The 57,488-nt window shown below is 41.6% G+C and overlaps 2 protein-coding genes across 3 annotated transcripts; both read right to left on the bottom strand.

The window, feature by feature from the left end:
* Nucleotides 1-5,074: 5,074 nt before the first annotated feature.
* Nucleotides 5,075-6,443, bottom strand: SMIM26 (small integral membrane protein 26). Its single transcript, XM_043602970.1, has 2 exons — nt 6,257-6,443; nt 5,075-5,408 (listed from the first exon to the last, which is right to left on the bottom strand). Exons 1-2 carry the CDS (start codon nt 6,372-6,374, stop codon nt 5,242-5,244), a joined length of 285 nt encoding a protein of 94 aa, XP_043458905.1. The 5' UTR covers nt 6,375-6,443; the 3' UTR covers nt 5,075-5,241.
* Nucleotides 6,444-11,859: 5,416 nt separating this feature from the next.
* SEC23B (SEC23 homolog B, COPII coat complex component) lies at nt 11,860-56,555 on the bottom strand. 2 transcript variants are annotated; one of them, XM_043602969.1, is made up of 20 exons: nt 56,093-56,555; nt 53,265-53,488; nt 51,815-51,872; nt 47,378-47,464; nt 45,780-46,016; nt 45,590-45,675; nt 44,228-44,372; nt 43,672-43,830; nt 43,196-43,311; nt 40,004-40,127; nt 38,625-38,705; nt 33,922-34,011; nt 32,892-32,998; nt 31,297-31,450; nt 28,251-28,328; nt 24,871-25,032; nt 23,443-23,529; nt 20,620-20,775; nt 20,182-20,247; nt 11,860-12,325 (listed from the first exon to the last, which is right to left on the bottom strand). In XM_043602969.1, the coding sequence occupies exons 2-20, from the start codon at nt 53,483-53,485 to the stop codon at nt 12,236-12,238; spliced, it is 2,304 nt and encodes a 767-aa protein (XP_043458904.1). In that variant the 5' UTR covers nt 53,486-53,488; nt 56,093-56,555; the 3' UTR covers nt 11,860-12,235. The 2 variants fall into 2 exon arrangements, with proteins under 2 accessions (XP_043458904.1, XP_043458903.1); XM_043602968.1 differs by having other exon boundaries at nt 53,265-53,499; nt 56,093-56,524.
* Between the last annotated feature and the right edge of the window lie 933 nt (nt 56,556-57,488).

Below are 57,488 nucleotides of genomic sequence, written 5' to 3'. Positions count from 1 at the left end.
GTTCCACTCAAAGATTTTTTACAGGCCCACTCAAAAGTTCCTTAATTATCTAGGGGAATGTACCTTTGTTTGACCCATCATTTACCTATGATTAAAAGGTTACACATCAACTTGTAGATTTTTGACCAATGAGGATAAAAGTGATTCCTGTCTAGGAAACAAACAAACAAAACCCCTAAATATAGGTATTTACCACCCTGTAGAATATTAACCAGAAACCTTATTCTAACATTTTTCTCCAATGCCTAAATTATCCCTGTTCCCCTATGCTCCTTGAACTAGCTTTATCATCCTACTGTTTTTTTCATTGAGTAGTTGAACTAGTCTTTGATATTTGCTCATCTGGTTTTATATTAGATTCATGTTTTTAACTTTTTGAAAAGTATATGTATATATATATATGTATACACACACACACACATATATATATATGATTTTATTTTTAAGTAATCTCTAAGCCCAATGTAGGGCTTGAACTCACAACCCCAAAATCAAGAGTTGTGGGGTCTACTGTATAAGCCAGCCAGGTGCCCCTTGAAAAGTGTATTTTGACAATCCTCAACTTTAGAATAGCCATCCTTCCGTATCTAGATGGACTTTGCATGGGTAGTGTGCGCAGGGTCCCCAGGACCACCCTCAGGTTTGGTGATTCCCTAACAGGACTCCCAGGACTCAGCAGATAGTCATACTCATGGCTATGATGACTTACAGTGAAAAGATACAAAGCAAAATCTGCAAAGGAAAAAGGCACGTGGGGCAAAGTCCAGAGGGAACCAGGCCCAGGGTTCCAGACTCTTCTTCCGGTACAGTTTTCCGGTGCTGGATTCCTCTGGCATCATGTGACATTTCCAAAGTGTTTACCAGGAAGCTCGTTAGAGACTCCGTGCCCACAGTTTTGACCGGGGACTGTTGATGTAGGTACCTTCTTGTAGAGGCTGCTTTTAGGAAAACAGGCTTGAGCAATGGAATTTGGAAAGGGCCCACAGCGACCACCTGGCTGAATACAGACAGGCCCTTCAGGTGACCCACCTCAAAATATCCACAGACCCTAAATGACCAGTGGACTACTTACAAGTAGGCAGTTACCAGAAAAGGGAGAATTCCATACATTGCCGTATCTCCTCTTCTCCCTTTAAAAACAGCTCTAACCCACTGCCTCATTGCAGACAGCCTCTCCTCTGCTATCCAGCCCGCCACTCCCTGGCGGTGTATTCAGTTAACTTCTATCCCCTTTGTTCTGCCTCAGGTGAACTCTTTCACCCCGAGCATCACCGACTTCCACCTGATCGTCGTCCCACATTTGGGGGCACCCATCCGATCAAGAGACACCCCATTTAGACACCACACTTCTGTCTAGCATGCACCAAATTCCCAGATTCTCAAATGGGAAGGAAGGTATTCCGCAAAGAACCACATTGTTTGCACAGTTTAGCAACAGGGAGCCAGTCTTATCAGTTAGAGAATGGTAGAAACTCGGAGGAAATCCAAGTTCCTGGATGCCAGCCGAGGACCTACCTGGCTGGCCGTTCTCTTTAAGGATAGCCGTGTAGGACTGCTCTCTCGACTCTTCTGCACAACTAGGTTACACGCTTATAAAGGACACAGATGAAAGGCCTCCTCGGGGACTCCAAGGCAGATTGCCAAGTTGCCACCCCAAATCTGTTCTCCCTGTCTACCTTAGCAACAGAAGAGCAATATGCCCAGTTACACAAGTGCACCAACTCCCATCAGCTCAGGGTGGCCAATGAGATGTAAGCGGAAGTTGTCAGGTGGGACTCAAGGAATGCTCAGGTAAGAGACGGCAGGCAGCTACCATGTCCCTTTGCAGTGCTCCATTCCCTCCTGTCCGGGAGTGTGGAGTCTTCAGCAGCCATCCTGTGAATGAGAGGATGGAAACCACTTTCTATGAATGGAGAATCAGAAGGACAGAAGGATCCTGGGCCCCAGATGACTCCATGAATCCCTTCTACCAGCCCTGGACAGCCTACTGCTGGATGCTCCTATGAGAACAAACCCTTATGAATGTAAGCTGCTGTGGTCAGGCCACGGTTACTAGCAGCAAAAAGCAACCCCCACTTTCTATAAAGCCTATCTTTTAAAAAAAGAAAAGTTACTCAGTCAATACTGCCAGACCTCTGAATTTAAGGAAGCTGGTTTCCAAACCTGCAAACTTTTCTCCAACAGGCAGTTCCCAACTTCTGACCGTACATTTAAGTTGCATTTGCAACATGGATGTTTGGAATTCTTAAAACTTCTTCCCAGAGAAACATTATAAATTATATTTAGTTGTTAGATTAGTCCACAAAGGTCTATTTAGGTCACAATTTGGCTAAACTGTAGGAATCACTGTGGCTCCAAGCTGTTTGGAGCCACAATTTGTTCTGTTTTACTAGTTGGTTAGAAGTGTTGTGGGGTGCCTGGGTGGCTCAGTCTGTTAAGCGCCCGACTTCGGCTCAGGTCATGATCTCACAGTCTGAGTTCAAGCCCTGCGTCGGGCTCTATGCTGACAGCGCAGAGCCTGGCGCCTGCTTTGGATACTGTCTCCCTCTCTTTCTGCCCCTCCCCCCCACTCACACTCTGTCTCTCTCTCAAAATAAAATAAAGACATAAAAAATGTAAAAAAGAGAAGTGTTGTGGAGGAAGAACATGGTCTTAGCACAAGCAGTTGGGGTGGAAGTGTTTTAAACAAGAAGAAAATGTAAGCAGATATATCTATCATCTATCTATGAAAGCTTTCAAATTTTTTGAGTAGAGCTGACACTAAAAATCTTCTCATGGGTAAGCACAAACTTCCACTTTGATGAAACTAGGAGCCACATAATGGAGGGGAAGAACCAGAATCCTTAGCGCTGTTAAAGAAAAAAATATTCAATTACCCTTGTTAAAATACAGTAAGGCAGACTTTATTCAGGGCAGGGAGAGAGAGGGGGCTCAACTCTGAATACAGCATGGGCAATTGGGAATTTCCAGTCAAGGAGCAGAGTGGGAGTCAGTGGATGGGAAATTACCAGAAGGAAACATCAGCAACAAGGAGGTTCTGGTTGGTTAAGCTGAACTAACGGGATCCTTGCTGAAGACAGGCTAGGCTGTTCAGGCATCACCAGACGGATGGTGGAGGATGAGGAACCTGATCAGATATCAAGGTGATCAGGTATTAAGTGTGGAGAGTTCTAGTTAAAATGACTTAGCAGGGTTCTTGCTAGAGCAGGATTTAACAAGGAAATGCAGAGGGGCCTTGGAGAAGTTTCAGGAGCCCAACTTAAGTTTTATCAAGCAAAGAATCTTTGCCAGGACCTGCAAAGACAACACTGATAAGAAGCCAGATATTTAGCCTCACAGAAACTGGAAAGATCTCAGTAACTGGGGGCAGCAGAACACTGGAGGTAGAGGTGGAGAGGGAGGGCTGAAAACAGAAGGGTCTGTATAAGCAGCTGGACCCCGAGGTGCCCACCACCACTTCAGAGCCAGTAATATCCCTGCCCTTTATTCAGGAGAGTTGGGGTTTCTGCTTGGGGATACTCATGGTAGCAGCCAGAGGACAGAGCACTGGACTACATGGAAATATATATTCTAACCAAATACCCTAAGCCCCTCCCCCATCCAGCTCCCAGAATTCCTACAGCCAGGTGTCTACCTGCAGGTAGGAAACTAGAGGAAATTCTCTGGGGAAAATGATCTATATACAAATGCTGGCATTTTGGTACTTCCCAATAAAAGTCTGGGGCACCTGGCTGGCTCAGTTGGTTAAGCATCCGACTTCAGTTCAGGTCATGATCTTGCAGTTCCTGGGTTTGGGCCCCATGTCAGGCTCTGTGCTAACAGCTCAGAGCCTGGAGCTTGCTTCGGGTTCTGTGTCTCCCTCTCTTTCTGCCCCTCCCCTGCTCACACTCTGTCTCTCTCAAAAATAAATAAACATTTATTTTTTTTTTTAATTTTTTTTTCAACGTTTATTTATTTTTGGGACAGAGAGAGACAGAGCATGAACGGGGGAGGGTCAGAGAGAGAGGGAGACACAGAATCGGAAACAGGCTCCAGGCTCCGAGCCATCAGCCCAGAGCCTGACGCGGGGCTCGAACTCACGGACCGCGAGATCCTGACCTGGTTGAAGTCGGACACTTAACCGACTGCGCCACCCAGGCGCCCCAATAAATAAACATTTAAAAAAAAAAGTCTGGCTTACTGCCTGGAGTGGACATTTGTCATGGTATCTGCTTGCCCAGAATTTTTTGAACATCCTTTGCATATCTGGAGAACTTCCCCCTGTAAAAAATATTTCTTTAAATGTTTATTTATTATGAGAGAGGGAGCAAGCGAGAGAGAGAGCGATAGCACATAAGTGGGGAAGGGGCAGAGAGACAGAGAATCCGAAGCAAGCTCTAGGCTGAGAGCTCAGGGTAGAGCCCAACGTGAGGCTCAATCTCACGACCGCAAGATCATGATCTGAGTCCATACCAAGAGTTGCATGCTTAAGTAACTGAGCCACCCAAGTGCCCTGAACTTCCTCCCTTAAAAGTCCATGAATCCCTAGTACAGAAGCCAGAAATTCACTTTCCCAGCCTCCTTTGCAGCTAGGGCCCAGGCATGTGATGCTATCAGTTAAGTATCACTGCACAAAACAGATTTATTTTTAATTTTCTTAAGTTTATTTATTCATTTATTTTGAGAGGCAGGGGAGGGGCATAGAGAGAAGGAGAGAGAATCCCAAGCAGGCTTCGCACTGTCAGCAGAGCCTGATGCGGGGAACAATCTCAAGAACCGCGAGATCATGACCTGAGCCGAAATCAAGAGTCAGATGTTTAACTGACTGAACGACCCAGGTGCCCCTAAAATCTAATTTATAACACACTTACCAAGTACTCAATAGTACCCAAAGTGTTTCTATAAATCCCTAAACGTAGGTGGGGACTTGCTGAATATAACCTTAAAGGGACCCCTAAAGCCATGTCTTCCAGCAACATGAAAGAAATACAAAGTTACATGAACTAGTTTCAGAAAACTGAGCTTATGGAAGCTCAATGTGAAATTTCACTTCAACCTTTCATTCATGTATTGAGGGACACCTCATATATGCGAGTTTACTTTTCTTCAAGGAAATATTTATTGCATATTACTAGTGATTATATTTCACAGCAAAATTTAAATTAAATGGATACACTTTTCACAAACATAAAACTGGAAATTAAGGCATCCATCAAATGTATATGCTGAACCCAGTCCCGGTTTTCAGCTTTCAGCAGTTAATCAGGATTCTGGTCCAGGGCCACCAGTCCATGATTTCCAAAAGTTGAGGATCCTGTCAGTGACTGGAACAAAATCTTCTTTATATGTGACAATTGTTTCCACGTAAAACCCTTTCGGCGGCTCGAGCATTTCATTTCTTGCGACATCCTTTTGCTCTACTTCATTGCCTTTCAAAAAAAATGGAACACCTGAATGATGAACTTTTAAGACAGCAATCCGTCCTTAAAATTATTAGTCAAGCCTCAGAAATCAAATAAACTGAGGTGAGAACTACCCCCACCCCCATCAGATTTCTGACACTGTATTTCCTTTCTGTAAAAGGAAAAAATAAATATGACATGAGCACTACAGACACTGCAATGTTTTCAAATGCTCAGTACTGGACACTAGTATTCTCAGGCCACTGATAATCGTCATCACCAATGTAATCTTCAGCAGTTATCACCCAACAGCTTTATCCAGATATACTTAACATATCGTACAATTAACTCCTTTGAAATGTACCACTAAATGGCTTTCATTCACAAAAAGAAACCCCATTCCGTTTGGCAAGCCCCGCCCCCCCCTTCCCTTCAGCCCCAGGCAACCAGAAAGTCTTACAGATATCTATAGATTTCCAGCATATTTCTGAAGGCTCAGGGATTTCCTTTTCCGCCCAGTAACTGGGAAGGTTTTAGTACTCGGCTGGCGGGGGTGCTGAAGTGTTTGCTCGCCAACTACAACGGGGGCTAATGTAACCGAGGCATCACCTCTTTAAGTCACCGTCCAGGGTCTTTGACATTCCCTCTGGGGCCTTAAATAGATTCTTCAAATTCTAAGTGTAAAAACGGCCTCCATCAACAAGACGTAGGCAGGAGGACTTAAAAAGTAGTTCCGGGTAGATTCCATTATAACGAATGGCTCTAAGCAATCGTTCCCACTGGTTTTGCAGAATAAACCCGGTGCTTGCGGCACAGCTAAACCGCTTATATAACCCCCTGGGGACGCCTCACCGAAGGCTGCCGGAGAACCATACCTGGTACTTTGCTCTTTTTCCGGCCTAAAAAAATCAAGGAGCCTAGCAGGGTCCAGGCGCCCAGCGCGTAGACCGCGGACATCCGCCGGTACCAGGACGTGGCCTGGTCCGGACGCATGGCGGTACTCGGAGAAGACTTTGATCCTGGGAAGCTCGGAGCGGAGGCGGGCCTTCCAGTCGGCGCGTCACAGCCCCCGCCACCGCCTCCAATCCAGAGTCGACTCTGGGAGGCCGCTTCTTGCGTTGGCCCCGATGCATCCTGGAGCGTGTAGTCCCGAGAGTCACGCCGAGGACTGGACTCTGAGTTGTGGGGTCTAAGCGGCTTCTGTGCTGTGTTATGCACCCACTGCCTCGCATACCACGTGATGGGGACCAAATGACAATTTCTCGGAGCAAACTTCTCGCGTGGAAAATTGTAACACCTGCGTTACGCAGGATTCAGATGGTAATTGTTTAGATTAATTTCACTCCTCCAGCTCTCAGATATGCGGGAATACCTGTCTTCCAACCCAACTCTTCTCCATTTTCCTTTCTGGAACCCAATCTGGGTGAGCCTTGGGTCCCTCCTTGTCAAAGCTAATCCCTCCACTGGGCTCTGGGTCCAATTCTTTTTTTTTTTTTTTTTTAAGTAGGCTCCACGCCCAACGTGGGGCTTGAACTCAAGACCTGGGTCCTATTCTCTACAGCCTTTTCAGGGTCTTTCCCATCAATTACACTACCCACATCTCAAAAACAAAACATCTTCCACTATGTCCACCTTCAACTTTTCTCTTACCCATACATTTCTTCAAAGCATAATCTACCCCCACTCCAACAGACCAAACAACTTGAGAGCAAAAGCGATGTGCTTGGCACAGAGTGGGCGTTCAGTAAATTGCCATAACCAGTAACTACTTTTCAGCCATAATCAAATTTGCCTTCTAAAGCATTTGACACCACTGACCCCACCTGCTTCTTTCACGGCTTCAAAAACATAATCTTCTTTAGTATCTTGGTATCCTTCGAAGATCTTCTTCCACCCTTCAGAAATTGCTTTGCCATACACAAAAAATTAACTCTAAATGGACCATAGGCTTAAATGTAAAAGCTAAAACTACAAACCCAGAAGAAAAGACAGGAGAACATTTGCCACCTTGGGATAGGTAAAGATTTTGTATAATACAGAACACATGATCCATAAAACCAAATATTGGTAGAGGCACCTGGGTGGCTCAGTCTGTTAAGTGTGGGATTCTTGGTTTCCTGTCAGGTCACCATCTCGATTTGTGAGTTCGAGCCCGGCTCTGGGCTCTGCATTGACAGTGCAGAGCCTGCTTGGGATGCTGTCTCTCTGTCTCTCTCTGTCTCTCTCTGTCTCTCTCTGCCCGTCCTGCTCTCTCTCAAAAGAGGTAAATAAACTTAAAACAAAAAAAACCCTCAAATATTGGTAAATTGGATGTTTTCAAAATTAAAGCTTTTGCTTTTCAAAAGTCACAGTTAAGAAAGTGAAACAAACCACAAAATTAATTATTCAGATACCTATATTTGACCAAGGACTTGTATCCAGAATACATAAGGACAACTTACAACTCGATTACAAAAAGACAACCCTACTAAAAATCCTTACACGTAAGATGTAAATTCTAGTCATTCTAATAGGTGTGTGATGGTGTCTTGTGGTTTTAATTTGCATTTCTGTGATGATTAATGATGTCCCTGAGCGTCTTGGCCATTTGTGTATCTTTTGTTAAGAGTTTGTTAAAATTTGCTGCCTTTTAGTAGGTATGTGAAGGATTTGGAGCTATCAGACCTCTTACTGGTGGGAACATAAAATGTCACAACCTCTTTACAATACTGGCAGTTTCTTAAAAAGTTGAACATACACCTACCATATGACTCAGATCTTCCATTCCTATTTATCCAAAAGAAATGAAAACATATCCACATAGACATGTACATGGATGTTCACAGAGCTTTATTCATAAGAGCCAAAACAAGGAAACAACCCAAATCGATATCAACTAGTGAATGGCTAAATGAAATGTGGTATACCACTCGGCAATAAAAAGGAACTACTGACACATGCAGCTATGTGGTGAGTGTCAAATGGGTTATGCTAAGTGAAAGAAGCTAGACACAAAACCAGACAAAATTCTAGAAGCAAACTAATCTACAGTGGGACAAAGCTGACCAGTAGTTGCCTACTAAGGAAAACTTTAGGGGTGATGGAGATGTTCCATCTGGTGGTGGAGGTTTCACGAGTGTACCCCTGTCAAAACTCATTGAACTGTATACTTTAAATGGGTGCAGTTCATTGTATGTAAGTTATACCTCAATCAAGTTAAAAACAAAACAAAAACACTGATATTCTGTTCCAAACTCGTTTCTCTTCTCATCCTGAGCAACTTTACTCATGTTATTTGTTAACGATAGAAATCTGCTCCAAATTCTCCTGAAGGCAAATTTCTATTAATTACTTCCAACCTGCTGGACATTATTATATCTCAAAAGCTCCTTTAAATGTCCAGGACTGAATTTATCAATGCTAGGAAAGAAAGAGGAAAAGAACTCTTTCCTTCCTTTTGTGTAATTCAGAGAATGATTGACATGATCACCCAAGCCAGAAACCTGAATTCAGACTCTTGCCTAATATCCTATCTGTCACGTCTGTCTGAGCACCTGCCTCTGTTCAGGCCTCACCTAGATTCCAGCTTCCTCCCATCCATCCTGCCACTCTCTAGTGTTTAAAAAAAAAACAAAAAAACCCTAACTGATCCTTTCCCCTGCTTAAAATGTCAGAGGCTTTCCTTGCCTTGGAGAGGAATTTCAGAGTCCTCATTAGCCACACTAGGCTCCATGCTTCCCCACTCAGGATGGCTGCTTTCCACACAATACTACCCCCCACCTCCATGTTCTCTCTGGAAACAGCCACCAGTACCCAGAGGTGGCACCTGCAGGGCCACGTCTTTGATGTTGTCACCCAATGGTGCCACCTCACCTCAGCACCTGAACTCATTGTCACTGAAGAGAACACCAGAGCAAGGTGGGTCTACCACATTCTACCTTCTGTTAATTTGAAATGGAAAGGACCAGGTGGAACAGTTTCAACTTAAATCTGTATATGCAGTTTTCTGTACTCTTCTATTTGATGTGTCTCAATTAAAAATTATTTCCAAAAAGTAAGAAAAATATTCTATGGAAAAGATACATAAAATAAAAGCCCTTGGCATTTATTTATTTAAAAAAAATTTTTTTAACGTTTATTTTTGAGACAGAGAGAGACAGAGCATGAACGGGGGAGGGTCAGAGAGAGAGGGAGACACAGCATCCAAAACAGGCTCCAGGCTCTGAGCGGTCAGCACAGAGCCCGACACGGGGCTCAAACTCACGGACCACGAGATCATGACCTGAGCCGAAGTCAGACGTTCAACCGACTGAGCCACCCAGGCGCCCCAAGCCCTTGGCATTTAAAATGTAAGTGCTAGGGAGCCTGGCTGGGTCAGCTGGAAGAGCATTCGATTCTTGATCTTGGGGTCGTGGCTTCAAGCCCCACATTGGATGTAGAGATTACTTAAATAAACTTTAAAATGAAATGAAATAAAATAAAATGTGTTAAACAGCTTAGGATAGGAAACACTCTGAGAACACACACCAAAGGCAAAAGGTAGTAATACAAATTCGAAATACAGAGAAGAATCAATCCAGATGGTCCAACAGTCAATTAAAAGGAGTTTCCAGCTTTGCTTTTCTACATAGCACTCAGTACCTTCTAATAAGTTATATAATTTACTTCCATTTTTTTTATTATTGGTCTTCCCTAACTAGAACATAAGCTTCACAAAAGCAGAAAATTTTGTTTTATTGGCTACATTCCCAGTGCCTGTAAGACACTCCATACATATCAAATACTGAACAATTAATTATTTGTTGAATGAATGAAAAAATAGGTCCAAAGTTCTGAGAGGAAAATGATTTGGGGCCTAGAATTTTATACTCAGCAAAGCTATCAAGTATGAAGACAGAATAGATTCAGCCGATTATCTCCCATGTAACTTTTTATAGAAGCCATTTAAGATAGCAAATGACTTATGGGATAAAGAGTAGAACTAATCCAGGAGTCCAGACAAAAGAAATTCCTGGATTACTATTGTCGTAGCAATTGGCAGGTGATTAAAGGGGAGATCAATGACCTTTAAAGAACAATGGACTCCATTCAGTAGAAGAAGAGATTTGAATTTCTGAATAAATAGAAAACAAAATCTTCAATCAAAACAAGAAATTAGGAACTCTAGGGAAAATAACAAGAAGTCATGATGTGAAAAGGAAGCACACCAACCCGGGGCGTGCTAGAATGTGAGCACAGTGACTAATTCTGTCACTGGACATATTTTCCTTCAAGTGGTAGAAGGACTGGGGCAGCAAACCCCTGGAGACAAATGTAATATTGCCTGACCGAACACGGACAATGTTTACATGATCACAACTGTGTAAATGATATTTATTAGTTTCCAACTTTCAGAATGAACTTTCAGACAAAAGACAGAACTAGGTTATAAGTCAGAATGTAAATTTTACCAACCTTGATAGATAGAAAAATAAAGGTGTAGCTGATCAAAACTGGATGGTCAAGAGAAAGGTCTTACTTTCCTCATTCTGGAAAATGGGAATTGAGTGACACTGGTTGGCTAAAACTGATACAGCAACAAAAGTCTTGAAGGAAAGGTTAAAACCAGTCATCTCGGCACAGTACGTTTAGGCTCAGGGAGTGGAGGGAACTATTATTTGTTATAAAGCTCTTTAGGATAAGTTTTGTCTCTTTTTTTAAAACCATGCATATATTACTTTGATTAAAAAGCAGTGCTGGGGCGCCTAGGTGGCGCAGTCGGTTAAGCGTCCGACTTCAGCCAGGTCACGATCTCGCGGTCTGTGAGTTCGAGCCCCGCGTCAGGCTCTGGGCTGATGGCTCGGAGCCTGGAGCCTGTTTCCAATTCTGTGTCTCCCTCTCTCTCTACCCCTCCCCCGTTCATGCTCTGTCTCTCTCTGTCCCAAAAGTAAATAAAAAACGTTGAAAAAAAAATTAAAAAAAAAAGCAGTGCTAATGTTAAAGTTATTTTACTTGATGCCCAAGATAAATGGCTGTCATTTTGTTATAGCTATTTATGCCCATCAGTCACTCTTTAAAAAAATTTTTTTAAATGTTTATTTATTTTTGAGAGAGAGGGGGGGGGGATGAGCGGGGGGGGGGGGGCAGAGAGAGAAAGACACAGAATCCGAAGCAGGCTCTAGGCTCTGAGCTGTCAGCAGAGCCCAACGTGGGGCTCACCCACAAGCCGTGAGATCATGACCTGAGCCAAAGCCGGGCGCTTAACCGATTTGAGCCACCCAGGCGCGTGCCCCGCCCACCCCCACCCCCACCCCCACCCCCACCAGCCACTCTTTAGGGCTACTTGGGCTGGGCTGTTTGCATGTGAGTTAGGGACAGTGCACTCCAGACAACTCTGCCTTGGCAAAGTTTCACATATTTCAAGGTTTCCTTTGGTCTATTAACATTTAGACAGAAAATGTGAGGATAAGTTCAGGAAATATCTCTTGGGGGAGTCACTTAAAACACACACACACAGACCTCAGGAAATCAAATTTGTATTAGCATTATTTTAGCCAGTGCTTTCTTTATCTATATTTATTTCCTTTCTGATCATTATGATTTTCATCTAAGTAAGTTGCCAAAATACAGTATCTCTGATTTTACATAAGTGTGAAGTTAGGATACAAAAGGCATATAAACATCTACAAGTACCAAAACACTTATGACCTTACAATTTCATGTTGCAAGAAAAGGGGCACAAATAAGGAATACAAATAAATTATAATCTAAAGAGTTACATACAATGCTTCCTTTGATTATTTATTAAAACTCACAAGGAAAGTGAAAGGAATGTTTTTGAGCCATAATAAGCAATTGTGAACACAATGTGACAATGTTCCGTTCACATCTCCAGTTTAACAAGCAGTGGACACAGCCAGCTTCTTCAAATGATCCATGAACACCTGCAGGCTAACATCGTCAGTTAGGATGGGTGCTCCTGTTTCCTGAAATTTAATGGTAAACATTTATTGGCAGGTATCTCAAAAGCTGGTTAGAATTCATCAATTATTAAGGACCTTTCCACCTCAGAACATTCACAGTGTTTCCCCCCTCTGCTCTGAGTAGTCCCTCTGCCTCATTAACCAGTCTTTCAACTGAAGCATAATTTCCTCACTAAACCCTTCTCTGACCCCCTGAGTTCAGGCCATCCCTGCCACTCCGGACTTTTCTAGGCATATGCCCTTCTACTTTAATCCTCTCCACAGTTCTGATGACCTGTCCAGAGTCTGGCTCCCCATCAGGCATGAGCACGCCGTGTCTCATGTTCCCCATCATGCTGACAGCACCTAGCCTGAGGCTCTTTCGTGGCCTGCTTATAACAGAAGCTTGAGGAGGGTGTATTTACAAATCAGTGGGTCAGTGCATCCACTGAACAAGAGATGGATATCTGTATTATCTGAAACTGCTTGTGATTTATGTCATGCTTGGGGAAAAGAACTGAATAGAAACTTTGACTTCCAGTAAGATCCCAAACTTGTAAAAAATAAGTAAAAATATACATGATATACACATTTTATATTATCTACAAAGAAGCTGGAAATACTTAACTCTACACAGTGGCAATATAGGTATTAATTTTCTTTCTTAATCTTTTCTTTAACATATTCAAATTTTCCAAAATGATACTACCAGTATAATTAGGAAAATATAAGCATAATTAAAATTTTATAAGAAGATTTCTTCTGGGAAGGAGTAGATGTGCTTTTCCCTATTCCTTCCACTAAGTACAAATAAAAACCCCAGACATTTTATATAAAACAAACATAAGAAGACTCTAAAAGGTGGACAGAAGAGAGCAGACAAACCAAGGTCCCTAAGGCCGAAGGAACAACACAGTGGTGAGTTCTTGGGTTTCCTTTTTGCCTCATATCTCAGACCTGGAGCCGAAGAGGCTGGCAAACAATCACTGCACACAGACAAGAACATCAGAAAAAGCCAACTTTCTCTAGCTAAAGGAACAGCACAGCCCAGCAACACCAAAAAATGTTAGATAATAACTGCTGCACTCCAAAGGTGACAGAAGAAACTGTGTCCCAACCCACACCAGCAACAGCTGAGTGGGCACCTTAGACTGCCACCCTCACAAGACAGCAACAAGGGACCCCAACACCCCCACCAGGATGCTGGCAGAGAAGGCCAAGGACAACACTGGGAATTTGATCCCCAATGGCCAGGGCGACGTCTCCCTACTGCCATGGTTATCAGGAGAGACCATTCAGGGAGCCTGCACTCCCACCCCTGCCTGGCAGTAATGAGATGTCCTCCAGCCCCCTGCACTGGGAATCAGAGGCGGCCTAGTGGAGAGTCAGGACTTTTCATTACCACCCAGCACTAATATGGAGACTAGGTGGGGAGCTGGAATGCCCATCTCCACCTAGCAGTAACAAGGAACTGTCCCTCACCCACATGTTAAGAGGCCAATGGAAAACCTGGTTTGCTTCAAGTGAATGAAAAACAGTCAGCAGGTATTAACACCAAGCCACCAAGCTGCCTACAGTGTTAGAATTATTTGACAAAGACTTCAAAGCAGCCATGACAGAAGTGCTTCAATGAGCAATTACGAGCACACTTGAAACAAATGAAAAAGTAGAAAGCCTCAGCAAAGAAAGTCTCAGGAAAGACGTAGACATAAATGAGAATCAAAGGAAAATTTTAGAAATTACAGAAAATACAGAAATAAGTTCAGTGTCTCAACTCAATAGCAGAGAAGGAACAGAGAAAATAATCAGCAAACTGGAAGATAAAATAGTGGAAATAATGCAACTGAAAAGCAGATAGAAAATAGTGGGAAAAAAATGTACAGGGCCCCAGGGGTGTGTGGAACTACAAAACACCTGACATGCATGTCACTGGAGTCCCAGAGAGAAAGGAAGAAGAGGATGGGCTGAAAAATTATTCAAAGAAATAATAACTGATAACTAACCAATTTTGGCAGGACCGATAAATATACAGAATCAAGAAGCAGAGCAAAGTCTAAACAGGTTAAATCCAAAGAAATCCACACCAAGCACATGGTACTTAAACTTTTGAAAACTAGTGTTAACAAAGAAACAATCTTGAAAGCAGGCAGAGAAAGATATCTTACTGATAGGGGAAAAACAATGAGAATGACAATAAATTTCTCATCAGAAACCAGAGAGACCAAGAGAAGTCACAAAATATTTTTTCAGCTGCCTAAAGAAAAGGACAGCCACCAAAATTCTTTATCTAGAGAAAATATCCTTCATGAATGAGGGGGAAATCAAGATTCCCAAATGAAAAAAAATTAAGAATCTATCACCATCAGACCTAAAAGAATGGCTAAAGGGGGGTACCTGGGTGACTCAGTCGGTTGAGTGTACGACTCTTGATTTCAGCTTGGGTCATGGTCCCAAGTTATCATGGGATCAAGCTCCCTGTTGGGCTCCATGCGGAGTGTGGAGGCTGCTTTACAATTCTCATTCTCAAAAAAAAAAAAAAAAAAGAAAAAGAAAAATGGCTAAAGGAAGATCTCTACCTAAAATGGTAATGATAAAAGAAGGAATCTGGGAGTATCAAGAAGGAATAAAGAACACAGTAAGCAAAATTATGGATAAATATAACTGGATTTGCATCTGCTCTTGAGATATATAAATTATGTTTGATGGTTGAAGAAAAACTGTAACATTGCTGCATGTAGAAAAAAATATTTAACACCATTATATTATAAAAGGTGGTAAAGAAATATAAATGGGAATAACTACATCACTTTGGTCAAAAAGCCATCAGTAAACTGTGATAATCTATGTATGTATAATGTAATACAATGCTCTACTATCAACAACCAGGAGTGACCACTAAAAAAGGCTACACAAAAAGATACATTCAAAAACATTATAAATGAATTAAAATGAAATTCTAGGAGTGCATGGTGGCTCAGTTGGTTAAGCATCTGACTCTTGATTTCGACTCAGGTTATGATCCCAAGGTCGTGGGACCAACCCCACATTGGGCTCCGTGCTGAACATGAAGCCTGCTTAACATTCTCTTTCTGTCTCACTTTGCCCCACTCCCCTGCTAGTGTTCGCTCTAAAACAAAAATTAAAAAAAAAAATAAAAATGGAATTCTAAAAAATGTTCAAGTAATCCACAGGAAGGCAGGAAAAACAGAGAAATGAAAAGCAGAGAAAACAAAAAATAAAATGACAGACTTGAGCTCTAACGTATCATTAATTACATTAAATATAAATGGTCCAAATGCACCAATTGTAAGAGTTTAAGAGTAGATTAAAAACCACGATCCAACTATGTGCTGTTTACAAGAAATTCACTTCAAATATAATAAAGAAATAGGTTGAAAGTTAAAGAATGGTAAGACATATAACAGGCAAATATCTTTTTTAAATTTTTTTAAATGTTTATTTATTTATTTTTGAGAGAAGAGAGACAGAACATGAGCAGGGGAGAGGCAGAGGGAGAGGGAGAGGGAGACACAGAATCTGAAGCAGGCTCCAGGCTCTGAGTTGTCAGCACAGAGCCTGACGCAGGGCTTGAACCCACGAACTGTGAGATCCTGACCTGAGCCAAAGTCAGACACTCAACGAACTGAGGCACCCAGACGCCCCCACAAATATTTTTTTTTTTTGCATGAAAAATAACAGGAAAGAAAGGAAAGAAAGAACGAGCTTTATTAATGTCAGATAGACATCACTGCAAACAAAATGACCAGAGACAGAGGGAAACATTATATAATGAAATAAAGTCAACCCACCAAAACAAAGCAATCCTAAATGTCTATGCAACAAACAACAGAGCTACAAAACATGTGAATGAAAACTGACAGAACTCAAAAGAGAAACAGATAAACTCACAATTAGAGTTGGAAACTTTAACACCCTCTCTCAAAAACTGACAAAACAACTAGACAGATAATCAGCAGGGATATGTAAGAACTCAACAACATCAACTAAATGTATCTCTGGAGTCCCAGAGAGAAAGGAAGAAGAGGATGTCTAAGAGACATTTATAGTACACTCTATCCAACAACAGCAGAATACACATTCAAGTGACCATGAAATATATGCCAAGATAGACTACAGCTTGGGACATAAAACAAACTTCAGGGGCAGCTGGGTGGCTCAGTCAGTTAAGCGTCCAACTCAATTTCAGCTCAAGTCATGATCTCATGATTCATGAGATCGAGCCCCAGGTTGGGCTCCATGCTGACAGTGCAGAGCATACTTGGGATTCTCTCTCCCTTTCTCTCTGCTCCTCCACTGCTTGTGCTCTCTCTCTCTCAGAATAAATAAATACCCTCAAAAAAAAAAAAAAAAAAAAAAAAAAGAACTGAAACCATACAAAGTATATACTCTAACAACAATGTAATCAAAATAAAAATCAATAACCTACAAATAATAAGATAATCTCCAAATACTTGTAAACTAAGCAACACTTTTTTTTTAATTTAGGGTGATACTCATTTTTTTTTTTAAGTTCATTTATTTTGAGAGAGAGAAAAAGCACGAGCAAGTAGGGGAGGGACAAAGAGAGAGGGGGAACAAGAATCGCAAGTAGGCTCTGCGCTGTCAGTGTGGAGCCCAACACAGGGCTTGAACTCACAAACGGTGAGATCATGACCTGAGCCAAAATCAAGAGTCAGATGCTCAACCAACTGACCCACCCAGGCGCCTCAACTAAGCAACACTTCTAAATAAACTTAAAGCAAGCAGAAGAAAATAAAGATTACAACAAAAATCAATGAATTGAAACAGAAAAACACGACATGAAAAGGAAATAAAGGTATTCAATTGGAAAGGAAGAAATAACTTGTTCTTATTTGTAGATGACATGATTATTTATGTTGAAAATCCCAACAATCTATGAAAAAATTACCAGAAGTAGTAAGTAACTCAGGAAAGTCACAGGATATAAGATAAAAATACAAAAATCAGCAGTATTTCTATATATTAGCAATGAGCACTGGGACACTGAAATCAAAACTATAATACCATTCACAATCATTCAAAAAAAAAAAAAAAGTGAAAACATTCAACCTTAAAGAAAGAGTAAGAAATCAAAACAGAATGAAGAGATATACTGAATTCATGAACTGGAAAGGCTCAACATAGTAAAGATGTCAATTCTCCCCAAATTGATATAGAGAATTGATGTAATTCTTTAAAAAAAAATTTTTTTTTTCATAGAGTGTGCGAGTGGTGGAGGGGCAGAGAGAGAGGGAGACAGAGGCTCTGAAGCAGGCTCTGCACTGACGGTAGCGAGCCCAATGTGGGGCTCAAACTCACAAACCATGAGATCATGACCAGAGCTAAAGTCAGACACTCAACTGACTGAGTCACCCAGGCGCCCCTGGATTGATGTAATTCTTATCAAAATCCCAGCAAGAGTTTTTAAAGACATAAACAAGATTATTCTCAAATGTTTATGTAAAATCGAAGGAACCAGAATAGTTAAGACAATTTTGAAAAAGAAGTGGGAGAAACCAGTCTACCTGACTTTAAGACAACCTGTACAGTTACAGTAATCAAGACTGTTGTATTGGTAGACAGATGGAAACACAGATCAACACAACAGAGAAGAAAACCCAGAAATGGACTCATACATGACTAACTAACCTTTGACAAAGATGCAAAAGTAATTCAATGAAAGACAGCCTTTCTGACAGATGCTGCTGGAGCAAATAGACATCCGTATGCAAAAAATAAAACTAAGCCTCACATCGTATATAAAAATTAACTCAAAAATTGGGGCACTTGGGTGGCTCAGTCGGTTAAGCGTCTGACTTTGGCTCAGGTCACGATCTCAAAGTCCGTGAGTTCAAGCCACACATTGGGCTCTGTGCTGACAGCTCGGAGCCTGGAGCCTGCTTCAGATTCTGTGTCTCCCTCTCTCTCTGACCCTCCCCCGTTCATGCTCTGTCTCTCTCTGTCTCAAAAATAAATACACGTTAAAAAAAAATTCTTTTTAATAAAAAAAATTTATTCAAATGGATCACAGACTGAAAGGTAAATGTAAAGTCAGGCAAACAAACACGGGACATCTTTGGGATCTAGGGCTAGGCAAAGAGTTCCCAGACTTGGCACCAAAAACACAATCCATAAAAGGAAACATTGATAAAAGTGAACTTCCTAAAAACCACTTTTGCTCTGCAAAAGACCCTGTGAAAAGGATATAGCAACAAGTGAGAGAAAATATTTACAAACCACGTATTCAACAAAAGGCTAGCACGTAGAGCACATAAAGAACTTAAAACTCAACAACAAAAAAGCCAAATAATCCAATTATAAGATAGATAAAAGAAAGATTTCATTGAAGAAAATAGGTAAGTGGAAAAGTACATGAGAAGATGCTCAGCATCATTAGCCATCAAGAAAATGTAATTTATTTTATTCACTTAAACGTTTATCTGAGCGAGAGCGAGAGAGAGAGACAGAGGATCTGAGGTGGGCTGTGCACTAACAGTAGCCAACTAGATGTGGGGCTTGAACTCATGAACCATGAGATCATGACCTGAGTCGAAGTCTGACGCCCAACCAACTGAGCCACCCAGGCGCCCTGAGAAAATGTAATTGAAAACCACAATGTTATACCACTATACACCTATTGGAATAACTAAAATCAAAATGATGACAATACCAAATGTTGACAAGGATGCACAGAAACAGGATCACTCACACATTGCTAGTGAGGACGCAGAAGGAAGCAGTCGCTCCAGAAAATAATACCACAGCTTCTTAGACTAACCACATGACTACCGTACAACGGAACAAATGTACTCCGGGGCATTTATCTCAGAGAAAGGAAGATTTGTGTTCGTAAGAAACCCGTACGTGAATATTTACAGCAGCTTTATTCCTAACGGCCAGCAACTGTGAACCCAGATGTCCTTCAACGGGTGAATGATTAAGCAACTACAGTACATCTCTACCCCAGTACATCTGGGAATACCACTTGGCAAGTAAAAAGGAACAAATTATTGACACATGCAACAACCTGGATGAATCTTTAGATAATCACGCTGAAGGGAAAAAGCCAGTCCCCGAAGGTTATGTAACATGTGATTTCACATACATAACCTTCTTGATGACAAAATCACAGAGGTGGAGAAACCAGCAGCAGTAGCCAGGTGGAGGCGAGGGAAGTGAGAGTGAATATAAAAAGCCAAATTAGAGATCTCTATGCTGATGGAAGTGTGTATGTGGACCACATCTACATCAGTATCCCGGCCATGATACTGCATTATGGTTGTACAAGATGTTCCCACTGCGGGACACAAGGTAAAGAGCACAGGGAATCTGTCCACATTATTTCTCACAACTGCTTGTAAATTTACAATTAAATTCACAATTATCTCAAAAGAAAGTTTAACTTTAAAAAGCCTGAGAAAACAGAGTGAAAGAAAAGACTTGAGAGAGACACAAATGTTGGGAATAATTAGATAAAGAAGGAATCAGAGGCTGACAAGGGAGGAGGCAGAACCAGTGGGGAGCAGGAGTAGATGTTTTTGCCCTGCACCCTTGGGAGAGGGAGGAGGGGGGAGAAGGCTGAGGGCGATGTTGTTGCGTCTATGAGGACAGCCAAATGCAGGTCATGCTACAGAGTTCTGTCCTCTGGCCGAATCTGTCATATTATGCTGTGTACTGCAGGAGATCCACACCAGTGTCCCCTCCCACCCCAGCTACGGTATTCAAAGTTTCCACCCCACCCCCACCCCCCAGCAAAATACCTGAGTGAATTCTGTCTCTAAGGCCAAAGAGATCCATTTGGAAACAAGGTTTTCAAAAAGAGCCTGGCCTCCTCCCCTAGATACCTGACAATTTCTTACCTGTCCCCAAGCGTACAGGTTATTGTGTGTCTGAGATGGGTTCACTTTGGACAAAAGGAATCGGGCCTTTAAAAAAGCAAGACATTTAAAGATTACAATGGCATTAATATTAGTGTAATAGTAAAAAAAAAAAAAGTGTTTACAACATTTCTTTTGTTAAATTAGCATTTTTCTACTACATAGGAACCGATTTCTTTAATGTAAGCCAATGACTCCCCATTTATTAGGGTTCTTAAAACATGAGATATGTGTTTTATTTTGGCAACCCTCTACTTTTATGTTAATGTGTTTTTGCCACTCATTTAAGAAGTCATATTTGGAAGTTTCGCTGAATGTCAATTTATGTCACCACATAAAATATTAGTTACACCATTGGATTTATAGCCATGAAAATACATCAGGAAACCAACCATGAGAGCTGGAATTCAACTCACTCACCTGGCTGCCTCCGTGCTCCGTGTTAATGTAACGTGGCATTGGAAAGCGGGCCTGCAGAATCTCTTGAGCATCATCCAGTGGTGCCTGCAGAAGGTGCTTGAAGTTTTCATACTCAGGCATGTCCTGGTACCCAGCTTTACGCCACTGGGCTATGGTCTGCACCAAAACAAACCAACCAAAACCATCGTTGAAACACCAAAACAATAGTTTTCCTTGACACTCTTGACATTCCCACCACCACCTAGAACTTGTTTCCCATAAGAAAGTCTTACATCAAGAATGATGAGTTGCAGAGGGGAGCTGGGTAGTGTAAGTAGGAGTAAGCAAAGAGGTGCAGACAGAACACCCCCACCTACACAGTTCTCCCAGAAATGTCACAGCCATCAGTCACACCTCTTCCTTTTCTTTCTTTTTCTTTTTAATGTTTATTTTTGAGAGAGAGAGAGAGAGAGAGAGAGAGAGAGAGAGAGAGAGAATGCAAGCGAGCGAGCAGAGGTCGGACAGAGAGAGAGGGAGACAGAAGATCTGAAGTGGGCTGTGCACAGACAGCAGAGAGCCTGATGTGGGGCTCGAACTCATGAATTGTGAGATTATGACCTGAGCTGAAGTTGGACACTTAACCAACTGAGCCACCCAGGCACCTCTTACCTCTTTCCCTTCTAACTGTACACACCAACTAGCTAAAAACACCGAGGGAACCGCTGTCCCAAAGAGCCACCCTTCCTTTCCATTTCCAGTGCCATCACTCGGTTCAGCCTCTCATGTCCTTCCAGCTGGTAGGGAAAGGGATCTGTTGGCTTCCTATGTAGAATCTATTCCCCCTTCTTGTGACTAGGGGCAACCTCTACACCCTCGTCCAGTGCTTAGTGTCACACAGACTCACCCCACCTCCCCTGGGCTCTGAGTTGGGACACTCTTGACTGGAGAGAAAAAAGCTGCAAGAATCACAGTGTAGGTGTTCATTAGGCTAGTAGAAGGCAATATACTATGGTGCGGAAGGTAAAACCTATCCCCCCACCTCAGCTAACACTGTGTCTCACCCTCTTGTATCCCCAAGAACAATGCTCTAGAAAATGCCTTGTCCACACAGGAAATCAAGAAATATTTGCTAACTGATATAATATCTTTAAAATAATCTGAAGTGCTTTCACATGTTATTTAGGGGACATTTTAAAAAAGAAAACAGTGAGAGGGGAAATGGAGTAAGAGGACGTAACAAGTGACCAATAGGTTTTAAAAACAGAACTGTTAGTCTGGTATCAGGGAGAGGATTCTCTTTAGATGCTTCCTTCTGCAGCCTGTTCTCCCTTCTTCTCAGAGTTTCCAATAACATTTTCCAGGTCTTAATTTGTATGTATGTATGTATGTATGTACGTATGTACGTATGTATGTTATGTATGTATTTATAAAGTGCGCGTGTGAGCGAGAGTTCAAACAAGTGCAAGGGAGGGGCAGAGAAGAGAGAGAATCCCAAGCAGACTGCACAGTCAGCACAGAGCCCGATTCAGGGCCTGATCTCACAAACCATGAGATCGTGACCTGATTCGAGATCAAGAGTCAGATGCTTAACCAACATACCCACAGGTGCCCCTTCCAGGTCTTAATTTCTGACTGACTGCTGGCATAAAGGAAATGCCCATAAGCTGGTTTGGGTCCAAGAGTTAATCAGAACACCCACAACCAGCAGACTTGGGGCTTTTGGAGAGTGAGACCTATGTCATTATCTTCGTCTTTAGAACTATCACTTGCATGCAACAGAAGGTGCTCAATAAACATATGAATGGACAGGACAGGGGGTGGTCAGAAACGTCTGTAAGGGGAGAGCTGAAGGCTAGAAACCTAGTTATGATTACTGCTTCTATAGGACCAGTGGGAGCAGCAGTTGGTCACCCAATGGCCCTGGGTCTAGGACCATTACTGAAACCTAGTGTCTGTGGGCAAGCAGCCAGCAGAGTGAGCGTTAATATGCTGAAAAAAGCTGAACACCATGAAAGTATGCATATTAAAATCAAGAAACTAATCATTGAAGTTACTACAGGAATTCTGAAACACAACGTATAACTGCAGGACATCTGAAATCACATCTAATGTAAAGACACTAGGAAGTCATGTCAAACACCAAAACAATTTATTGAAGGTAAAGAATGGACAGTAGAAGGAAAAAAATATGTCAATGAACATAATGCTCAATGAAAGGATTTTCTTCAGAGGAGCCATTCATTTTCTCAGGAAATCCCGTTGAGAAAGAAAGAGACTCCCCTGAAAGACATCTACAGTCATCCTTGGGCTCCACAGACCCAGTGGAAGGATCAGCATGCCACTTTTTTTTTTTTAAAGATTTTAAGTAATCTCCACACACAATTTGGGGCTCAAACTCGCAACGCCAAGATCAAGAGATGCATGCTCTACCCACTGAGCCTGCCAGCTGCCCCCAGTGTTATTTCATCAAAGAAAAACTTTGGTCCCAAACTTATTGTTCATTAGTGACTCTAACATAACTCCGAAAGGATAGCAGTGTGAGTGAAAAGCTGACTAAGGAAAAGTAAAGTGACCTTGCCTGACAACTCAAAAAGCAGTAAGTTACAGTGATTTAAAAGGACCACCTGAGATTTACTTAGAGCAAATAAAATTAAAAATTACCAAACATACAAATACCCCTCAGGGACTTGAAGAAATATTTTATTCAATAGAATGAAAACTGCTATACTCATTATAATAAACAGTGGGTCTTTTAAGCCTGAATTATTTCAAATGTCACTGAAACCTAAATTAATAAAAAGAAAGCCAAAACAATAGTAAGGAAAGAAATTAACATCTTCTTACCTCACCAAGGTAAATGACAATTTGGAAGAAAGTATCCATCAGCAAAATTCTGTCAGCCAGAATGCTGCTGCTGTCCAAGAGTACTGGCTGAAGAAAAAGGGAGAGGGACAGCGTTGGTCTTCCCTGTTCCCACATGGCAACCACTCCAACCCCACACCTGGGGTGTCCATTTCACAGCTACAAGGCTGCTTACAAATGGCACCTGGCAGGGTGACTCTCCCCGTTTTTTCTCATCTTTAAGGAAACTCCTTTCTGCTCCCTGACTCAGCAATTCCAAGTATCAATTTTGTAGAAGAAACAGGCTCCAAATAATCCCTCATCAACTGGGAAGAGAGATTAAGAACATCTTTTGCTCCAGCACCAGAATTAATTCCAAACATTCTCAGTTTTGTGTCAGAAACACATCAGAGACATAGTCTCTCAAATCTACTGCTGTAGATGACTGAGAACAGTGATTGCCTATATGAAAAAAAAACAGGTTTTAATACAAGTTTTAAAAGTTTACTACAAAATATATTTTATTATGATTTCTATTTCAGGAATAAAAGTAACATACACATTAAGGAAAATTAGAAAATTTGTACTCAAGTACAACAAGCGTTTGTAATTTATTTTCACATTATTTAATTTTCGTATGCTGAAAAATATAATTTATAAAAGTTTCTATTTTTTCATGTAACATTTGTTTTTAAATTTTTTTTCTTTAACATATATCTTTTAGTAACCTCTAAACCCGATAAGAGGCTTGAACTCACGACCTCGAGATCAAGAGTCAGATGCTCTTCTGACTGAGCCAGTCTGATGCCCACCCTTTTTTAAATTATTAAATGTGATACTTGTATTTTTTTGGTTTTTTTCCCCCTTTTTTACATTTTTAAATAATTTCTATGCCCAACACAGAGCTCAAATTCACGACCTTGAGATAAAGGGTCACATTTTCTACTGACTGAGCTAGCCAGGAGCCCCTTCATGTAACACTTTAATATTTTATCACATTACATAAACTTTGTAAACATTTCTTAGATTACTTATTTTCCTACTATTAAACACGTGGATTGTTTTCTAATCTATCATAACAGTTCATTTTACTATTTCTTTGAACAAAGCTTTTTCTGTACTTAGAAGGATTTCCTTCAGGCACAAGACATAGATTTACTGGGTCAAAGTATATGAACACATTGGAAAAAAAGTACCTACATATTTTTTTTTAACATGTAATCCTGCCTTCCACAGATAATAGCTTTCTTTGTATGCCCTGTGACTTTTTTCTATGAGTATTTTTTAATACTCAGAAATACTGTTAAATTACTACTAAGACTCAAAGTTTTCTTTTTTTATAGCTTTGTTCTAAGAGTAAACGTGCTAGGAAAGAAACAACCCATACTAGGTGATTCCAACTCTGAGAAAAGCATTCACATAAAACCTCACCTCTGGTGGCCCGTGGAACGAGTAGGAGTACAGAATGGGCTGGATCATGATGAGGGACTGAGTTAGGTCCTGTCGGGCAAAATGGTGTCTGTAATACGATGACTCGTCCGGACTGTTGTTAAACACTTGGAGAAATGGAGATCTTCTAAGATGGAACATGAACTGCATTTACCAAAAAAAAAAAAAAAAAAAAAAAAGGTAAATGCATACAGCTGTAACTTTCTCAGAAACCCCAGATAGTGGACTTGCCTTTGATCTCTGAAAGAGAAGCCAGACTTTAAGACAAGCCTTCTGGGTTCATGTGAACAGAAAGTACATGGTATTACCAAGGATTGGGAGAACAGGGAAATGGGAATCTGTTTAATAAGTACAGAGTTTCAGTTTTGCAGGATAAAAAAGTTCTGGAAATCTGTTCCATAACAACGTGAATATACTTGAAACTACTGAACTACACACTTAAAAATTGTTAAGATGGTATATTTTATGTTATGTGTTTTTCACCTCAATTACAAATAAACATTATTCTTGAGAAAGGGGGAGGGACCCTGTGGGCATGCCAACGCTCCCACATGTAAAGGAAAAGGCAAAGAAGCATTTATTTCTGCAGTCACTGGGCCAGGTTGCAGACAGAACGTCTAGAGAGGCCACAGTGCAGTGGGGAAAAGGCACACTCAGGGAAGCCACAGTCAAAAGTTGTGAGCACAATATAAGAAAGTACTAGTAGGATGGGGTGGGAATGGAGGGGCAGCAGGTTTCCCAAGCCACTGGGGTCTGAAAGTCGTGCATGAGGAGGCCAGAGGAAGGGGACTCCAGCTGCAGCAGCAGTTAAGTAGGTGGAGAGCTCAGGACTCAGGATGGAGTGAGGGGTATAGGAGAGGGAAGGATAAGAGAGAGGGAAGGACAAGAGATGAGGCTGGAGAGTTACGCTCTTTACCATGAGGATCAGAAGGTGGACGGCAGACTTTTAGCTCAATCTAAAGAGATGCCAGAACGAGCTACACTGAGAAGTATAAAGTTTCCTGAAATTCCAAATATTGAATCATAGATTCCTAATAATCATGGCTGATATTCAATGTATCTCATGTGCAAGGCACAAAGCAGCTGACAAAAATGATTTCATCTTTCCAATAAGCCCACAAAGTAGGTTCTCTTACCTTCCCTAGTTTACGGGTGAGCAAACTATGGGATAGGCAACTTGCCCATGGCCACTCGCACTGAGGGGCAGAGCCACTCTATTCCAGGCATCGGGTTCCAAAGACTGGGCTTGACTTCTAACCTAGATGCCACAACTGGAGGAATCTTGGAAACCACCTCATTCAGTGCTTTTCAAACTGTGCTCTTCAGTCCTAGCAGATCCTTAGGGTGCGGGTTGGGGGGGTGGTGGAGGGTGCTGTGGCAGCACCCAGTGGGTGAGGGTGGTGCGTGGGCACAACCAAAGCAGCTGCAAGTCTATCTGCTTTACGTGCTGTCTTTTAAGGGGGTCCTCTAGAAAAAAGGATTCCACGGCTTCAAAGAGATTGCAAACCACTTCTCCAGACCCACTCCTTCCTTCTGAGGAGGATATCAACATCCTTCTGAGGAGGGGGTTCAGGACCTCACCCAGAATCAGCAGCAGCAGAACCAGTGCCAGAACTCCACTCTGACTCTGGCAGGTCCAGGGCTCCTTCCACAACACTGTACAGCCTCAGCTATTCCAGCACAGGCCAGAGGCCCACATGTTAGGGACCACGGAGCCCTGCCCTGGGCCGGGGGTCAAGTGAAGTGATCTTTAAGGTTCCCTTCTAATCCTGAGAGTCCAAGCTATACAAGTTCACAACTGAAACCTGTGACCACTTTCCAAATTGAGTAACTGAAAGAATAACACCTATGTGCATATGTAAGTGCTCACAAATTTATTAAAAAATGGAAGTTTTCTACTCTCTACTAATTCTTTTTTTTTTTTTCAACGTTTATTTATTTTTGGGACAGAGAGAGACAAAGCATGAACGGGGGATGGGCAGAGAGAGAGGGAGACACAGAATCGGAAACAGGCTCCAGGCTCTGAGCCATCAGCCCAGAGCCCAACGCGGGGCTTGAACTCACGGACCGCGAGATCGTGACCTGGCTGAAGTCGGACGCTTAATTGACTGCGCCACCCAGGCGCCCCAACTCTCTACTAATTCTTAAGAAAATGATGGAAGGGGAGGGGAGGGTAAGGAAGGGGAGGGAAGGGGAGGGGAGGGGAGGGTAAGGAAGGGGAGGGAAGGGGAGGGGAGGGAAAGGAAGGGGAGGGAAGGGGAGGGGAGGGAAAGGAAGGGGAGGGGAGGGGAGGGAAAGGAAGGGGAGGGGAGGGGAGGGAAAGGAAGGGGAGGGGAGGGAAAGGGAGTGGAGGGGAGGGGAGGGGAGGGAAAGGAAGGGAAAGGGAGGGGAGGGGAGGGGAGGGGAGGGAAGGGAAAGGAAGGGAAAGGGAGGGGAGGGAGGGGAGGGGAGGGGAGGGGAGGGGAAGGGAAGGGAAGGGTTGGGATTGCTTCTGGTTCAGGGAAAGCTGCACTGCAAAGAGGCCACCTGAGAGTCCTGGGCCCCAGCTGTGGAGCTACTTAGCGAGCATCTGGCCCTGAGGTGAACACTCCATCCACCTCGGCCTAGCATCCTCACAGCACCTACAGGGCCAAGCTCTAGTTTCCTCATTTACAGATGAGGATGGGGGTTCAGAAAGGGTAAATACACAGATCCCTGACAGCAGCTTCGAGCTCTGCCCACTTCTCTCCCTCCTTTCCCTGTCCAATGGCTCCCAAGTGCCTGGTTCGGGCACAGTGCAGTTATTTACAGGAGCTGTTATTACTGCTGTTTCCCGGGTATGACGTAGCAGAGTCACTACAGACTTATCATTAAATATTTGTCATTATTTCTGGTCCCATTTTGTTATACTCGTCTTCACATGTGCTGCATTTTCTTGATTTGCTGCTGAGAAAGCTGTCTACCCAGCACTGTTTCAAATTAAAAGGTTTTGTTGTGGCCTTCAGCAACGACCCTGTTTTGCCTTTTATGGAGGTTTACATACATCTCTTCTTCCTGCATATGTCATCTTGTCTTCCGTAGGGTTGAGACACGGTCTCACACAGACACAGAGAACTGAACAGAATAACCTTCATCACCTATAGACACAGTCTCAAAACACACCGAGTCTTCACTTTAGCCTGAGAGCAGTGAGTCTTATTTCCAAAAAAAAAATTTTTTTTTGAGAGAGAGAGAGCGAGTGAGCGAGCACACACACAACTGGAGGAGAGAGAAAGAGAATCTCAGTGCGGAGCCTGAGTAAAAAAAAAAAATTTTTTGCAGCGCATTTTATTTCGATCACAATTTATTCTTCTACAGTTACCTAAAAAACACCTATTACTCACCTGAGGATACAGAGAGAAGGAATCTGATAACCTAAAAGAAGTGGGGTCTTCTTTGTTATACTGTCCAAATTTCTGACACTGTTGAAAGGGAACAGCAAAAAGGAAAAAAAGAGAGAGAAAGAAAAGCCAAGTTAGTGTCACCTGGAAAAATGCCTGCAGTAGGACAGCTATGTTCCAATTTCAATTCTGACTTAGAGTCCCAAGACCAGCACTTCCCAAGCATGGTTGGGCCAACCCAGCAACAGGGTGTTGTTAAACACAGATTCTGATTCGGCAGATGTGGAGACGTCCTGCATTTCTCACCAGCTCCCGGGGCTCCCAAGCAATGCTGCTAGAGGATCACCCAGACCAGTCAGAGGCTCGAGGCACTCTCTCAGGCCCTCTCCCATAGGAAAAAACTCAAAGTGCACCAAAAACTGGCAATAATAGATAAGCTTTGATGTTGCATCACTCTACACCTCAATTTTCTTCCTCTTTTCAAAGGCAAATTTCTGAACAATATTTTCTCTTCCAGCCTTTATTTCCTCTTTGTTTTGCACCTCGCTTCTGGCCACTAGAGAACTGGACCTTCCGCCACTAAAGGAAAGATTATCTCTTGACAGTTACCTCTCCTACCAAGTCTGATGACCTTGTACGGCTCTCACCTTCCTGGACTCCCCAGTAGCACAGGCCAAGTGGCTCCCCCAAACCTCGTGAAATTCTCCTCCAGTTGCTAACACAGCACTTTCTTATTTCTCATTCTCCCCAACTGATCCTTCTCTGGCTTGTTCCATGGCCCCTCATCTCCCTACCTCCTAACTGTGGGTTCCTTGGAGGCTAGTCCTTGGCCCTTGCTCCCATCCTCACTACTTCAGCTATAAGTAACAGACTGATGTCATCTAAATCCACCCCCACATCTAGTGCTGCCTGTTAGGGGCACCCAAAAGCAGGATGGCTTCCCTCGGACGTATTTTCACAAATTCATGTGTAAAATCAATTGAACAATTGGTTGAGCGTCCAACTCTCGATTTTGGCTCAGGTCGCAATCCCAGGATTGTGAGATCAAGCCCTGCACTGGGCTCTGTGCTAAGCGTGGAGCCTGCTTAAGATACTCTCTCTCTCTCTCTCTCTCTCTCTCTCTCTCTCTCTCTCTCTCTCCCCCTTTGCTCCTCTCCCCTGCTCACTCTCTAAAGTAAAAAAATATATATTAAAAAAAAATCATAAATAAAATGAAGCATTCTACAATTAAGCAGCACTTTCACTGCTTTTCCCCATCGTACAACGTGGCCTCATGAGGTCTCTCCAGGTCCCCAGTAAAAGCTGAAATGCACAGCTATGTCCCACAGGCTTATCCATGCTTGGCCCTGACTTCTCATCTGTTACCCTGCTCGTTTTAAGAAAACCTGATTCAAAGCTCACTTTCCCCTTTCCCCAAGGCTCACTTTGCCAACTACCCGGACCTTCTGCTCAATTTTCAAATTGTTTCAAATGTTGACATTCCCTGAAAAAAATGGTTCCATGGGACAGCAAGGGCACACACACACCTGAATAAAGTTAAATAGGTGTTTGATCATGAATCCGTGCTGTGAATTTCCATAACAGTAAGCCTATGTCAATTACCGATTTACTGCTTTGTAACTCCAAATTTACTCTTGCCTGTCGTGAAAAGGGCTTGGGCCCTTTGAATATTTTTCCTGTGCCAGTTGTCATGATGTTAAGCTGTCAGTAGAGTGTGCTGGAGGCAAGGATGTTTCAGGGTTCCAGGATGCTCACTCAGCAGGAGTGCCTGTGGCTTCCCCAGTGCTGAGCTCCTAGAGCCAGCAGCTACCTCTGTATACTCTGTGTGCCTCTGATGAGACACTTCCTTATGAAGAGTTTTCCTTGGCACCCCAAGAGTAGACTTTCATCATCCAATTCCAGAGGGTGAATTTCTGTTAAGGTCCTCTGCCATGACACTAGGGCAACTTCCTTGCCAAGAGAGACTCAGTGAGCCAAGGCTGTGCCCTCCCACCTAGATCAGCCCTGGGAAGTAGAGGGTCCTTCCTTGGGGGATCTACCTGAGCCTAGAAGTAATGGCTGCTACACAGTTGCTCTTCCTATATTCTTTAGACTTCTCTTTGCTTCTTACTACTAGCCAATCCCTCATTATTCAAAGCCTCTGTCGTGAGTCTTTTTTAGATTTTCTTATATTGTTTGCTCATTAATGAAACTCATTTAAGTTTTATTTACTTATTTTGAGAGACAGAGAGAGAAAGAGAGAGAGAGAGAGAGAGAGCAGGGGAGGGGCAGAGAGAGAGGGAGAGAGAGAATCCCAAGCAGGCTCTGCTCTGTCAGCAAAGAGCCCGATGTGGGGCTTGAACCCATGAACCATGAGATCATGACCTGAGCTGAAATCAAGAGTACATCACTTAACAAACTGAGCCACCCAATCTTTTTTTTTTTTTTTTTTTTTTAAGAGAGAGAGTGAGTGTGCATATGCATGAGCAGGGGAAGGGCAGAGAGAGAGGGAGACAGAGACTCTCAAACAGGCTCCATGTGCTGTGTGGAGCCCAATGTGGGAATCAGTCTCACAACCCTGAGATCATGACCTCAGCCAAAATCAAGGATTGGACACTCAACTGACTGAGCTACCCAGGTGCCCTGTGACAGTAATTTTTAAGTAAAACTTTCCCTGCTTAAATTACTGTGTGATTTATCCTGATTAGACCCAGAACAACACATGAGGCATCTCTACATTCAATGGGCCACAAACACCTACTGCTGAAAAATATCACCCACACCTGGAGGGAAAAAATAGAACCACAGCTTCCACAGGGACTCATCTAAATCAACTCTTTGGGTGCACAGATCTGCATCTTTCGCCAAATGTCCTGTGCATGCATTCCTTCCCAACTATAATGTAAGCCCTTGAGGGGAAAAGGTACTTGTAAATGTGTTTGGCTTAAGGTAAGCAACAGAAAATTCTTGTTGACTAACTGTATGAAATGACAGGTTTAAGCATCAGCTTTCTTTTCTCAATGTAGAGCAGAGACTAAGACTGAACCTGGTGCCACGGTGCCCAACTTACCAGTCGAATGAGCTGTCGGTCTAGCCACCGGAGCACATCAGGCCCTTCCTCTGACTCTGCACGGAACACCCCCAGCCGAGCCATCAAGACTGCTGCAGCCTCCTGGTCAAATGCTGCTTCTATGTGCCTGAGCTGGCTTTGTGCATCTGCCCAACTGACAATTCCAGAATTAGTGCCATGCTTATATTCAGGAGAAACCAGAAAGCTAGCTTTCCGTTAAGATAAAGAAACCTAAGTCCTGTTACTTCATCTAAGGCAACATAGATTAGAACTCAGTAAGCAATCACAGGAGTTTTACATACATTTTCATTTGCCCTCATGTGATTTCTGAAGGATATAAGTGCAGAGGAAAAATTACGGAGAACTTCCCAATGTGCCATAAGTTATCATGAAAGTAGATACCCAAAAGGCGCCTAAGACTCCAATTCCTTACTCTAGGTCAATCTTGCAAAAATCTATATGTTTACAAATATACAAGATGACTTTCCAGCATCATACCCATGGTAGAAAGAATTAGCATGTATACAAAAGTTTTCTAAACAAATAAAGACATTATGAACAAAACTGAAAAACAATAGACAGACCAGGAACAGATATGAACAACAAACAATAATCATATCCAGAATACATAGAGTCCCTGTAAATTAATGAACAAGAAAAAGAAACAGGTTTTACAAAATGGGCAAAGGCTATCACAGAAGAAATATATATGGCCAATAAACATCAAAAGTGCTCAACCCATTAATAAACACGTGAAAAATTAATAAATATGTATTTTAAAATACATATAAAAGTGGCAAACTGCTCTATATTAGCATGTTAGAGATCAATAATATTAATTATTAATGAGAAGACAAGACTCTCCTTACAGTATTAGGGAGAATACAAATTAACTTCTTAGGACAGTTTTACAGGATACAAAATTCTACTTCTATGAAGGGGTTGGAAAGAAATACTCATATACACAAAGACCTAAACCCATGAATGCAGCACTGTTGGAAGGAAGGTAGGACCTGAAATTCCTTGAAGAGAGGAGTGGTACATCCCATTCAAACCATGCAATGCTGTGCAGCCATTACAACCAGTGAGGAGCTCATATGTGTTGACGTGGAAGACGTCCTTGATACATTATTGAGAAAAGTTTGTAAGTATACTAATATAAGAAGCCATCTGTGCATATAATACACACATACGACACAACTGCACAGAAACGGGACTGTGAAGATAAATACCGGTGTAGTAATAGCATTTCACCTCTGGGGAGAGTGGGCAGAGACCCATTCTTTATACAATTATGAGCTGCTTGAATCTTTTACAAGGAGGATGTATTTACAGTTCACTTATCTGGTGGTAATGAAAATTAATTTTTAATTAATTTATTCCTACTGAAAGAGGATTCTTCTAGGCAAGTGTCTGCAGGCCTAACTAGGTTAGTCCGCAATATCTCTTCCTCCTCCTCCTTCTCTAATCAAATGAGTCTGTGAGACTGGTGAGAACCATTCAATGGAACTATTAAGATAAACTAGCAGATGTTAAATGATCTCTTCAAAAGAAAAGCACTGGTGGCTCCACAGAAAGGAAACCGGGATGCTCACTTTCGGGCAATGGTGGTCACGCGGATGCGCCTCTGGGTGCTGGAGTGTTGATACTGAGTGACAAACTGGATGGCGCCTCTGCCTCCCTGGGGGATCGGGGCGTTGTGCTGCAGATGATAGGCCACACACCTGGTTACTGTTACAGGCATGACTCAAACACACATGGTCACAGAGCCCACTGTGCTCTTCCTAAAACAACTAACACAGTGGTGACAGTAAGGTCCTCGATGCACTCTGAATGGTACATTTAAAATCTGGGCATGTCACTGTACACAGCTTTTACCTCAAAAAAAAAAAAAAAAAAAAAAAACCCAACCAAATTCAAGTAAATATTAAACTCAAGTTACTGATATGCTGATATGCATGCTGAAGTGTTTAGGGATGAAAGACACGACAGGAATTTGTCTTAAAGCAAAGTAAAATAAAGTAAAACGGGAACTATAGAACTATAGAATCTAAGTGGTAGGTGAGGATACCTGTAATTGTACAGGTATTCACTCTGCAATTCTTTTCATTTTTCTGTACATTTGAATTTTTCTAAATAAAATAATGGGGAAAAACTGACACACTCAAAAATTCACCAACATTATGATGGCTGGTAAAAGCCAGTTCAACAATTTAAGTGATGAAAGCAATCTGCTGTCTGACTCTGACCAAACCCTGAAAGGAAAAAAAGGGTCGTGCCAGACAGACGTCAGGCAAACACAAGCCCAAAGAAACATCAGTCTTCAGAGAAAGAAGCTAGAGGCCACCAGTCTGTAATAAATCAGAACACACAGGGATTCCTAGGTGGCTCAGTCAGCTAAGTGTCCAACTCAATTACAGCTTAGGTCATGATCTCACAGTTGGTGAGATCAAGCCCCGTGTTGGGCTCTGTGCTGACAGTGCAGAGCATGCTTGGGATTCCTCTCTCTCTGCCCCTCCCCGCCCCACATACTCTCTCAAAATAAATAAACACTTAAAAATAAATCAATAAACCAGAAAACACAACACCAAGAGACATGAATACTCATAAAGAAATCCAACTCACTTGATTGACTACTTCAAAGTAGATGCCAAGTGTAGATGTGGGATCCATGCCACAGATTTTCCACTGACTCGTGCCACCAACACCAAGCTCCTGGGGTAAGAAGAGGAATTAAAAATAAAAACAAAAAGCTACTCCTGTGGTTAACTGCTGATGAAAAATACTGACTCTAAGAATGGTAGGCTACTTAAAAGATTTCATTCCAAATGAAAATTTAAATTTAACTAAAAAAAAGTACAATTATAAGCCAGAATAAGGTTTAAGATTTATTACAGGCCTCTAAAATTAAGCTTTTTATATTAGAACTTGGACCAATTTCCATTATATCACCAAGATAGCTCTTTCTCCCTCTACACACACACACACACACACACACACACACACACACACACACAGTATATAACACTGAAGTTAGCTGAAAGAAGCCACGGTTAGAATTATCGTGAAAGTTAGCTTGAAAGTTTCACCATTATTATTAGAACAAGAAATAGTTACAGGATATTAACTATTAATTATTAATTTTGAATCCAGTTCCTTTATGCAAAAACGACATGTAAATCCTTGTAAGAGAATTTAGATTTTAGTGGTATGAAGCCTGCTTTTTATTGACTAGCTGAAGGACTCCCAATGATAAATGAAGTTCACTGAAATGTGAAGAGTGTTGCTGTTTTAAGCAGGACATCTACAAGAAAAGGCTGCAGGTGTCAAAAATACCTAGAATTGTCAACCAAGATCACTAGATTCTGCAACATACATTCTTATCATTCAGTAAATATTATACGTTTTAACATACTTCATCAAAATGCAGAATGGTAGATGCCAAGTGTTGTTGTTTTTTTTTAAGTTTATTTATGAGAGAGAGAGAACAAGCAGGAGAGGGGCAGAGAGAGAGGAAGAGAGAGAATCCCAAGCAGGCTCTGTGCTGTTGGTACAGAGCCTGATGTGGGGCTTGATCCCTCATGACCTGAGCCAAAATCAAGAGTTGGACACTTAACCATGTGAGCCACCCAGGCACCCCCAGAATACTGTGCTTTTTAGGAAGTAACATGAGCATGCATCGAGACGGTCATATTTCTTTTGTATGACTCTGAATTGTACACTGCACCCAGATTGTACACTGTCAGGTAAGAAGAGCTGATACCACTGTGGCCTCTACAAAGCTATGCCAGGAGCCTTTGTACCTGGCCAAAGAACCAGCAATCTCAGGAAGGAGACGGTCAGAGGGTGAAGGGAACATTCTTAGGTGAAATCACAGAGCAGCTCTAAGGTAGAGAGAAGAGAGGGCTCTGTTTCATCAGTATTTCCAAAGCAAGCTGGTGAGATGGATGGATTTGTACATGTCACCTTCCCTTTTAGTGGCCTTTTCTAATAGAAGCAGGGAACATCTGTTGGAAAGTGAAGGGCCACACCGAGGGAATATGGCAAAGAAGCAAAAGAAGATTGCATGCCTCCCTTTCTTGGCTTGCTAATCCTTTCTCCCGAATCTTCCCATACCACAACTCAAGTTTTAATATATGAAACTTAAAGTTTCAATTCGAGGGATTCAGAGTATGCCACTGCAAAATACACCACTCTGACATAAGGATTATTTTAAGCAGAAGGTAGTTTGAAAAAACAGACATAAGAAAACTCTCTGCCCTCCACCTACTAAGGGCAGGATGATTCTCAATCATCAAAGACAACTCTAGATGCTTATCAGCCCAGAGAGGGCATAAGACGAATCTATACAAGAAAGATGCTAAGACCAACCCTCTTCTCTTCCATTAGCTCCCTCCATCTATCTACCTTCCACACTGTGCCAGCCCTAGAGGCTCAAAGTGCCTTTCCTGTATCTTGTCACTTTTCTACAGATTTACTGTTCTTTTGTTAAGATACCACATAATCCCAAGTTCTAACCATCCCTTTGATTTACTCCCTACTGAGTACATACATGCAATGTGTTTACGTGTAATGTGTGCGTTAATTTATTCTATTATGAAACCTGTCCTTTGCCAGTCTTGTTTGCAGGGCCCAAGCCAATGAAATCAAGATGGGTAGGCAAAAAGAAAATCTTCCCTCTTCTATCAGCACCAATGCCTGAGTGGGCCACAAACCCTCCAGAGCCCCAGAAGTACATTTTCTCACTAATACACAAATTCCGTATGTAAGCATTTACCTTGCATTTACCAGAGTAAGTATGAAGATAAAATTAGGAAATCACCATTTGATAATCTCCAATGAAACATAATGATTCAAGTAAGGATAATCAATGGATGTTAAAACCATTAGGTAAAAGGCTGTTGGCAAGCAAGATATTCACATTTTGCCACAATCTCGTTCAACAGATTTACTGCTAACGACTAAAAGGAAATGTGCCCTTATAACAGAAAGATGTGGGGCAGTCATCACCTTCACCACACTGTCTAACTCAGCACCACTAACACAGAAGATTAGACAGAAGTGGTTCTTGAAGAAACACGCATGAGGTATAAGATTACCCAGGAACTGTGGTGGACAAAATGGTCTAACTTGAATCAAATCACTAATCTAACTTTCACTTTACAGAAAATACAGAGAGGACAGAAACCAGTTCACGGCCACCACAAGGAAACAATCAAATACACTGAGAATGTGTGGTACTCTATTGCAGAAGAGATGGGCACTTGGCACTGTATCTTCAACAAATCAATGTCATCAAACAAAACAAGCAAAAAACCCCAAAGAACAGAAAGACCATTCCAGATTTAAAAAGACTAAGGATACATAATGCTAGATGCAATACTGGTTAGCGTGTGGAAGAAACAGCTATGAAGGGCATTTAGGGAAAAATTAGGGAAAGAATGACTAAATACAGCTGATATTAGCAAATTATCATTTTCTTATCTTAGGTTTGATATGTCATGGTAGGAGAACATCCTTAATTTTAGAAGATACACACCAAAAGACTAAGTGTCATGACACCTGCAACTTGTTTTTAAAGGTTCTGAAGAAGTATGATAAAGTAAATACGGCCAATAGATAATAATCAGATAGACAAAGCAAATATTGCAAAAATAGAGGACAGAATTAAGACAAAATGTTAACAATTACTGACTCTAAATGTTGGGTATACAGGACTCTTTCCCACTTCCCTAAGCTTCTCTGTATGTTGAATTCTATCTCCCTCTCTTTGCATCCTCCACCCCCCTCCCAAAACCTCATCGTTGAATTCCTACCGGTTCCTAGAACAGCTAATCAGCTTGCACTGATTCATAAAATTATTCTCTAAGGAGATTTTAAGTCTATGGAAAATATTTTGGAACAGGGCAACCTTCCAAAGCCCTCCCAGGAATTAGGGGTATAAGTCCTTTCATACACTGGGATAATGAGTGACTCCTCAGATGGGCTTTAGGGCAGCAACCTGCCTCGCCCAGGGGATTACAGGAATATTCTCTCAAATCACCTTGCCTCTGGCAACTTCAACAAAACATTAACCAAAGTAGTCACTAAGCATTATATTAAGCGAAAATAAGTCTGTCAGAGAAAGACAAATACCATATGATTTCACTTATTGGTGGAATTTAGAAAACAAACTGAAGGTTGATGGAGGGAGGTGGGCAGGGGATGGGCTAAATGGGCGATGGGCATTAAGGAGGGCACTTGCTGTGATGAACACCGAGTGTTGTGTGTTAAGTGATGAATCACTAAATTCTACTCTTGAAACCAATGCCTGGAACCTGCTTTGGATTCTATGTCTCCCTCTCTCTCTGCCCCTCCCCTGCTCACGCTCTGTCTCTCTCTCTCAAAAATAAATGTTAAAAAAAAAAATGAGGATGAGAAAGATGAAATCTATGTGGGCTTCCATTGTGCCAGGGGCTGTTCTGCACGTTTGACCTGAACTTACTCATTTAGCCCTGCCAACAGGTACTATTACTATCTCCACTTCCTAGATAAAGACGTTAAATCCCAGAGTGATTAAGTACCTTGTCCAGGCCATAAGATAGCAGGGGTAAATGTGCACCCTTGTATCCACATCTGGCTCTACAGAGTCCAGCGTATCCTCATTGAAGAGGACATCGAAGGAAGGACATAACTATGACAATCCCAGCCCAGAACCACTCTGGAGGGGCCTCACTGCACCCAACGGTCTGTCTCCTAGCAGCTAAAGTATAAGCAGAGGAAGTGAGCCACCAGCAAAGCCACCTCACCATCTAGTGGGTTAACTTAACTTTGTTTACATATTCTCAAAATGTGTTACCCAAAGAACATACCTGTCTGCATGTACAACAGTGTCATTCATGCCCAACTAACTCAAAATGGTCTCTGAGAAGTGAGACAAAGGTATCACCTCTAAGGCAACACACAAAGCTTTATCCCTGAAGGCTTCAGCTGAATGCCTGCCTTGCTACACAGAATACCTTGTGGCTTATTGTCACAGAGACCCAAACAAGGACAGTGGGGTTAGGGGAACCTAGGCTCTAGCTCCTCCATATCAGTTCTGACCCAGAGAATAAGATACTTGACCTCTCGAGCCTCAGTTTTCTCCTCTCTGACCCTTTAGATAGATGGAAGGACAGACAGAAAAGACACCACTTCTCAGAGTTGTGGTCATCAGTAAAGAGTTGGCCCTTCTCCCCTCACCACAGACACAGACACATCCCAACAAGTGACATAAGGTCACCCCACTGACATTTCTAATGAATTAAATCCTGGGGCAGAGGGGGTGAGAACAATGGAGTTTTCCTTACATTTTCTGACACACATGGTCCTTTCACATTCAGAGACACACAAGGACCAATGGCTCCTGCAACTTTCAGCTCCCGAGAGGTCTAAAATGGAAATACAAGACAGCATAAAGTTAAAATTCATTGAGAGCCATCCTCTCACGAAAGACACAGCTAAAACTTACAGGAAAAATATGGCAGCATTATCATTCCAGTGAGAAGAAATCCTACGTGGATTATTCTCTTACAAACTATTCCGTGACCACTGTAATCGGATAAAAACTAATAAAATCCTCCTTTGGAAACTGCATTAACTTTGTTCCAAAGATGATGCAGCATTTTGAACTTTTTCACCTTTGAAATTATTGTACACATATAAGAAAATAATTCTGCCAAAAATACATTTCTTTCCAATCCCAAGTACTTAGCTATAATTATTTATAATCTCTGATCAGTGGATATACTATTGTATGTTGCTTTAAAAATGCTTAATTCAAGGGGCACCTGGGTGGCTTAGTTGGTTGAGCATCTGACTTCAGCTCAGGTCATGATCTCACAGTTTGTGAGTTCGAGCCCCGTGTCAGGCTCTGTGCTGACAGCTGGGAGCCCGGGGCCTGCTTCGGATTCTGTGTCTGCTTCTCTCTCTGCCCCTCCCCTGCTTGTGCTCTGTCTCTCTCTGTCTCTCAAAAATAAATGTAAAACATAAATAAATAAGTAAATAAATAAATAAAAATGCTTAACTCATGAACTCCAACATAACTACATGGCCAACATACTTAGATTTTTAAATCTCAATTCATTAAAGTCTACCTCTCTTCAGCTCAAAAAAAAAAAGAAAAAAAACCTCAAACATTTGAGATTATTTAAAGTTTATCTCTAATTCTCAAAGTAATAATCCCAATTGTATCACATAGCAGCCCCTTCTAATGTTTTCTCAACAACTCCGAATGAAGTGTGTAGGGTTTTCAGTCCCTACGAGAAAAAGGAGGACCCAAACTCCCACTACTGCACTATTTCTGAGCACTCTGGTTAGTCTGCAGACAGCCACTAAATATAAACATGGTTTTGTGAATGTGGTGGCCCATACCGACGGCCAGGGGGGTGCTCAACACCACGTGGCAGCCTCTGTGCTCAGCCTGCCGCCACTTCTCAGGCCTGCTGTCCTAGAGCAGGACCAAGCAGAGCCTGCAGGGGAATCAGACACCTCTTTGCATAAAACATTAATATACAGGTCACCCTCAAGAAGCACAGTAATAGAATCAATATACCTTGTTCAACTATTTTGCTGGGAACCTTTTAATTTACTTTTTGATGTCTGTGTCCAGCAAGGTGAGGCTTCTACAAATCTGACTACTAAATAAGTAACACTCTTCTTCCGTTAAAATTTTAGAACGTTATCATACCTTCACTTCCAAAGTAGCACCAAACGCCATGCGAAAATCTCCGTTGAAATCTTTAGTAAAAATTCTCTGGAAAGTCTGTTTGAAGAGAGAGGTGTTGAAAGAGTCTCCCATCACCATGTGGCCTCTAGGAAAGAAAGAAGAAAGTGAACATTTAGGATGACTGAAAGCCACTCAGATGCTTCCACGGTGTTCACAAACAGTAATTTAAAGAAAGAAAAAAAAACTCATGTCTGTGAAGGTGCTACTAACTTAAATGGGAAACAGCAAGTTCAATTTGTACTTAGGAAAGACACTATTTTCAAAATATCAAAGATAGGACTCCTTAGAACAGTTCTAAATCTGTCCCACAGAGGTGGTCACACAAATCTACAGATGATACAACCTCATACTATACACCCCCACGTTACAAAAATGAGTGCCTGTACAAACTCAAAGTCCAAGCAGACTCTATGATATAGTTCATTCTATCACACTATGTCAATCCCTGGTTGTGATACTGTGCTTTATTTCTATTAAGACACAACTTAAGACACAACCACTGGAGTTGCTAAATGGAAGAGCATGGACAGACCTCTCTGTAATATTTTTGCAATTTCTTATGAATCCGTAATTATTTCAAAAGAAGAAGAAAACAGAAGAACCCTTCATTGGTAAACCCACAGGTTTAATGGGTCATCTACTGAGGAAATGTATCCAGCTCCCCTCATTTACTCTCCTCTGACAGGGGAAATACCCAGGCTGCAGGAAATCCTTTTCAGGTTAATTCACTGCCTCAAAACATTGAATCTCTGCCTGTATGTAAATTATCTCTAGTGTATGAATACCTGTATGTATCCCTTCTTGAAGTTAGAGGAAAATACTATTCAAAATTTCAGCAGTTCATGTATTTGGGCAGATAAGCACCACCTGATGCAAGTTATGCATCTAGTCATTGATCATCCAATAGGATTTCAGAATTGGGCAGGATACAAGATCGTCTGGTCCAGCTATCTCAGAGTGCCTGACCCCTCCAGGAACAGAGATGGCTCTTTGGCCCTAGACAGTCTACTCTTCTCACCCTCCTTAGTCATGGGATCCATGGTTTCCTGAGGGAAAAAAAAAAGGCTACATTTCCCAGCCTGCCTTGCATGTGGCTGTATAACTCAGCTTTGTTTGTTGGAGGTAGGCTTTGTGATTTGTGGAGGGCCTTCTCATGGGAAGACGCATATCTTCCTTGGACCCCTCCTCCTTCCTGCTGCTATAACACAGCAAGAGGCCGGTTACCATCCTAAACCTCAGGTAGCACAGAAAGGTGGTGGAACAGCACAGGAAGGGCCTCAGCCCCAGGGATAATGAAACTAATATCCCAGCTCTGGCTGCCTATTTCCAGTGTCTACTTCTGTTGCACTCACACAAACCTAATCCTGACTCACACCAACCCTGCCAGGTTATTATTACCCTATTAGACTTGAACTCCTCCAGCATAGGAGGCCACACCCTCCACAGGTAGTCCATTCCAGGCACGGACAGTGCTGACCGTTAATACAGTCTGTCTTCATACTGGCTCAAATTCTATTTCCCAGCAGCTTCCAACACTGGTTCTAGTTTTCCCCTTTGGTCACACATGTAACAAACAAATCTGATGCCCTCTCCGCAGAAGAGGCAGTCGATTGTTCAATATAGATCTTATGCCCCATCTGTCTTCAGTGGTATCTTTTCTAGATCCTTTAATCGCTCTCATTATGACACAGTTCTGAGTACTCTCCGCCACTCTTACTGCTCATCTTTGAACTGCCCCAGCTCATCTGTACATCCCTTTTAAACTGAAAATGCTCAGAATGGAAGACGATATAATCTGGGTGTGCCTGGCACCAAGGAAACTAAGCACTATGGTCTTCTCTGAAGACAATCAATTCCTATAACACAGCCTACCTACCTTGCCTTTGCTGGAAGTCCTCCCAAATGGTTGGCTCACCTTGAGCCACAACCAAAACCTCTGAGACTAACGTCACTGCTAACATGTTGCCCTGATACCATATTTGTGTAAGAGGTTATACGACCTAAACACCAAGTCATTCAGGAATCAAGGACCTCGCTGAGAATCTGATGGAAGTGATGGTCCCTCTCCACTGGAGATACACGCGCGCGCGCACACACACACACATACACACACAGGCGTATAAACTCGGGATGGTCACAGTAAAGCTTTTCGATGGATGTTCTAAGATAAGAGCTCTTGGAGGATACCAGTAGGAATTCATCCTACTAAATGCGGTTCACTGGTATAGCTATGTCAGTGTCATTTGGGACCTGGTCACCTAACAAATCTGCTGCTCTCTGGGACAGCTTCAGTGACGAGTTCAACCTCTACGTGCCCCTTCTTTGCTCAGTGAAGACCAGTAGCATTGCTGGGAGCTTGTTAGAAATGCAGAATCTCAGAAACACGCCACAGGTCTATGCCAGTACTTCTCAAACTGTTCTGAGCAAATCACCTGGAAACTTATTCAAATGCAGGTTTTGATAACAAAGGTCTAGGGTATGGCTCAAGATACTACATTTCTTGCAAGCTCTCATGTGAGGCTGATGCTGCCTGTGCTCAGCCACACTTTGAGCACTAAGGGTCCATACCGTGGTTCTTAAACCCTGCTTCACATTAGAAACACCCAGGAGAGTTTAAGAAATGCTGATGCCTAGGTCATACCCCATGAGGGACAAGACTCAAAGCAAGAGTAGTTTTTAAAGTTCCCAGAAGATTCTAGCATGCAGCCAGCTTCAGATCATTGGTGCACATGAGCAGTTCTCAGGCTTTCTGTGCACCAGAGTCCCCTGGTAAACGTGTAAAAGCTGACTATTGGGCTGCAGCCTCATAGTCTGATTCAGGAAATCTGGGGTAAGACCTGAGGAAGTGTACTTCTACTCAGTCCCCGGGAGCCCTGAACGTTGCTGGTGAGGCCCCATTACGCTCTGAGAACTATGCTTTACACCATGACCGGTTCACACAATACAGAGACAGGCTCTAAGCATGCCCCACCACGTACCCTCAGGCTGAGCATGTGCTCCGTGTCCGTCATGCCCCTTGCCACTGATACCACAGCCTGGAGCTTTCTGAAAGCTTATCTAAGTCAGCCACGCACATCCTATAGTCCCACCACTCACTTCTCTTTCCTTAAAACACACACACTTGCCTTTCCCAGGTATTTGTTGTCAACATACCCAGTAAGATTTGCACAACACTTCATCTCCAGAAGTCCCGTCTGATCAAGGGCACAAGCGTAAATATCAATGCAGTGACCATTTGTAGCAGTTCGGTTGGCAAGCATCTCGTAGTGCTGTGAAGAGAGAAAAATTATGTTTAGGAAAGAGCAATGTTATTCACTAGGTATGCCTTACTATACCAAAGGGATGTAACCGAACTTAGGAATATGGAGATAGTTTTATGACATCCAAATTAAATCAAACATACAGTTTTCAATCTCAAAACACGTTTAGCAGTTTTAAGACCACCCACTCTAAGTAAGGACTCAGAACTGGGGCAATAATTTAACAACAGCCAATATCTGGAAGGTCATCTCATCAAGATCAACTTGCTGACCACAAAGCATGGTCTCAGCAAAGTAGCTGTCACTCCAGAGCAACCTAGACCCAGCACCAGGATACCAGAATTACAGCCTGTGTTCAAGAGCACCTACCTTGGTGGCCTTTTTCATGAAACGTGCATTATCTTTCTCAATATCATGCCAGGAACGAATAGGAACCTTTAGTTCGTCTCCAACTACCATGCCAGGCCCTTGGGTGGGGGGACCTCCAGTAAACAACATAATTCTGGCTCCCGTGTTTGGAAAAGTGCCCTAAAACAGTAAATGGCAATATTTTAGAAACATACCGCCCACCCCAAGTATGCTTCCATTTCTCTAAAGAATACTCCAAACAGTTCTCATCAGCTGTGCTGAACACTGTTGACAGTACAAAATAACACAGATGATAACGCACAGAAGCAGCCTTGTGTCTTCCAGCCTAAGGGCTTCATACACTTTTTTTTAATTCACTGTGAGCACCTGCCATTGCCCTAATGGCCTCGTGTTTCTCATGCAAACTTCTGATATTTTCAAATCATCACGGGGCTCCTTCATTGTGGATAGTAATAACAACTGAAGTGCTTTCTAAGTCAGTTGACTCAGGTCACAAATGATTTTCAAACAAAGCTAGCAAACACAACTTGAGGTGCCCCGGTAAATTCTGAGTTACCTCCAACAGGCCAACAGCAATGGACAAAGCAACACCAGTGGATCGCAAAGGTCTCTTCCCCTGAGTCACAGGCCATGGGTCCCTCTGCAGCTCCCCAAGGAGATCAGTGAGGTTCATGTCAATCTTGTGAATGGGCTGCAGAAATCTGCATGATTTTCAATGGACACATTAATCCTGGTTTAATAAGTACTCTGGTTTTTAGCCCTAGGTGACACACAGTCACAGCTCTGCAAAATAATTATTCACAGTAGAAAAAACTTACAATTTTATTTCTTCAAAGCAATTTTAGCCAGGGAAACAATTTAAAACTGAATACAGAGCAATTTATATATGTGTGTGTGTATATATATGTGTGTGTGTGTGTATATATATGTGTATACATATATACATATATGTATGTACGTATAGTATGGGAACAAATGATTTTAAATATCAGTTTTAATTACATTTTAAGCAGCAAAGAAATCCTAAAGACAGGTCTAATGTGAATTCAATCCATGCACAGTTCATGTACATGGACCACCTTCATCATTCTAAAGATCCACTTTATTTAAGTGTATTTATTTATTTTGAGAGAAAGAGAGAAATTATGTACACACAAGCAAGGGAGAAGCAGAGAGACAGGGACACAGAGAATCCCAAGCAGGTTCCATGCTGTCAGTGCAGAGCCCAACGTGGGGCTCGATCCCATGAACCTGGGATTTCAGCTCATGACCTGAGCTGAAATCAACAGTCGGATGCTCAACTGACTGAGCCACCCAGGTGGCCCTAAAGATCCACTTTAAAGTGATTCTCAAGTGTTTCTCTTGAGCCTTCAGAGTAAACACAGAGAAGCACTGGTTTCTTACCACAGTAAGTGGCTGTCCCCAGAATGTCAGACAATGAATTTTATCATGTTTGCTGACTGTTGCCGGCCATAGGCAGCCCAGGCAGTCAATGGGCTGAGGAAAATAAGTGCCTGGTCCTAGGTTTGCTTGAGGACACCCCACAGAAGCCTGTTGTTTTATTTAAGACTCAAAAAAGACAATAGCCATGCATAAGAGGAGGGGAAGACTCGAGTACAGTGGTCTCAAAACCTTTGTGATGATACAACACTAGGAGGAAAAACATTCTGAACAAATCTACTACACACACATGTGGGTGTATATATGTATGTGTAACTACACAATTTAGTTATTAGTTTCAAATATATACCAACATGTTATACAAGTCATTAAACATTAAATACTGGTTAGGCTTAATCATTTTTTTTTTTGTCTAAAAACAAGAAAACAGAAGTTCTAACATTTTTCTTCCCTCCCTTCAGTGGAATGCCCTGCATGCCCACTACTGTGTGTGCAACATTCTATGTTAGTAGCTCACCTGCTTGAAACGAAAGGGTGCTCCTGTGGTTGACCAGGTCTTGCTTGCTGCATGGGCATGGCAGGCTTGGTGAGGCCCAGCATATCCTACAAAAACCAAAAGGACTCATTTCCCACAACACTAGATTGAATAACCAACTACTCTTTAAGAAATCTCCTTGCTCCTGCTTGTGTACAAACAAGGCACAAACCTGTATTTGCTTTGCGGTTAAATCCTTGGTCCCTCGGAAGACATAACTTTTGGAGATTCCTTCACAGCTGAGCTCGTGAACCTGCACCATCCTCCCAAACGTGATCAAACCCACCAGAGCATCTGGAGGAAGGAGACTCAGGGACATCTGCAGGGATTCTTTGAGTGCTTGAAGGTCATCTTCTTCCAGGCACGTGTCAACCACATAGAGGAAGATCAGAGGGGATGGAGCACCTCGCTTTACGTAAAGAAACACAGTGTGATGATCAGTATACAAACAGACATAACCAGCTCTTTTCAAAGCACATCAGGTATGTAAGTAACAAGTCTTGTCTATATTTACTGTCAGGAAATATGGACATCTAACTAACTTCTACTCACTTCGTTAAATGACAGTTTCTATTAAAACAAACTAAATGTAAAAACTATTTGTATCCAACGATTTATTCTACATATTTTCAAATGTTTTATTCTTAAGAGAGCACAAGTAGGGGAGGGGCAGAGACAGGGGGACAGAGGATCTGAAGTGGGCCCAACACGGGGCCCGAATGCACAAACCGTAAGATCATGACCTGAGCCAAAGTCAGACACTTAACCGACTGAGCCACCCAGGTAACCCTCTACATTTTTGAATGCCTTCCATGTGCCAGACACTGTTCCAGGTCCTGGGATATATCAGTGAACCAAAAGAACAAAGATCTTTGCCTACCTTAAGGAGCGGATTTTCTGGATGGAAAGAGTAGGGGGATGCCAGGAGTAGAGGTAGGGGGCAGGTTCCAGTATTACATAAGAGATCAGGGAAGCCTCGATAAGAAAGTAACATTAGAGCAAAAACCCAGAGGAGAGGGAAGAAGCAATACAGACATAGGAGAAAGAGAATTCCAGCCTAGAGCAAAGGCCCACAGGCAGGAGCATTCCTGGCATGTCCAAAGAAAGTCATGAGACCCATATGGCTAAACGAGGACACTAAAACAAGTTGAGGTATGAGTGATAATACAGAGCTGGTCCACAAAGAGCTTCAAAGACTCTCTCTCACTCAAGGTAAAAGGGAGTCATTTTCACCATTGGAGGTTTCTGAACACAGAAACAACATGACATGTTTTAAAGAGTTACTCTGGCTTTTGGGTTAAGGATAAACTGTAAGTGGGAAAGGGTGAAATTAGGGAGAAGGGTTAAGAGACTGCCCAGTAATTCAAGCAAGAGGTGATGGCTGGCCCAGGAAAAAAGTGGGGGAGAAAGAAGTGGTTGGACTGTGGATAGATTCTGAATATAGACCCAATGGGATTTCTTCATGGATTGGATATGGAATGTACAAGAAAGACAAGTCAAGGACGAACCTAAAGTTTTTAAGCTTGACTAAAAGATGGAGTAATCTTAACAGAGCTGGAGAAAGCTATGGGGACAGGTGCTGAACACAACCAGTGACCCCTTTTCTAGCCTTCTATCAAGATTGTAAGTAATGCCAATGAGTGCACACACACCATGACCAAGTGTTTAGGATCCATCTGCCCTCATAGTTTTAAATTGTCCAGGGACACAGAAGACGAAGAGAAACTCAATATTTAACACCATTCATTAAATACGCAACAGAGACGTTACCTGTATCACATACTCAATTGTAGAAAACTGGGGCATCAATTCAGCAGGCTGATTCACCTCAGATATGCCTGTATAAGCAGGAGGAAACTGAAGAGAAGGAAACAAAGCAACGTTTTATTAGGGCGAAAGATATTTATGTTATACCTCTTATTTTCCATATATAAAAAATAGGTAATGTCCATGAATTAATTCTGAAAGCATAGAACACAGACCATGTAACTAAAAATACAAAAATCAAAATTTTAAATCGAAACCCTGCCTTACATTTATATCCCATTGTAACTTTTTAAAATGTAGTTTGAGGGTATGTTGTAACTTTGAGATGATTAAAAAATGTACCAGTAAAAAACATTTTTTAAGCACTGCCTTGCAAATTAAGGGCAGAGATTTCAGCTGTCTCATCAATAATTTATGTGGGAGGCCGTGCTTTACCAGCTGGCAGTGCCCTTGCAGCCCCCTGTGTTCTCCAAGGCCAGAACCCAGGATTGTGACTGAGCTTCTCTCTTCAAATCCCTTTGGAAAGTGACTGGTGAACTAAGCAGGAGATGGGAGTCAGGAATGCTGAATACTGATGTACTGTCCACCAGTAGTTCAAGACATATTGGCCTGGGACTCTAGTCTCCAGGCAAAATGCCTTTGAGAGAAGTGCCACTGGAAATAGAAATGAACCCTCAAGCAACTTGCTAAGGACCACCCTAGAGCTTCCTCTTCATTTTCCCCATCTTTCTTTTCATGATGTCTTACAACATGAAGCTTCCACCACTGCCCTTTGGAGAGTCAAACCTCTGTTTTCCAACTTTGGAAAGACAAACCTTTTGCTCCACATTTCAAAGAGGACAGAGAACTTGGAGAGAGTTCAGAGAAAAGGGATCCAAATGACAGAAGCGATAGAATGTTGATATGTGTAGAGTACGGCTCTACAGAAAAGGAAGGTAAAAGATGGCAGGCATATGAAACAGAAATGGTAAATGAAACTGTAAGGAAATATGTAAGGAAACTGTAAAACCATCTTTCTTCAAAGTTAAAAGTCATAATTTGGGAAACAGACTTAAATTAGGAACATTTTCATTTATACAGGAAAATATCTGATGAACCATGAAAGTTAAAAAATAGTTTTAACCAACAACAAAACAAAAAGAAGCTACAGAACAGCAATTCTTATAAACAAGAGGAACCCTATGCAAATGAGGCATTAAAGAGCTGTAATTGGAACTGAAAAAAAAATTTATGTGGATGACTAATTCTTTTACTTGGGTTTATTATTTTAGCTGTTATCAATAAAGTAATACATGTTCATTGTAGAAAACCTGGCAAATACAAGAAAATATAAGAAAACAGGAAAAGGAGCACTTGGCTGGCTCAATTGGAAGAGCACGTAATTCCTGATCTTGGGATCAAGAGTTCAAGCCCCAAGTTGGGTGTAGAGATTACTAAAAAAAATAAACTTAAAAACAAAAAAAAGAAAAGAGGAAGAAAAAACTCTTTATGTTCCTACCAACTAGAGACAGCTAGTCAACATGTAGGCATATTTCCTTCCAGACTTTTTCTACTTCCGCACAGATGAGCTCATCCTATATATACAATTTTGCAAACTGTTCTTTATGCTTGACATTGTATCACAGGCATTTTGTCTTTAAATTGATGTTTTAGATCAATTAGATTGATGTTTTACCCAATGTTTTTTATTGTGGTAAAACATGTATAACTTTTGCCATGTTAATCTTTGTTCAGTGTACTGTTCAGTGGTCTTAAGTATTCATCACCACCATCCACCTCCAGAACTCAATTTTCTTTCCAATGGATGACAGAAGTTTAATATCAGAGAGCAGAGATTTACAAACACAGTGACCGAAATTGTATATTTATTTTCACATGAGAGTACCTTCCTGTCATCTACCTAATATTACTTCTTTTTCAGTGTAACTTAACTCTAAAAATCATTCACTATCATGTGTCCTGAACCTGTGAGGGTGTGATAAGCCCAAGTGAAAATCTGAAAATTGTGTTCAATGAAAATTTCCTTTTAGAGAACAGAATACCATTTAAACAAACAAACAAACAAACAAAAACAACAAAATAATGACAGATGACACAAACATATGGGAAGATGTACAATCTTCATGAATGGGAAGAATTAGTATTAATAAAATATATATACTACCAGAGGAACATAGAGATACAATGGACTCCCTATCAAAATGCTAATAGCATTTTTCACAAAAGTTGAATGAAGAATCCTAGTATTTGAATGGAACCACAAACAAATCCAAATAGAAAGCAATTTTGAAAAGAAAAAAAGAAAACAGAACAAAGCTGGTGGCATCATAATTTCAGATTTCAAGGTATACTACAAAGAAAAAATACAAAACATCATGGTATTGGCATAGTTACATAGATCAATGAAACTGAATAGAGACCCACACTTACATGGTCACTTACATGGTCAATATATTTACACCATTAGAAAATTAAACAGGTGTATGCAAAAGAAAGAACCTGGATCATTTCTTAATGATATATAAAAATAAAAGCAAACTGTATTAAAGACCTAAATGTGAGACCTGAAAACCATATATTTATTTTTTTTATTTTTTATTTAATTTCCAGTTAGTTTACATACAGTGAAATATAATTTCATATACATCATATAGTGATTCGACATTTCCATACAGCACACAGTAATCATTACAAGTTCACTCCTTAATCCCCATCACCTTTTTACTACATTCCGCACTAACCTCCCTCTTGGTAACGATCAATTTGTTATCAATACTTAAGTGTCTGTGTTTTGATTTGCCTCTTTCTCTTTTTTGTCATTTTCCTCATTGGTTTTCTTTCTTAAACTCCACGTATGAGTGAAATCACATGATATTTGTCTCTTTCTCCCTGACTTATTTCACTGCCTCATACCCTCTAGCTCAGTCACTTGACTTTGCTAATAGCAAGAATCCGTTGTTGTTGTTTTTGTTTTGTTTTTTTGGCATAGTAATATTCCATTATATATGATATATATATATATATATATATATATATATATCCATTTCTTTGTCCATTCATTGGTCAATGGACACTTAAGCTGCTTGGAAATTTGGCTATTGTAAATAATGCAGCTATAAATATCTGGGTGCACGTATTCCTCTGAAATACTATTTTTGTGTCCTTTGGGTAAATACCTAGTAATACAATCGCTGAGTCTTAGGGTACTAATATTTTTAAGTTTTTGAAGAAACTCCATACTGTTTCCCAGAGTGGCTGCACCAGTTTGCATTCCCAAGAACTCAATTTTTTTATCTTGCAAAACTGAAACTCTGAACTTATAAACATTTCCTCATTATCTCCTGCCCTGGATGTCCTGATATTAATCCCTTACAAGATTTATGATTAGCAAATATTTTGTGGACTACATTTTTACTCTGCTGACATTGTCTTTTGATGCCTTAGAATTTTCACTATAACTGTATTAAACATGGACCTCAATTCTGAATGCCTTTAAGAGTTGCACATACTCCTGAATCTCTCATGGAGGTGAATTTGAATGGTACCTGCTCATAATTCCCAAGCCTATACTTAGTACACTGATTGGTCTATTTATCACTGGACTTACTGTGAGATGTATCAAAGAATGAGATTATTATCTGCAATTATGATTAAATATGTGAATAAATAAATGCATGTTATTAATATCTTAAGAGGTACTAAACCACTATATGCTATACTGGAAATGATTAAATTTTTCTAACAGCTTTATTGAGATATATTATATATATCATAAAATTCACTCTTTTAAATGTATAATTTGATGATGTTTTAAAAACATTTATTTAGATAGAGAGTGTGTGCATGAGCAGGGGAGGGGCAGAGAGAGAGGGAGAGACAGAATCCCAAGCAGGCTCCACGCTGTCAGCACAGAGCCTGATGTGGGACTCGAACTCACGAACCATGAGATCACGACCTGAGCTGAGATCAAGAGTTGGACATTTAATCAACAGCCACCAGGTGCCCCAGTAGTTTTAAAATTTTTAAATCAAGAAATGCTCAACATTGGTACTTGGACCCTGAAAGTTATAAAGATCAAAAAGTGAAAATTCAGTAATGTACACACTATGCAATTAGAATAAACTGAAGTCAAATGAAATATACACGACATATCTGTTTTCTTAGGATAACATATTCACTGCCTACAGAGGACATCAAAAATGGGAATTTTATGTCCCCTCCAGAGCAAATGATAAAAACCCACATAATGAAACTGAGTCATCGTTCAACAGAAAAATCACATATGTTCAGTGTTCAATTATGCTTAACAAAAGCTATTGCCTTGAGGTCAGCAGAAATTGATGACTACCCAGACAGACACAAATTCAACCTTACTTAATTTTTTTCAGAGTAATTCAACTAAAATGAAACACAGAAAAACACTTAAAAAAATTCACATACCTGATTTCTTTGGAAACAGAAATTACAGGCCCAAAGTTTTGCTCGATAATCAACCTGACTGTGAGAAAGATAAATATTATAGCTAGGTACCATTTTCATTTGTAATGTGGAAAGCATTCAAGTGTAATCTTTAAGTTTAGTAAGTCTCACAGATATGTTTCAGATATCATTCTGAGCATGAATGGATGGAGTGATGTAAAATGTCTACTGCAGTTAAGAGTTATGGCTGTTAAATACACCAAAAATTTCCTTCAAACAGCAGCACTGAAGAATTAGTAAATCTTTTTTTCTCTTTTCTAATTCCCTTGACAATATTTAAAATGTCATGATTTTATATAAGTTACAGGTTATTCCCTTTTGTCCTGTTCTTAACATAATCTGTGTGATTTTTCTAGCACTTTTATTGTTAAGATACGTGAAACCACTAAATGTCAATACTAAATTTCACACATGGAAACACTTGCCTGACTTTCACCTCACCTACCTCACTTGAAGAAAGGTTGGGAGGCATGCTTCTTAGAACTGGTTAAAGATAATGCTTCAGTTAGTTTTTTCTCCCTTTCTGCACTTAGAAAATTAATAAGCAATGGCTACCTCTTTGAAAGAAGAGTAACAGCATCTTATGAATGGGTGTAATAAGTAAAAGTAAGGGGAATGAAGTAAAAAATGTTCCTTCATATGAGTCTTATTTTTCCCTCATATAAAAGTCTTACCTTTTAGACAATATTTCTGATACTCTTCACCTGTTTAAAGATTCTTTCAAATAATGCCCACATTTCCAGAAAATATCATAGGTCATGATCTCAGGTACAAAACATTACACTTAACCATCACTAAGAGTTATAATTTCTTCCACCTATTACTTCCTGCCATACAGCATCACCATACCAGGTAAGTATGAGAAAACCGTCAAAAGCTTTCTGATTTTTTTGGGAAAATGCTTCAAAAGGTACCAATATAATCTATGGTTAAACCAAAAACAAATTGAAATAAGAAAAAAAAGTGAATTCCAACCCTTTCCCTTGACTTCTACCTCATTCCTGTAAGTTCCAATTTTATCTCCAATATTAGGCCAGTAAGACTCAGACTTCTACAAGCATTCTTTTTTAAATATATATACACACACACATATATATATTTTTTTAATTGTATGTAAATCCTAGTTAACATATAGTATAAGAATGGTTTCAGTAGCAGAATTTAGTGATTCATCACTTACATATAAATAACACCCAGTGCCCATCACGAGTGCCCTCCTAAATGCCCATCCCTATTTAGCCCATCCCCCCACCCTAGACTTCTACAAGCATTCATCACCTCAGAATCTCACCATCTACTACTAATCCCAAATTTGATGATTTGCCCAAACTGAATCACTTTTATGAGAATCACATAAAAATCATAATATACTGCATTCTTCCTTTTTACTAGTTTTAAAAAGAATTCATACCAAAGTGGATTGAGAATGGCTTTGCAAGTTGGCCGGCTGCAGAGCACAGGTTCATATTGTACGGGAGGCAGGTCTGGACGTTCTTTCAAAGGAGTGAGGAGACAAGCCAGGGGAACAACCATTCTTGTAGCCTCGAGGCGGCTGGAAGGCCACACATTCCAACTAAAGCGCACACCATCTCGTTCTTCATTCTGCTGAATGAACTCCAAATATGTTGCCATAGTCTAAAAAGAAACTATAGATGAGGCTTTTTAATTTTATGTGAATTTCTCAACTAAACTTCAAAAAAGAAGACGGTCACCCAACAATGTTCTTTAAACACTTAGTCTGGGTGGCTCAGTCAGCTAAGCGGCCAACTTCGGCTCAGGTCATGATCTCACGGTTTGTGAGCTGCAGCCCCACGTTGGTCTCTGTGCTAACAGCTTGGAGCCTGGAGGCTGCTTCAGATTCTGTATCTCCCTCTCTCTCTGTTCCTCCCCTGCTCGCACTCTCTCTCAAAAATAAATAAAGATTAAAAAAAAATTAAACACTTAGTCTAGAAGAACTGGTCACTGGAGGATGACAACATCTCCCTTCCCTTTGACTCCCAAAGCCAATTAACTTCACAGTTCTCTTTGCCTACTATTCCTTTCTCAACTCTCCTCTCTAGCACTTAAATAAATGGAAAGATATGGGGGGTTTACAATCATTTGATCATTTCCAAGCTGCAAGTAGTTGAATAATACTAATGTAAACCTCCTCATAGATCATACAACATTTCAACCAAGCCAGTTCTAATTCCCCTTCCCCAAGAGTCAGTCTCAAGCCCTGTTTCAGCATCCACCTACCTTCCTCCCTGATCCCCTCCCTTCCTTGCTTTATTAAAGCAAACACTGCATTAAATTCTACTTTCCAAGTGATCTTGTTTTTGTGCCCTTTCCCCTCCTCTGTTACCTGGGGAGACAAGAACTGGATGCTGACGTTGTGAGTCCAATTTGTAATGAGAACCACCACCAGTTCCTAGCAAAAATATTTCTACTTGGAATCACCAAAATTATAATGCTAAATTTGCTATCGTGCTGGGCGACTCCTTCACCAGGACCTTTTCACCAGGGTTGCTTATGTTCATGCCTCGAAAAATTCTGGTTGATAAAATAACCATTTAGACTAAGCTTTTCAAACCCAGACAATGCCAACTCCATTGAGTGTTTCATACACCCTATTTGCATTCTGAAGTCTAGGCTATGGCTTAACACATATCTCAGCCACCTAGGGTTCACGGGAACAAGACCCTCAAGAAAAAGGGAAAAACAGACAAAGAATCTATGTTATTAGTGGCCTCTAGTGCTCACTTCCTGAGGTGCTGAATAATAAGTGTCTCCAATAATAAGTGTTATTATGACAAGTGTCATACTGTAAATGATACGGACTAAGAGAATGATTTTTTGAGGGTGGGGGGCAAAGGGTGGGAGAGAGAGAGAATCTTTTTTTTAAATGTTTATTACTTATTTTAGAGAGAGAGATTGAGAGAGCTCCTGCAGGAGAAGGGCAGAGAGAGAGGGAGACAGAGAATCCAAAGGGGGCTCTGCACTGACAGCAGAGAGCCCAATGCAGGGGGCTTGAACTCACAAACCAGGAGATCATTAAGCCGAGCCAAAGTCTGATGTTTAACCAATTAAGCCACCCAGGTGCCGCAAGAGAGAGAGAATCTTAAGCAGGCTCCATGACACGGGCTCAATCTCACAACTGTGAGGCCACAACCTGAGCTGAAATCAAGAGTTGAATGCTTAACCGACGTAGCCACCCAGGGAATGATTTTATGCGGCTAGAAAAGCAAATGAAGGAATTAGCCCACTACACGCAACCCAGACCACAAAAATTCTAAATGTTTGCTCCAACTGACACTCTAAGGCATCTACTTGTTATTTCTGACAAAGGCGGGAAACTGAAGCACCCTCTACATAGGAGGCCCTTCTGCAGCTACGAAGTGGCAAAGGGATAACTCAGGTGGGAATAAACGCAAGTTCTAATATCACAATTCTCAACAAGTACCTCAGCAGGTTTCATTCACTGACTGGTACCCACTCAAAACATGAATGAAAGATACTGGCTCCATCCAATGTCCCCAAGCAGCTACATATTAAAACCTGCTCTTTCCGTTTCCCACGGTCTCTTCCTGTCGCCTCTTCTAGAACATGGATTCTTAAATCTGGGCACAAAACCAACGGGGCACTTCAGAGCGTCAATAAATCTTCTGAAGCTGTATGCAAAATTGTGGGCATGAGCGAATGTGCATTTTTCTAGGGCGGTCGATCTTTGACTCACATCATATTCTCACAGGGGAGGAGTTTCTGAAGAGGCTAATAGATGAATGGATGAGTTAATGAATGAATGAAAAGAACTTTAAAGGTTCTGTAGGAGTGTCTGCCAAAAATACACACACGCCAAAAACTGAACCGGTCATTCCATCAAATCATAACTTCTCAGGACACGGTAGCCAAGTTTAAGCACAGTTTAATGCTTCAAGCGTAGTCCGAAGCCCCGGATCCTAGTTCCAGCTGTCACGAGGCAGAAGTCATTCATCCCATTTCAGGTTACTCAACTCTAAAAAGAAACCTGAATCCTTCCGCACCCCGCGATTCCTAGGGTTCCCGAGCCAGAAGCCGGCCGGCCGCACCGCCTGACGAGGAACGCGTCACTCTTCAGCAGACCCCTGGGTCACTGAGTCCCTAAATTCCTCTGCCCGCCAAGCCGCCGAGAAGAGGCTTCGCCTCAGGAGCAACCCATTCGGTCCCTACAGAGACTCCAGTCCGTGCCCTCGGCTCCCCATCACCTGCGCTCCCACTCACCTGGCAGGAGCAGTTCACCTGGCCGCGTCCGCACCCACAGCTGCTAGGGCCCCGCGCCGGCTCCCACCGCCAAGTCCAGCTCAGCTCTCAGACGACTGGTCAGCGACCCTGTGCGTCACGCCACAGCGCCGTCCTCTGGCCAATCAAAGAGGGCCTCCCCCGGCGGAGAAGCGGAAGCAAGACGCTCAGTGAAGCCACGCCGCCATCTTGGAATGGGGCAAGCCCGTTGTTCTCAGGCCACAAAACCACCGCTCCTCAGATCCTGCGTTCCTCCACGTTCACCCCTAAATGTTTGTGCTTCAGAAAACTCAGGTGCCTGCGCGACTGTTTCCTAGGTGCAGCCGGCACGCCTCAGGGATTCGCCCTGATCCAACATGACTTCCGCCCGCCCAACTGGGAAGTCCCTCTCATCGCCTTAGCTACCGGGAAGCGAGAATGATGACGTGTGGCACCGGAAAAAGGAGAGGCGGAGGAAACTGAAGCTTGCCGGGAAAAGGTGTCACCGCGGCGAGGGGCGGGGCGGGGCGGGGCGGAGGGAGCGTGGGTCCGCACACTACCTTTGGAAATTCAGCATGCGTAGCAATACTTCATTATGTTACTGCTCGCTATGTTGACTTCGCGTTCTCTTCGGGGATTGACACTAGCGCACAGTTACTCTCTGCGTGTCTAGCTCTGTCCTCCATCTACGAGAAGGTGAATAATTGGGAGTGGTCATATTCACGCATCCTGGGAGACTAACCAAACTCCTAAGTATATAGAACACAACTTTCTACAGCCACTACAGCCTTTATATACCTTTTTCTAAGTGACAAAAATGAGCACGTTTATTAATCTGACTCCGAGATACAGCCTGTCTATAGTATATTTTTTAAAAGAAGCAAAGCTATATAAACTTAAAATGATGCTTAGAATATATCTAGACATCCAAGAATTACCATTAATTAGCTCAACTTAGTACAAAATTTTCAGCTACTTACAGAACACAAACTAGTTTTAGGTCAATATATTATGAAACATACTCTTAATATAAAAAGTCTGTCAATGATTCATTTTTGTTGAACAAATTTACGGTTTTCATGTTCCTAAACCATGTCAGAATAACTAGGTTTTACATCATTAAGTGAATAAATTTAGGCAGTTTGCATTAATCTCTCAGTAAGGAAGCAAACTCAATTAAAATAAATACACATTTGTATTATAGTTTACCCCGAGAAAAGACATAGCTGTATGGGTTGTTGTTTTTTTTTTTTTAACCAAACGTTAAAAGAATATCATTTACCAAAGACTTGCTTTAATTATTTGATCCTGGCTTCTTTCTATACTAGAATTTTCTAAGAAGGGTTTTTAAAATTCCTACACATTTAAAGTATTGGAAGTTTAATTTCATTATTTTTGG

This window comes from Prionailurus bengalensis, chromosome A3 (assembly GCF_016509475.1).
Source record: "Prionailurus bengalensis isolate Pbe53 chromosome A3, Fcat_Pben_1.1_paternal_pri, whole genome shotgun sequence".
NCBI classification, from domain to species: Eukaryota; Metazoa; Chordata; class Mammalia; order Carnivora; family Felidae; genus Prionailurus; species Prionailurus bengalensis.
The sequence above is the reverse complement of the archived record's forward strand: the minus strand, read 5'-3'. Positions and strand labels throughout refer to the sequence as shown.

Excerpts from the sequence above, each read along its gene's own strand:
- SEC23B (XM_043602969.1), bottom strand. The coding sequence starts at position 53,485 with ATGGCAACATATTTGGAGTTCATTCAGCAGAATGAAGAACGAGATGGT. Across the intron at positions 28,329-31,296 it reads ACCGACAGCTCATTCGACTG|TGTCAGAAATTTGGACAGTA; the intron begins GTAAGTTGGGCA and ends CCCTTTCAACAG. Across the intron at positions 25,033-28,250 it reads CCTTCTCTCTGTATCCTCAG|TTCATGTTCCATCTTAGAAG; the intron begins GTGAGTAATAGG and ends TGGTAAATGCAG.
- SMIM26 (XM_043602970.1), bottom strand. The coding sequence starts at position 6,374 with ATGCGTCCGGACCAGGCCACGTCCTGGTACCGGCGGATGTCCGCGGTC. Across the intron at positions 5,409-6,256 it reads GAAAAAGAGCAAAGTACCAG|GCAATGAAGTAGAGCAAAAG; the intron begins GTATGGTTCTCC and ends TTTTTTTGAAAG.